The sequence below is a fragment of the Equus caballus genome, chromosome 9 (genome assembly GCF_041296265.1).
Source record: "Equus caballus isolate H_3958 breed thoroughbred chromosome 9, TB-T2T, whole genome shotgun sequence".
Classification (NCBI taxonomy): domain Eukaryota; kingdom Metazoa; phylum Chordata; class Mammalia; order Perissodactyla; family Equidae; genus Equus; species Equus caballus.
This window is the reverse complement of record NC_091692.1, coordinates 35883549-35955637: the sequence shown is the minus strand read 5'-3', so window position 1 is coordinate 35955637 and position 72089 is coordinate 35883549. Positions and strand designations below refer to the sequence as shown.

General features: G+C 37.6%; 1 protein-coding gene across 6 annotated transcripts; it reads left to right on the top strand.

The window, feature by feature from the left end:
- Nucleotides 1-12175: 12175 nt before the first annotated feature.
- Nucleotides 12176-62271, top strand: UBE2V2 (ubiquitin conjugating enzyme E2 V2). Of its 6 annotated transcripts, none has more exons than XM_070221210.1 (5): nucleotides 12176-12233; nucleotides 38333-38435; nucleotides 40467-40615; nucleotides 45157-45282; nucleotides 59846-62271. In XM_070221210.1, the coding sequence occupies exons 3-5, from the start codon at nucleotides 40571-40573 to the stop codon at nucleotides 59990-59992; spliced, it is 318 nt and encodes a 105-aa protein (XP_070077311.1). In that variant the 5' UTR covers nucleotides 12176-12233; nucleotides 38333-38435; nucleotides 40467-40570; the 3' UTR covers nucleotides 59993-62271.
- The last annotated feature ends 9818 nt before the right edge of the window (nucleotides 62272-72089 follow it).

Sequence of the window (72089 nt, the reverse complement as noted above, 5' to 3'; positions counted from 1 at the left end):
CACTCAACAGTTATAGTAATCAAAAATAACCATTTTTTTAAAAAGAACCAAACACTTTAAATGTATTTCCTTAATGTATGCATAATTGTTTTGAAATATTTATATTCATACTATGTACTACATTTTTGTACTTTGCTTTTTAGGTTAATTTAGAACTTTTTCTTTTTACATGGCTGCCTTTCAAATCAAAAGAGTTTGGGGGCCAAAAAGGTAGGATCCCAAAAGGAGTTTTCATATACCGCTGGATAACATAAACAAACTGCACGTACACAGATGGCAAACAGTAGGGGAGAGTTTGGAAGAGGCCATGTGAGATCACTTGGAAATATTTCCTGGGGAACTATAGTTTAAAGAAAACATTTTTGGAGCAGTTTTATTTGCCTACTAAAATTATTTTTTAAATGAACAAGTTAATAGTTGGTTTAAAATTTCACACAATACCAAAGAATACACAACAAAACAAAAGTTTTCTTTTCTATATTCATTTCCCAGAGTGTTCTTCCTATAGGGCAACCACTATCACTAGTTTAACAGAAGGTTTGAAAATAGAGAGGAAATGAAATTTTATGGAAGAGAGTATTTGAAAAGAGCGGAAGTTGCAAACTTTGGAACATGAAGATATAGCCAAGATTTCCTGTATAATTAGATTCTGAAAACATAATCTTTGCCTCACTAGACTTGATAAGGCTTCCAAGCTTGAATGGAAAGGGTTTCTGAATGATTGGACACAGATGGAAACAGTCTCACATAACAAGGGACTCAGACATTGGAGTCAGGAGATGGTGAATGGGCTATAGCACTGCTGAACAACCTGGGAAGACACTTTGACTTCTCAGAATCTCACTTTCCTCTTCCTTAAAATATGTTACTATCAGGTCCAGCCCTGTGACCAAGTGGTTAAGTTCATGCACTCTGCTTCGGTGGCCCAGGGTTTTGTGGGTTCGGATCCTGGTTGCAGACCTAGCACTGCTCATCAAGTCATGCTGAGGTGGCATCCCACATAGCACTAGAAAGACCTGCAGCTAGACTACACAACTATGTACTGGGGAGCTTTGGGGAGAACAAGAAGAAAAAAGAAGATTGGCAACACATGTTAGCTCAGGTGCCAATCTTAAAAAAAAAAAATGTTACTATCTGCTTGTCTTGCAATTTGAAGGAAATGATATTAGTTGTCAATATTTGCCATAGTCTAACTTACCATAATGTGTCACTGTGAATGTTTGCACAGAGCAATTCTCAGTCTAGACATTGACAGACATTATGAAATGTGTTATATACAAGGTTATTGTATATTGCTTGCGATTTCAAAAAAATTAGAAACAACCTAAATACAGATTAATAGAGACTGATTAAATTAATCATATATATCCATACAAAGGAATACTATGTAGCTACAAAAAAGAATGCAGTAGCTCTAAATGTACTAACATGGAAAGATCTCTAGGAAATATTGTTAAATAGAAAAAGGAAAGTCTAAAATAACATATTCAGTTATCCCTCTTTTGTGTAAAAAAGGCTGGGGAAGAGTAAGAATCTATACTATGATTTGCTGGAATACAAAAAGAAATTCTGAAAAAATAGGTAAGAACCTAATAAAAGTGGTTAACTGGGGAGTTGTTAGGGCAGATGGTGCAGAGATGGAAGACTCTACTGTATACTTTCTGATGGTTTGTTTATGAACATTGGAAATATTACCTGTTCAAAAATAAAATAAAATAAATAGTTTAACGGGACATACACTGTGTTTTCTTTGGTGATATAACTAGTCTTGCCATAATAGAGTCATTGTAATACTTAAATACTTTAAATAGTTAAATTAAATACTCATAAATGCAACCAGACTTACAAAGAGGCTATAAAGGTCTAGACATTTTGACAATAACAAATGCTTATATGAGATTTTGGAATATCATTTCTTGTACTTCTGATGCACTGAAGAATCTTGCTTACAATACTACCCTGGCAACACCGTATTGCAAGGCAATATCATGTTGCACTCTTCTTAGTATATGGCCATTGTTGCTGCGGGAGATGACTCCATGGAAAATCAGTGAAAATCTACCATGAAGCTGAAAACACCAAGGTATGAACAGCACTAACCATGCTGTCTTTTGACAAGTGGCTATGACCATATACAAAGTATGGTTGCCTTTTTAGCACAGCCTACTAGTGTTCAAACACCAACTCTATGCACCAAATGGGTGTCCCATAATTCAATTCAGTTCTGACACTAACTACCCAGAGTTAGTACAGATCTCACAGGGAAGACTGCCCCCATTTCAGATGCCAGCTACATGTCTTGGGACCACCCCTGCACTTCTAACCAACCAGCTGTAAATTCAAGGGTTCCCACAATCCCCTAAGGTTCAATAATTCATTAGAACTACTCACAAAACTCACTGAAGGTCTTATACTTACAATTACAGTTTTATTATACAGAATACTGTGATGGTTAATTTTATGTATCAACTTTACTGGGCCATGGAGTGCTCAGATATTTGGTCAAACATTATTCAATTTATGTTTGTGAGGGTGTTTGTGGATAAGATCAACATTTTAAGTGTTAGACTGAGTAAAGCATATTGCCCTCCCTAAAGTGGGTGGGCCACTTCCAATCAGTTGAAAGTCTGAATACAACAAAAAGGTAGGCCTTTCATGAGTAGGATTAAACTCCCCCTGCCTCTCTGCTTTGAGCTGGAACATCAGTCTTTTCCTGTCTTCAGACTTGAATGGAAACATCAGCTCTTCTTGGGTCTTGAACCTGCCAGCCTTCAGACTGGAACTTTTACTGTTGGCTCTCCCAGCTCTCCAGATTTCTGACTGCAGATCTTGAAACTTCTCATCCTCCATAACCATGTGAGCCAATTTCTTATAATGAATCTCTTTCCCTCTATGTAAACATCGTATTGGTTCTGTTTCTCTGGGGAACTCTGACTAACAATACAGGTAAGAACAGTCAAATGAAGAGATACATAGGGCAAGCTCTAGGGAGAAGGAGCAGAGCCTCCACATCCTCTCCTCATGGAATCCAGGCATGTTATCCTCCCAGCACATCAATGCGTTCACCAGCCAGGAATCTCCCTGGAGCCTCTGTATCCAGAGTTTTATCAAGGTTTCATTATGTAGACATGATTAGTTAAGTAACTGGATGTATGATTGAACTCAATCTCCAGCCCCTTTCCTTCCCCAGAGGTTGGGCTGACCCAAAGTTCCAACCCTTGAATCATGTACCTGGTCTTTCTTGCAACCCTTCCCCATCCTTAAACTATTGTAATGAGTAATCTCTTATTATGCAGGAAATTCCAAGGATGTTTGAAGCTCTGTGCCAGGAACAGGGGAGAAAGACTAGATATAGTCTTTATTCTACCATGCTAATAGACTCATTGTTTCCTCTGAAGAGCTCTGCCATGCAGTAAGTATTTGATAGTGTTACAAAGCAGTACATCCTGCAGTAATCTGCCAGTAAGGGGGAGAGTACTATTAGGTACTTCAAGTCTAAACCCCTAAAGTTATGTACTTTAGGTGGGAACACTCAATATTTTTGAGTGATATTGCTAGTAGGTGTTGGGAAGACAGAAATTCCTCCCTTTTCCCTTTTTGTGTTTTGACGGTTGGACTAATAAAAAAACTGACATAAGACCAGATTAACAGGAGAAAATCAATTTAATACATATGTACTAGAGGTCACCATAAAAAAAATGATGCTCAGAGAGTGAACAAAGTAGGCAGTTTATATATATCCTTTTATACAAAGAGACGGTAAATTTGTGAGGAATTGACAAGACAAAAAAAGTTAGGAATTTGTAATTTGTGAGGAATTTAGGCAGAATTTAGGCTTGAGATAGTACATTAGTCAAAGTAATAATGTTTGTTTATACAGGCTTCTGAGCCGTGTTTAGGCCCTTTCCTTAGTTCTGGTGATAGGATGTCTCTCTATCTCCTGGTGCGAGGAGGGTACCTTTCATGAGAGATTTATTTCCTTCTTTCAGGAGGAACAGAAAGAGGAGGGTCAAGTTTTACTTTAAACCAAAACAAGTAACTTTAATTCAAAATAATCAATATAACATTGTGGGATATTTGGAGCAGCTTGCCCTGGGCCCCAACATATGTGAAAACTGTTTTCTTCTCTTTTCTATTTTTAGTGAGGAAAATTGTCCCTGAGCTGACATTGGTGACAATCTTCCTCTTTTTCGTATGTGGGATGCTGCCACAGCATGGCTTGATGAGCGGCATGTGGGTCCATGCCTGAGATCTGAACCTGTGAACCCTGGGCCACTGAAATGGAGCTTGTGAACTTAATCTCTATGCTATGGGGCTGGCCCCTGAAAATTGTTTTCTAATACCTTCATATTCACATGTGATTTGTTCTTATATCAGAACTGGGACTTCCTGAGGCAAAAAACCTATCTTCATTTTCTTTCCTATAATATTATTCATTAATAAAATAGGAAGAATTAATAAATGCTTGCAGAGCAAATATTAAATAAGTGATAAACTTCACATTCTATTAACAAGACAATGTTTATCTAGTATAGAACAAGATTAATTTACTCAAAAGTGGCTGGGATTAACTCTTGCCTAATTAAAGAAAAATTAATCTTGTGACCAGAAGTCACTAAAGGTCTGTTTTTAAAATTCTATTATTCAGGGGTTGGCCCGGTGGCACAGTGGTTAAGTGCGCACGTTCCGCTTTGGTGGCCCAGGATGCAAGGATTCCGATCCCAGGTGCAGACATGATACCGCTTGGCAAACCATGCTGTGGTAGGCATCCCACATATAAAGTAGAGGACGATGGGCACAATGTTAGCTCAGGGCCGGTCTTCCTCAACAAAAAGAGTAAGATTGGCTCAGGGCTAATCTTCCTCAAAAAAAAAATTGTATTATTCAAAAATAATTTACAAACAATGAAATTATTTGTGTTTCTGGACACAGCACTGAGGATTCTCTAAGTGTTCATGTGCACCTGAAATGATACCACTTGTGCATTGTATAAGAAGTGTTATTACAGTCATCTGGAATGAAGTACACTTTATTTTTGACTAAAATTTTATGGAGATATTCTTTTCTGAAACACAGCCAACCAATCCTCTGATTTTCCCTGTTATGACCTTATATACTATTCTTTGATTCCCTCAGCCAGGTGGAAATGGAAGGAACTCTGATGTCCATGGTGATTAGAAGCCAACAAACATACTATGTCCACAGGATGCATTGTGATGATGAAGCTTCTCCAAAAAGGTCCTTCATGTAAAATTTTGTTGTCAGGTCTGGATTTCAAGCATGTTCTGCTGGTTAAAAATAAGTGATTTTAAAGAAGACAATAAAAACCTAACATAATGCAGAGAGTTGGAACGTTCAATAGCATCATCTTCAATCAGTCAGGTTACTTTCTAAACTAAGGTCTCCAACTACAGAGTCCTTCAGCTTAATTTAAACGAGGGCAGTATCAAAGCTTTATTTATTATAAATATTTGGATATACTTTATTAGTCACATAAAAGTTAAAAATTTAAACTATTTCTTCTTTATGACATACTCAGAAACTTGAGAATTCATGGATCTGTAAGAAAAGTGAGAAAAATCTTACTTTGACTAAAAGGATGTATGATCATATGTTGTCAAGTCCATTGAAGTATTTTATTGATGACCATGTGTTGGCACAGACACTAATATTGCAGCTGTTTGTAGCAAACATATAATTAAAATTTTAATATCTAATTGCAATTATGTAGGAAGAGCTATATAGGTCATATCATCTGATCCAGCTATTCTGTTCCTGGAAACATATCCTATTGCAATGGTTCAGCATAAGCAAAAGTATGCTCCTCTATACTTGTCAAAAATAGTAAATATTGGAAGCAGCTGACAAATGTCCAAAATTAAGAGAATGGCTTGATAATGTGATAAATATCTTAAAGCCTTTAAAATTATAATTATGAAGACTGAGTGGAAATAATATTTGTACGGAAAGTAGTAAATAATATGTAAACTATGAAAGCAATGATAAGAAAATATGTTTATTTAAGGCATACAGGAAACTAAAAGTAGGGGCTGTCCCCGTGGGGTAGTGGTTAAGTTCAATGTGCTTCGCTTCAGTGGCCCAGGTTCACCAGTTTGGTTCCCAGGCATGGGTCCACACCACTCATCAGCCATGCTGTGGCAGCGACCCACATATAAAGTGGAAGAAGACTGGCACAGATGTTAGCTCAGGGCTAATATTCCTCAAGGAAAAAAAGAGGAGGATTGGCAACAGATGTTAGCTTAGGGTTAATCTTCCTCATCAAAAAAAAAGAAAGAATCTAAAAGTAGATGTGCTAACGTGATAAAGTTATGAACAAATTATTATAGTAGAATTATTAACAAAATAATTAATGTTTTTATCCTTTTCTTTGAAAAAGAAAAAGGAATTTAGATATCTAGGAAATTTATGACTTTATGTCAGACTCTCCCTCTCAATGAGTTCTATGTAACCCTGAGTTATCCCCCTTACTTTTAGCATACATGTTATTTCAGTGGTTATCCGTTCTACCCAGCTAAGGACTTGAAAACTTCAAAAGTTACCAATATTCCTAAGAATCCCCTTACATAGTAAGAAAAAGACCAAGAGAGTAACAACAAATTCCATCTGTATTATCTTGGGTTTCATCAGCTCTTCTTTATTTAGATTTAAGAATACTTCAGCTGCTCAATATGAGTAAGAGAAAGAATGGACCCACTGAATTCGGACTTAACACTGTGAAAATCAATCAACATTCAATCAAATGGGAGAAGGAGAATTGAGAGTGCCGTACATTTTAATCTTGGCTTTGTGGTGAAAATGCTTATTTGCAGGATTCTGGGCTTGAATCATCAGCTCTCAGTAGGTGGTCAAGAACGAATCTATTCTCCCCCAACAGCTTTGTCATGCTTGGACATCTCAGAAAAGACCCATTACATCTGAGGATGGTTGGAATGGGCAGTAGAAGTGTACAGACCCTCCCTCAGGAGTTTGTCCTTAGTGGAGCATAGCCAGTGATAATCCCTGTCGAAAACCCAAGTGATAGGATCTGATCAGCCTGACTGAGAATAGATGAACATCTATGGGCTTTGGCCAGAGGTACCGCCAGGAGAGCGCAAGAAGTAGGCAGGGCTGATAATCAGCTGATATGTACTGGGAGGAAAGAGGTCCAAGGAGAAGTAATCACCAGTGAAAAGACCTGGAGTGGCTGTGAATCTGCATTATTTGAGGGATAGTGAAGAAGCCTGTGAGTTGAATATAAAAGAGCAAAGAGGAGAGGAGTAAGAGATGAGAATGTGAAGTAAGTGGGCAGGCATGAGAATTGATCTTGTAGAGCCTTCCAGGCCATTGCAAGAACGTTAGTTGAGTAAAACTGGAGGATTTATTGTTTTTGAGGAAGACTGGCCCTGAGCTAACATCAGTGCCCATCTTCCTCTACTTTATATGTGGGACTCCTGCCACAGCATGGTTTGACAAGCAGTGCATAGGTCTGCACCCGGGATCCGAACTGGAAAACCTCTGGCTGCTGAAGTGGAACGTGCAAACTTAATTGCTGCACCACTGGGGTAGCCTCAAAACTGGAGGATTTTTTAAAAAATAGACAATTTTTACAGCAGTCTAGGTTCACAGCAAAATTGAGTGATTTCCCATACATTCCCTGCCCTGAAACATGCATAGCTTTTCCTATTATCAACATCTCCCACCAGAGTAGTACATTTTTATAACTGTTGAACCTACACTGACACATCATAATCACCCAAAGTCCATAGTTTACATTAGGGTTCAGCCTTGATGTTGTACATTCTACATGTTTGGACAAACATATAATGACATGTATCCACCATTGTAGCATCAAACAGTTCCTTGTCACATGGCCCTCTCCAAGTGAAACTTGCAACCTGGAAGCTTGCTTCTTCAAATCCAGCAAAGGAAATAAAACAGATTAAAAATAGAACTACCATATGATCCAGCAATCCCACTCTGGATACATATCCAAAGGAAATAAAATCATCATCTTGAAGAGATGTCTGCACTTTTATGTTCACTGCAGTGTTATTCTTAGTAGCGAAGATATTGAAACAACCTAAGTGTTCATTGACAAATGAATAAAGAAAATGTGGTATACATACAACAGAATATTGATTGATGTTCATGTTTGGCAAAGGTGTTTGTTGCAACAGACCTCCACACAGGCTGCTCGTTAGTCTACAGAATGGATGCCCTTGAATCTATCTATATTAGCTGTGGTTGGCAGGAAGTGGTTTACGTGTTGCAGCTTAACCACTTTTGTTTGAGGAACAGCTTAGGTCGTCTTCCACTAGAGCACGTGTTAGGACATTTTGTCTTAGGAGGGGATTAGAAAATGGCATATACCAGAACTCAGTTATCCAGTGGTTATACAGACATCAAAAGCCTATAAATAGCTTGTTTATAATCTTTTAATACTGTCCCTCTTTCTAAAAAAAAAAAGAGAAAACTTGTGGTAGCTTACAGAGATATATTAAATACCATGATAAGGAAGCAAATAAGTATAAAATATGACGAGGGAGAAATAAGAAAACAAGGTGAGTTGAGGGGTGAAGTTAGGATACACATTATATAACAAATATTTACTAGAGATGTGCTAAAGATTTGGCTTTGAGTTTCCTAGCAGCCAGAGCCAAGAGGAAAAGACAAAATTCCTATAAGAATTATTTGCCTACAAGTACAAAGAATAGTCTTCTCTTAGGGTTTAATCAGAATAATTGCAACCATTTACTGTATACATTTGATGTGCCAGATACTATGTTAAATGTATTTAAGCATAAATCCTAAAATTACTCCCATTTCACTAGTGAGGAAATGGAAATTAAAAGAGATTAAATGCCTTTTTTTAAGGTCACAAAGTGAACAAGTTGTTGGACGTAGATGTCTCTGGCTCCAAATCCATCATCTTCTTCACTGTACACTGATAAGCTGAGTAAACAGGGGTGGGAAAACGATGAGGAGCTCTATACTCATTGGGTATAGGGAATATAGGGTATAGGGATATTGGGAATTGGGATTGAGGAGATCTATATTCACCTTGGCCTTTACTGCCTCTCCCGGGCTCTTGAGCCTTTCACATTGTCCCTGTCTGGTGCTGACACCCCACAAAGAACAGACTTTGCTTCCATAGCTGTTCCATGACTGCTTCTTTCTCCTACTCCAGATATTGCTCTTTTTTTTCCTGAGGACAATTCACCCTGAGCTAACATCTGTTGCCAATCTTCCTCTTTTTGTGTGTGAGCCACTGCCACAGCCAGTGATGGACAAGTGGTATGGGTCCGTGCCCGTGAACTCAACCTGGGCCGTCCGAGCAGAGTGTGCCAAATTTAACCACTGGGTCACTGGGTCTGGCCCTTCAGACAGCTTCTGAGTTGCTTCTTTCTGCAATTACGTTTCCACACTGTTCAAGGATTTATTAGCCAACTTTTTTGATTTCTGTGATTTTCTTCTTTCATCTGTCTTTCTTTTCTGCTTGTTTCTGTTTCGTCTTTGTCTCCCAAGAAACTTGATGTAATTTTTCACCCCTACTTTTTCATGGTTGTCATGAGGCTTGTTGCTTTATATATTATTGAGAATAAGGAAAAACTGAGCATTTTTTTCTCAAGTTACACAAAATCTGACTTCCTCTCATTTATTATAATATGCTCTTCAAAGAACGATAGATAGAAAGATGGTAGGGCTACTACTGGCTGTGCAAGGTTTGTTTACAAAATGTGAAGACAATATTTATGTATTTTGTTACTAAGATTTAAGCGTTTCCTGAGAAACCCTTTACAATTTGTAAAGTAGAACTAATTTGGTGAATGTTTTCCTAGTTGTTACTTTTGATTCTGTTGGCTGAGGGGTAATATTTAAATTCGCCATTATCTAGTCTGCCATAATAAAATGGTAAACATGTGTCAATAGAGGTTTACCAACATACAAGTGAAACTGGATTGGACATTTGTGGAAAAATGTACGTTACTGAGGCAGGTTTCTTTTGCCTGCTGCACGATTATGTCAATCACTGAGACAAGAAGTTTACAGCAGAGAAAGAGTTTAATTTACAAGGCAGCCAGGTGAGGAGACAAAAGAACCAATCTCAAATCCACCTCCTCCCAAAATGGAGATTAGGGATATTTGTGGAGTAAAGGGGTAGGGTGGTCTGAAGTGTGGCAATAGATGATGGGAGGTAAGGAGAAGTGAGGTAATTGATGATCTGCTCAAGTGTAGTCAAGCTTCATGGCTTTTCATAGGACACACAAAATGGTGGCATTACCATGATCTGAGGGTGGAATTTTTAACTCTCTGACATCAGGAGGTCACTTATAGGTCATCTGCTCAAGCTCAGTTGATGAGTTGTTGGTCTCAACTGTCCTGAATTGGACAAGGAGTTGACTCTCAGTTCCTGAAAAACTTAAGCATCCCACCCATTACCATGGGGACCCATGCATCAGAGATGCTATCTATAGGGTGGGCTTTAGTAATTCATTATCTAACTGCTGTTGCAAACAGACCACTAACTGAGTATAGTTAGAGCAAGTTGGCCCCCAGTATGATGTATAATAATGATTACCTAACGTTTGTAACATTAGCTAGTGTACAATAACAGTAACCAAGGACAGCGTATTAGTTTCTTATTGCTGCATAACAAATTATCCCAAAATTTAGTGGCTTAAAACAGTAAACACTTGTTATCTCATTTTCCATGGGTGAGGAATCTGGGCATACGTTAGGTGGGTTCCTCTGCCTCAAGGTCTCTGGCAGAGTGGCAATTAAGGTGATGGCCAGGACTGCAGTGTCATCTGAATACTCAACTGGGAATGATTTGCTTTCAAGCTCACTATTGACAGGATTCAGTTCTTTGTGGCTATCGAACTGAGGGCCTCACTTCCTCCAAGGTTCTTGGCCAGAGGCTGATCTCAGTTAGCGGCAGTGTGAGCCTTGCTAAAGGGCACCTCTCCGTATGGCAGCTGGCTTTCCTCAGAGGGAGCAAGAGAGCAAGAGAAAGTGCTGAAGATGGAACCTAGTCTTTCTAAAACATAATCTCAGAAGTGATATCCCAGCACTTCTGTCTTATTTTATTCATTGGAAGCTAGTCAATAAACCCAGTCTCAACAAAAGGCAAGGGGATTATAAAAAACAAGGGCATGAACACCAGGAGGGGATCATTGAGAGGTGTCTTAGAGGCTGCCTACCACAGAGAGTGAAACAAATATTAAAAGAATGCTATATAGTGTCACTTTATATTAGGAGGCATAGCTGGGACCAACTGAGAAGAAAAAGCAGCAGACACTCCAAGTTCAGAAATTAAAGACCAGGGTTTTTCTTTCCTCAAAGCTTCAGACATGTGTAAGAGATGGGGTAAATAAGTGTGCAGGATGGAAAGAACTAAGAATCTCCATCTCGGCAGTAATTACCCCTCTCTCTGCGTAACAATTACCGCCGAAAGTAAAAGCTTCAGACTGGAAAGTATCGCTGCAGCAGCTTCAGCATTCACCATCAGGACGAGCGTTGTAACGGAAACCAGGAATGAAAAGGGCATCGACTTTGGAGTCAGAACTTTATCAGAATCCCAGCTCTGCTCTAGCTATCGATAGACGTGCACTCTTAAGAAAGTCACTAAAGTTCTTTGAGGTTTAGTTTCATTTTTTATAAAATGAGGATAGCATTAAATACTACTAACTATATTTGTGAAGTCCACATTTTGTTGACTTTTATTTTAATAATGTACTTTATTTAATTCAATATATTAAAACATTGTCATTTCCGTACTTAACCAATATAAGATATTCTTAATAAGATGTTTTATACACGTATACAAGGGTACGAAGAGTTTGAAAACCAGTGCATGTTGTCCCTCACTGCATGCCAGCTGCCTTGGAGATCCCAGTCCCACTGCACATGCCTTTTAAAATATATTTTGATTTTTTTCTCTACATTATGGTGAGTGACTCAACTTTGTCTCCCAAGCCTCCCAATGAACTTTTTCTTCAACGTTTTATTGTGAATTAATTGCGCAGTCTCAGGAAGCCACCCAAACACCATCGATTCCCCACGTACTCCAAAACGACGCCGTCGCGTGCCTCAGGCCGGGGCGGAGTCCACGATGACTCGGGCTGGGAAGCCGTGGGGTGGGCGGGGCGACACACTTCCGGAAGTGACGCGTGACGTCGCCGTGCGTGCAAGCGGCTGCGTCGGGCTGCAGGAGAAGATGGCGGTCTCCACAGGTCGGTTCCCGGCACAGGCTGCCTGCTTTCCCACCGTGACCCGCCTCTGCCTGTCCGCCTGTTGCTAGCAGCCGGGCAGTGGCCGTGTGGGAGAAGCCGGAGTGCGACTTCTCGGACGCCGGGCTGCCCGGGGAGCGAAGCCGGGAGCAGGGAGGGTCCGGGAGGGACCGGTATCGAGGGCCCGGGGCGGCCGTCGGGGGCGGTGGGTCGTGCTGGCGCGTTGATCGCGCGCCTGCGGCCTGAGGGCGGGGTGGCTCGGCGCAGCGCACAGGCGGGGGCCGGCCGGTGCGGGTCCGGTCACTGTGCGGAAGGCGGTGCGGGAGGAGGGAGAGGAGGCCTCAAGTGGGTGATATCAATCTTTTGCGCGCGGGGGGTTTGGGGTAAAGGGTGTCCTGGATCGAGGGGTTCCCGTTCCTCTGAACTTGCCTTGACATGAGTGGTCTTAGTAATAACGGAGAGGTGAACGTTCTTATTGATAGGTGGTGTCTTTTAAGTAAAAAACTGCAGTGCAAATAGAAGCACAGAGCAAGATGAAAGCTAATTGAAGAAAAAGTGATTTCTTAGATAAGCTGTTCAACTCCTCTCTTGTACTGAATACGATGTTTTATGAGCACAGACTTTGAAATTGAGTATTAACGCTGAGGTTTTGGAAATTTGACCATTTAAAAAATGTTAAATTAAAAATGCTAAGTTTTAAATATGTTAATATGTATGATCTTTCATTTTCCTAGTCATTATTAAAACCAAATCATAGAACGGTGTGGTTTAGTATTTCATGCCACCATTGCATAATAAAATGAATTTTCAAATCTATATCTGCTAAAATGGAAGGCTTCGGTGTATGTTGTGATTGGGACTTTTAAAGTGATACTACAGAATATATTCTACGTAAAATTTAATGAAAAATTGTCTTTTAAATCTCATCTTTATTATGTACAGGTCTTATAGAAAAGATCTTTAACCGTTTTAGCGTTGGGGAAATATTTCAGTATACTTGAGCTCGGAGCTAACTAGTAAAGCAAGGATTACTTAAAAAGTGACATTTTGGTGTTATAACTTTAATTACTGTATTTGCTGTTTGAAATCGAATGTTTGTGAATGGGCACATACCTTTTTAAGAGTAGTGCTTAGTACCTATAGGTTATTGAAAATTTGGTAATAAAATGGTGTATTTTAATTTCATAGTTTTCATTTTGTGGATTGCGTTATTTATTTAAACACAAAAAGAAAAGACCAAAAATTAGGTGATATTATGGCAGATACTTTTTGTTAACCACGTTTAGTCACTTTTGAAGTCGAATGTAAATTATAAAGAAGTTGCCGATAGATTAGCATATTGATTGTACATTGGAAACCTGTACTTTTTAGTTTATATTTCAGCATTCTGTTAGATTTTCGCCCTGTTTTTAGATTTATGAAATTTGAAATGTTAGCATAATTAAAAAATATATTTTAGGCATTTGAGTTTTCGTAAACCACTGAAATTCATTTAGAAACTGTTGTTAAAAACTTGCCATCGTGAATTTCTTAATTCATTTCTCCATTTCCTGTGCTTTACATTATTGACAGTATTGTTGAACTGGGAGGGAGATGAGTGCAGAAGCAGCTTTGGATTGTGTTTTGAAACTATTTTTAAATTCTGCTTTCTCATAGCTATACTTTTGTGTTGTTTGCTTCTTGGTATTATTGGAGGGAAATAGTACCTGTATATTTGTGAAATAAATGTGATATAGTTTGAAATTTAAAATTAGATGAATTAGATGGATTTAATGTACATGTTTTTTATTTAAGCCGAAATAATCTTGGTAAAAATAGTTGATAGGCCAAAAAGAAAAAACACCTGAGAGATATTTTTTGGTCTTTATTAAGCATTATATTTTAACATTTATTATCTATGTCATATGCTTTTACCCTTTTTCTTACCAGAAGAAAAATTGGGGGGAAAAAGTTTTAATTAGACTGAGATCTTCACGTTGAAACATACTTTGCCATACCATTTAGTCCTCTTATTTTGCAGATGAGAAAACTGAGGCCTAAAGAAATATAGGATTTTATGTAGTTGGTTAGTAATAGAGTCAAGATTAGAATCTAGGTTGTTTTACTCTCTGTCGAGTGTTCTTTCCGTTATGTGGAACTGTGAATTTGGAATATTCCTCAAATCATGAATCTTACTCCCTGTCCGGCTTGAGAGTGGCTTTTACACTTTTCTTCCTAGCAGAATCCTTGTTTCAGGGTCTTGGATGGAAGTAAGACTGTGGTGGAGACTTTACTGGCTAGGTTATCTTTTTCCAACAGGCAGAGTCATCGCTGGCATCAAGAGGGTTTCATAGGACATAGCTTAATAAACACTACTCTAGGGAATAGAAATTTATTAGTACAGTTAGTAGCTGTGATTCAAAAATTTAATTATATCCCAGCACTAATAAAAGAAGTAGTGTTAGATAAAAAAGTATGTACAGTACTTTTTTAAAAATTTAAAATTTTTAGTTTTAGATTTACAGAAAAGTTGTGCAAATAGTACAGAGAATTCCCATGTACCTTATATTCAGTTTCCCCTGTTGTTAGCATCTTGTATTAGTATGGTACATTTGTCAAAATTAATGAACCAATATTAACACATTAGTTATTGACTAAAGTCCATGCTATACGTATTTTGGTTTCCTTAGTTTTTGTCTGATGTCCATTTTTTGTCCCAGGATCCCATTCAGGATACATTGTAATGTGAAACATTTTAAAATTTCTTATCACTTAAGTTATACTAGTGTTACATTGGGCCTGAAGTCTCTGAATGCAGATGATTGTAAAATGTCTTTAAGCAATGAGAGGCTCAGAGAAAATGGAATATTTTTTCTTTGACAGTAGGTCTATGTAAGCCATATGGGTGGAAAACAAAGCCAAAATAAAACCTAATTGCTCTCCTCAGAACTGGGCAGCATTGTGTATATTGGAGTAAGAACTGGATTAGCAGTGTTTTAAGTCCCCTGCTGCCCCTGTTAAGATTACTGTGCCATGCTAGGCATGCCACTGGATCTCTTAAACATCATTTTCCCCATGCCTTCTATGAAAAGGTTGGACAACATGATTTTGTTTGTTTTCCCCATCTTTAAGATGAAGATACCTGGATATGGGTAGAACTTGGGGGTAGTATTAGAAGAGATTTGCATGCGTAAATCGTAGCATAGAACCTGGGAACTAAACAATAGAAGAGCTGAGCTGTAGTGGTCTATTTTCCTCTTGAGACTTTAATAACTGGCCTGGTAGATTATTCTATGTCATTTAGGAACCTGGATGTTCTTGATAGATGTTTTCTCTTGATAATGATTAAATAACACAACCTTACTATACAGGCAATACTCCGTTTGCACAGTAGTACGGCTTGGTAAAAATGACCATGCAACCTGAGACTATTCCAAAGCAGTCTTGGTGAGAAAAATTCGATTTATTCTGAGACTTTTGAAAATGTTTGCTAAAACATTAAAAACTCTTCCTGTGGTTACAAGTTTATGGGAAAATGAAAAAAATAGTAAAATTAGTGTTTGTTTAGTACACTCTAATTTAAACAGAGAGAGATTAAGAATTAGTGTTTTATTTCTTTGTAACGAACTTGTCAAGGGTACTTTGAACAGTGCTTGCCTTTTTCTTCTCATTGTACTTATGATGTTGAGCAAGCATCTTTTCTGTGCTTTGGTGAATTGTCATGCTCTTAAATATGGATCAGCTTCCAATATTTTATCCTTTGTGCTTTCAATGTTAGGAAGTATCTCTTGAGAGTTTCTTTATTGTGAAGTTTTTCACTTCCCCTGGGAATTGTCATCCTTTTCTGATGACCATGTTCTTCATTTACATCCGTAAGCTCACCTTCACAAAGTTCTTCTGGCTGCTCATCTAGTGTCTCTCCAATGTTCCTGTGGTCAGGTATTCTATAGCTATTTACATTTGATTCAGATTTCACTTCAAGTGTTACCAGTTTTTTTTCTTTGCTGCACTTTCATTTAGTTTTTGTTTGCTGCATTTTCATCTTTGTTAGCTATTTTCCTTTTTTGTCTATTTTTATAGAATGTCATCTGGTAGACATGTGATTTGTCTACCTTGTCACCACTGATAGACAAGGAGGCAACACTGCTACATGCTTTGCTATCTATATGTGAACTGAGTGACAGATGTGCAGTGACCCGTCATCAGCAGTCTTTGAGAGATGTGAAGTGTTTGGCCATAGATGAGGATGCTCATCTGTTATTTACATAGTGATTTGTGGGCTGAAGAGCTAGTAGCAAAGTTTGTACTTTATGCAATTACTCATGGTTAATCCACTGTGGAGACTGAAGTTTGAACCGTGTGTTGGGGGAATGGTGTTAATTAACTAAATTGTGGTAATTGAAAATCATGCATATGGAAAGCAAAGATTGCACATATGTGGAAACATCCACTTAGCAATTATTTGGGGAGTTGTTTGACACAAATTTCAAAGTGGCTATGAAGCATGTAGACTAGAATAAATGGAATAAAATTCAGCGTTCCAAAGTAGTTGGTTTTTTTAAAGAGCTGATGTATTTATAAGTAAATCTTTGAGATAATCCTGTAAGATGGGACTTCAGGACTGGGTTTGGGAGTGATTTATTCTTGTTTACAAAGTCTTGACTGATTTGTATAAGAGCAGGTGGTATTTTCAGTTTTAAATTGGAGCTCAGTAAAGTTTTAAACCACAGAAGGAGAGAAATCCTTATGGCTTTGTATAGGTCTTTACATATGTTGAAATAGTATTTCTAATGGAAAGTACATTATGGATCATCTAGGCTCTAGACCAAGTTCATTTTATAGATAAGCAATGGAAATCTAGATATATAATAACTTTCACAGGATTATTTAGTTAAATGTTGAGTCCAGAGCTGGTTTCTTGTTTACAGGTGTTTTGATGTTGCTCTGTATCACACTGTATCTGTAAACCTTTTGGTTGCTTTCATTTTGTGGGACCCAGTAATGTTATTTCATAAATAAATGCCATTAAGGATCAAGACAACAGATGATAGAGTCTAACGGCATTGTAAGTAAAACTGCAAGTTCTTTTGAGGAGTAAATGACTGTTGAAAAGAATAACAGATTTAGGAAAACTGATTTTAGTGAGTAAGTACTGTTACATATTTATATAAATCTTTTTTTGTGAGCACAAATTTGGTATTGCAGGCAAATATATACCTAGTAATTGTTTGCCTTAGTGATTCTTATAAATCTGAGATTCTCCCTCTGAACTTATTTTGGGGAGGGGAGGTTATTGGGAATGCTCTGAGAGGTTTATAGAAACTCATCTCTATCAGAAGTAGGAATCACAACCTAATGAGTTATCTTACACATTTCTAGTATTGCTCATAAAGTGGCCTTTAGGATATTTAATGCTCATCTTCCCCTCCCCCCATTCTTGCTTTTACCTTACTTCCTCAAATAGGATCCTCTGGACAAGACTTTGTTTATCAGGTAGGAAGAACTGGGTTCCAAGATTTGTAGGACTGGGAAAACTGGGCAACAGCCACATAACCTGGGTTCCTTATTCTCTCCAGGGGTTTTGAAATGGTCTCAAATCCAGGGTCCTGTGAAAAAAGGCCAGTCTTCTCCATGAAATCCTTGACTACATCTTTGAGTGATGAGTCATAAGAAAGCTGAAGCTTCCGGGAGATGGAGCTGTAATTAATATTGAGTATGGTTTCAGGGAGTTGTTCTTTTCTACTTTATTTTTTTTAACACCTTTATTGAATATAATTCACATAGCATGCAATTCACCTGTTGAAAATGTTCAATTCAGTGATTTTTGGTATATTTACAGATGAGTGCAACCATTACCACAGTCATTTGAGAAATTTTTTTTTTTTGGTAAGGAAGATTGGCCGTGAGCTAACATCTCTTGCCAGTTCTTCCTCTTTTTGCTTGAGGAAGATTGTCCCTGAGCTAACATCTGTGCCAGTCTTCCTCTGTTTTGTATGTGGGACCCCATCACAGCATGGCTTGATGAGCCTGGGATCCAAACCTGTGAGGGCCACTGAAGCGAAGTGTGCTAACTTAACCACAACGCCACTAGGTCAGCCCTAGAACATTTTTTTTTTTGTTCCTTCTCCCCAAAGCCCCCCAGTACATAATTATGTATATTCTAGTTGTAGGTCCTTCTAGTTCTGCTGTTCGGGATGCTGCCTCAGCATGGTTTGATGAACGGTGCTAGGACCATGCCCCGGATCTGAACCAGTGAAACCCTGGGCCGCCAAAGCTGAGTGCACGAACTTAAGCACTAGGCCACAGGGCCTAGTGGAACATTTCCCCCACCGGAACATTTTTTTCACCTCAAAAAGAAAACCCTGCACCCTTCAGCTCTCAATACCCTGTGACCCCCATTCTTTCCTCCCAGCCCCTGGCAATCACTAAACAATCTACTTTCTGTCTCTGTAGATTGTTCATTCTGGACTTTCATATGGATGGAATCATATAATATGTGGTCTTTTGTGTCTGACCTCTTTCACTTAGTATAATATTTTCAAGGTCCATTGATATTGTAGCATATATTAGTGCATGTATTCAGCTTTTAATAGCTGGATACTATTTCACTGTTTATATATATTACATTTTATTTGTCCTTTCATCTGTTGATTTAGATTGTTTTTGCCTTTTGGCTGTTATGAATAATGTGGCTATAAACATGTATGTGCAAGTTCTGTGTGGACCTGTTTTCATTTCTTTGGGGTATATACTTAGGAGTGGAATTGCCGGGTTGTATGATAACTCGATGTTTACTGTTTGAGGAGCTGCCATACTATTTTCCAAAGGCAAGTTTTATATTGCCACCAGCAATATATGAAATTTCCAGTTTCTCCACATCATCACAAACACTACTGCCTGACTTTTTTTTTTTATTACTTGAAGTTTTTTTTTTATTGAGTTCATAATAGTTTACATCATTGTGAAACTTAAGTTGTACATTGTTTCTTGGCCATCACCACTTAAGTGCTGCCCTTCATCCCCTGTGCCAACCCCACACACCCCTGCCCCGGTAGCACTGAACCGTTTTCTTCTTAAAGATTGGTACCTGAGCTAACGTCTGTTGCAATCTTCTTTGTTTTTTCTCCTCCTCTCCAACTGCCCCTCTCCCGCCCCCCAGTATGTAATTGTATATTCTACTTGTGAGTGCCTCTGGTTGTGCTATGTGAAACGCTGCCTCAATGTGGGCTAATGAACGGTGCCATGTCCATGCCCAGGCTCAGAACCGGTGAAGCCCTGGGCTGCCGAAGCAGAGCGCATGAACTCAACAGCTTGGCCATGGGAATGGCCCTTGAATTGTTTTCTTAGTCCATGTGTTTGTTGATATTCCACATGAGTGAAAACCAGTGGCGTTTGTTGTTCTCAGTCTGGCTTGTTTATCCAAGGTGCTGGAGCTGGCACTGGGCTGATGGGGCAAGGAATGCTTTCCTCTCTGTTCTCCTGGGTTTTCTCGCTCTGCTCTCACCATCTGCTCTTCTGGGGTGTTGGCTTGGTGAGGTCACCCCCTGTGATAACTTTCACCCTGGATGAGGGCTTCCCTCTAGGCTGTGAGGGTCCTTGGGGGTCTTTGATGTACCTACGAATGGGCATTCAGCCCCCCTTCCTTCCCTCTCGAAGGCAGCCTGTGGTCCCAGATGGCAGTCTTTTGGGAGTGGAGTGAAGTTTTCTTTTACCCCATTCCACCTCCTTTGAGGGGGGCTCCAGCCTCTTCACCCTCCGACATATGGCTGCGTGGGTCTCTCAGTGGGTCTCTCTTTGTGTTGTGTTTGGATGTCCACTGTTGGAGTGTGAATGGCTTTTTGATTGTATGGAGGAGAAGAGAGATTACCAGGAGAGCTTACTCTGCCATGATGCTGACATCACTCTCCACTACTGCTGTTTTGATTCTAGTCATCCTAGTGGAAGTGACATGGTGTTTTCATTGTGGTTTTGATTTGCATTTCCCTGATTACTCATGATGTTGAGCATGTTTTTATGTGCTTATTGGCCATTTGTGCTCTTCTTTGAAGAAATGTCTATTCAGTTCCCTTGCCTACTTTTTAATTGGGTTATTTTTCTTTTCATTGCTGAGTTGTAAGTGTTCTTTATATGTTCTTTAAACCAGTCCCTCATCGGCTATGTGGTTTGTAAGTATTTTCTCCCATTCCGTAGGTTGTCTTTTCACTTTCTTGATGGTATCCTTTGAAACTGAAAAGTTTACAATTTTTTTAAAGTCCAGTTTATCATTTTTTTTCTACTTTATTAATACAGTGTGGCTTTTGGTATGTACTTCATTGTTTAGCTGGTTCTTTGTTTTAAAAACGTCATGTTGACGTAACTTCTGATTGATAATCTGGTTATGATTATTTTACATGATTGTTATCTGACAGTGGGCTAGGAATCTAAGCTCCGCATTGCCAGGTGTGAGGTTTAACTTTACATTACAAAAAGTTATATAGCTAGATATCAAGCATACTCCAAGCACTTTGTAAGTACTGAGATATCAAGCATACTCCAAGCACTTTGTAAGTACTGTAACTAATTATGTCGTAGATTTTTTAGTCTAACGCTTAGAATGTTACTGAAAAGTACAAACTGTGCATGGCTTGGTGTACTGTTTGTTAGTCATGCTAGTGTCACCTGCTACCTAAATTATCAGTTGTGGTTTACTAAACAGTATTGATGTAAGTGGTTATTTCCTGAGAGGAAATACTTAAGTTATTGAGATTTTCAATTTTCTGAAGTGTTTAAGCTTACAAGCAACGTTTGGAGTGATATTTATGTATTTTGCTTAATACGGTTTTCTCACTGTGCAAGCTAACTGCAGCTTCCTGGACTCCCAGGAGAACAGTTATGATCATTTAGGTGGTTTCTATCAGAAGAAGACCTCACTGCCTCTAGATTGTATGCCGTTCCTAATTTTACTTAGAAAGTCATACTAGAGAGGAACCAGAATGTATTGTAGTTTACCTAACTTTCTTCCACTCCCTAGTTTAGTTTATTCTTAGGCACGTATCCCTTCATAGTTCTGAAATAAACATTGTTAGCTGCTTTTCTGGAGAATCTTAAGTAACTTCTGTGTTCTCCCCTGGTTTGTCTATCTCATTGAGATATGTATAGTTTATTGGAGCAAATCTTCTGCAACAACTTACTGCATTGTATTTGAATGTATTTGCTTACACTGTTGTCTTTTACTGTCATTGGGGTGTAAGACCTTGGGGAAAGGATTCTGTCTTTGTGTTCACCAATGCCTGCTACACCAATGCCTGCTACAGGGCTGGTCCATAAAATTAGAAAGAGAGATTGAAAGTAAGCATCTGCCATAAATCCAGTAAGTTTTTATTGAGTGCCTCTTGTGTTGTCATTGTTTTCTTATGGTACAGTTTCTATGTAAGTGATTTAATAATACATGAGAAAATAAGTAGTGAGAAAATAAATGGGCTCAAGTAAAATCTAGCTTTTGCCCTTTTTATATAATAACATTTTACTCATAAATTTTTTTAGTGTACTTTTCTGAAGTGAAACAGTACTAAGAGAATGTTGTTCAAATGCATTCACTAAATAAACACATTAAGCTACTTACTTTCTCCTTATCCAGCTGAGTTTGTATACAGCACATAGACTTCTGAATGAATTATTCATATAGTTGCAGAATTTTGGGGAAGTGGCTAGGGGCAAATTGGTTTTGGTTGTAAGCTAAAGAGTACCAGTAGCATGATTCATGTTGTCCCGTACATAATGCATCCCCCACACCACTGCAAGTCCTCTAATCCGCAGGTTTTTTTCTGTCTGTGTTTGAAGATATAGTACAGGTGCTTCAGATGTACAACGTTTGATTTGATTTTGTTTTTTCAGGAATGTTTTACCATATTTCATCAGTTCTGAGACGCTTATTATTATTATTTTTTTTGGTCAGGGAGATTGGCCCTAAGCTAAGATCTGTGCCAGTCTTCCTCTATTTTGTATGTGGGATGCCACCACAGCATGGTTTGGTGAGTGATGTATATGTCCGTACCTAGGATCCAAACCTATGAACCTTGGGCCACCAAAGTGGAGTGCACAAACTCAACCACTATGCCACTGGGCCAGTCCTTAAGACACATTTTAATATCTGAAATTGGTATATCTCATATTAATTGGTGGTGTGTTTTAATTTCTTAAAATAATAGTCTATCATATAGTTACACTGTCTTAGATTTGATGAAAGACGATGTTTAAAAATCTATTAAAGGGACTGGCCCAGTTGCGTAGTGGTTAAGCTTGTGTACTCTGCTTTGGTGGCCTGGGTTTCACAAGTTCCGATCCCATGATGTGGTGGCATCCCACATAAAAAAAGGAGGAAGATTGGCACAGATATTAGCTCAAGTACAATTTTCCCCTCCCCCACACAAAAATCTATTAAAAAACACTCAGTGGAGTGAGTCTATACCAGATTTTAAAATACTGGATTCTACAATCATGTTAACACATGTTCTCATTTATTAGTTGAATATTAAGCAATTGTTATTACACTTAAATGTATTCCAGTGAAATAATTTTTAATCTCATGCAATTTCTTGAAATCTTTATTTGTGGCAAAAGTTAAAATTGCTGTACCAAGTAAACCTTCGTTTCAGCAAAAGAATATTCTGTTTTTTTCTGTGAGTTATATATAATTTTTAGTATTAAGTCAACGTTTGTATAAATTCATACTATTTGATGGATATAATTCAATTCTAAAGTTTTTTTAAAATGTAAATTATATGCCTTGAAGGCAACAATTGTGTATTCTTAACATTTTTGACATCATTCTTGATGATAGTATTTATAGTGGAGTTCTAATGGCTATTTTTGAATTAACCAGTGGGGTTTATGGGCCCAATTAGGATTATGGAACAGGGTTGATTGTGAGTGAAGAACTGTGATAGAGCTTAATGATTCAGGCCAGTTTGTTCATTTACTGAGTGAGTGTTCAGAGCTAATAGTGTGACAGGCCCATCCAACTAGGAATTCCACTGAAAGTGCCTGGAAGGGAGCAAGTGCATATAGTCCAGAATAGAGGGCAGTAAAGTGATCTTACAGAATGACTTCATTTACTTTTGGGAAGACTTTTCTTTTGTTATATTCTAAAACATTCTGTTATTAATAACATTATAAGGTAAAAAGGCCCAGGGAGTTTAAAGCATCAATTGTAGCTTATTTTTGGGTTCATCGTGATGTACGTTTGGAAACATTTGATGATTATGATCAATGTGTGTGTGTTGTTATTAGTTCTGTTTTCTCATTTATACAGTTAATATAATTCATATACTTTAAAATTTTACATGATGTTTTAAATACCTGACCTAGTTTACCTGAGTGTGTGCCACTTGGCCTCTATAAGGTTTGCCCTGCTGAGCATTTTTGTCCTGATTACTTTTCCACCTGCCCTTCTCCCATTCAGTCATCTATTGCTATGAAACAAATCACCTCAAAACTTAGTGGTTACAAACAGTGATTATTCTTTCTCACCTTTTGGGGGTTAATGGTGGTTGTGCTGGTCTCACTTCACGTGATGATGGCTGGGCCTGTTGCCCAGGTGCCTTGATTCTTTCCACGTGGCTACTCTGGGTGCCCTATTTGGACTTGTTCACTTCCTGTTAGTGTCAGGGTGGTCAGACTTCTTACTTGGTGGTTGGCTTCTAAGAGAACTAAACAGAAACTACAGCCTTTGAAAAGGCTGTAGTCTACCACATTCTATGAAAACAAGTGGGCCAGCCCAGATTCAAGGGGAGGGGAGATAGTACCCATCTCTTGAGAGGAGTTGGGGGCGTGTGCCTAGGGGGAGGCGAAGAATTGCCCCCATCTGGGTTTGGAGGCTGTCTGCATCCCTTGTGTTTTGTTCTTCAGGGTGCATTTCACAAAGTGAAGTTTTAAGTCAAAGCATATGAATATTTAAAAATTGTTATATTTTGTCAGATTACCTTGTCAGTAAGGTGTAATTGATTTCCAGTGATTGTATAATGATGTATAATTATAGATAATTTTTCCACAGTTCAACCAATATTTTGTTTAGCATGTTTTTGATTTTATTTTTTGATGGGTGTATGATAATCTCATAATTCTTTTAGCTTGTATATTTTTCTTGCTTTCTTGTTAGATTATCAGTTGTATTTTGTATCTATCAATGAAACATAATTATTCATTACTACTTGTTATATATATGTATATATCCATTTACTACTTGTTCAGTGGAACTGGCTATTGATATTGATAGGGATTTAATAGTTTAAAAATCAACTTGAAAATTGTATACCTTATATTTATCATTTTTTCCCTTTGATTTTTTTCTTTTTTGACTTCTTAGGGTAGCATCATGTCTGGTGTTCTTAGACAGTCCTCCAAATGAAATGAAGGAAGGTTAAATGGGGAGGAAAACTAGACTTCACATCTCAATGGGAGGAATGGCAAAGAATTGCTGGCTGTCTTTAATTTGCCACAAAAATATAATGATTGTGGGCTGTTTTGATTGAGAGTTAATAAATAAAAGAATCGTGAATCTTTAGAAAGTAAAACAATATAATTTACACAGCACTAAAACTGCATTTAATTTTGATTCAAAAGGCATTTCAGGCATCATATAGATTGTTTTGGTTTGAAATTAATCTATGGTTGCTTGCTTTCATGGAGTTCAGGAGTCCTAAATTCGGAAGGAGCTTCAGACATAATGTGGTTCAGCAAGGATTCTGAACCAGAGGATAGAGATGGGTCAGAGAAGAGACAATAGGATTTCTTATTATTGCCTCTTCTTCTTTCTCTGCAGTCCGGTGGACTCCCTCCTATAGTAGGCTTTTATGTGTTGGTCATTGAGATATGTTGGGGTGGACAAAAGGTCATACATCACTGGTGGTTAGTCCCACATTTCACGTTGAAATATGCAAAGTGTAAAAAGAAAACACTGTTTCCCCAGAGTCATCTGGCTAGTTTTGTGGTAGAGCAAAACTACTACTTTATGAAAATTTCGTTTTGTCTTTTTTCATTTTACCACTTCTCGTATTCCAATTGATTTCCGTGTCTTGCTCACCTGTGAATCTGTAAGCTCCATGAGAACTGGGACTGTGACTATCAGTGCTAGATCCCATTGGCTTAGCACAGTTCCTCCCTCGTAGTCGATATTTGATTTTGGTTAATTGGAAATAAATAAAACTACAGAATTACAACAATAAAGTGAACCACAATTTTCTTAATTGAGGCACTTTACTTCCCTGATTGGTTTTTCATTACAACTGATGTTGCTCTCACCCTTTTTCCTTCCAATCCATGAAGTTTATGCTTAAAACCCCTTCCTGGATCCTCATTGCTGCAGGTAAAGTCTGAATTTGCAAGCACATCTGTCCTTGTCCTCTGCTGAGCCTGTCCTTCCAGCAATTTCTGGGTCTTTGCTCGTTGATACTCAACTGCTATCCTCCTTTGCCTACAATTCTCCCTCTCTTTTTTTTTGGTAATGTCTCTCCTTTTTTATTTTAAATGAAAGATTTTAAACAGTAGAAAAATGCATGAATACACGTGTACCCACCCCCAGCTCTCTCAAATTCTAATAAATCATCTTTTTTTTTTTTTTCTGTTTTATCTCCCCAAACCCCTCCTGTACACAGTTGTATATCTTAGTTGCAGGTCCTTCTAGTTGTGGGATATGTAATAAATTATTCTTGTTTCATGTTTTTTGAAGAAATAAAGCATTACCAGTACCCTTCCAAGTACTAGACTCCTGCTGTTACCACACAAAGGGGCATGATCTGCTCGTCATGACACAAAAGCCAATTGTCAAGAAGCAAGATGGTGGCAGAGAAAAGGCATTTTATTACAGCTTGCTAGCAAGAGAGAAGATGGCTGACTGATGTCCAAAAGAAGTATCTTAAGAGGGGCACAGAATCTTGAAGCAGTTACATAGGCCAGTGGGTTACAGGGGAGGGGGTTAGGAATGTTGACTGTCTAATGTTGCAGACTGTGAGTGGCCACACCAAATAGACTCTCTGTCGGGGGTCATCACATTCCTAAGGAACTCAGAAGAACAAAGTTAGCATCTTATTGCAGCTGGGAGGTACCTGCATAAGCAGGCGACATAAAATCTACAGAGCAGTTAGATCTCCTGGAGGGAGCATATCCAGCTGAGTGGGTTAGTCAGAAGTCAAAGTTACAGTATGGTTTCTTTCCTACAATATGGCTTCCCTTATCTCTTCCTTGCGTTGAGCTGGCGTCACTTCCTCTTTGCCCAGAGGTGATTACTATCCTGATTTTGGAGTATATTCCGCAAACATCTTTGTACTTTTGTTACATATGTGTGTACTAGTGAACACTATAAAGCTCTGTTAATATCTGGCTTTTTTGGGGTTTATTTTTTCTTTTAAATTTTAATAAAATTTACATAACATAAAATTTACCTACTGTCTTTAACTCAGTAGCTCAGTAATGTTAAGTATATTCACATGGTGGTGTAACCAATTTCTAGAACTTCTTCAACTTCCAAAACTGAAACTACACACTCATTAAGCAGTATGTTTGAAAAATTTTAGCCTTGATTGTTACCTGTAATTCTGTTCTTTGATTTTAATTGCAACAGTATTATGTCATTGATTATACCATGTTATGCTTAGATTATTTCTAAATTTTCACTATTAGAAACAATGCTTAGTGAGAATCTTGTTCCTGCCTTCCTGTGAGCACTTGCATGAGTTTCTCTAGCTCTATGCCTGGATCTCCTTAAATATTACCAGTTCCTCACCACAGTAGTTGTACCAGTTTGTTCTAATTTCAGCAGTGAATGAGCTTCCATTCTGTATGTCTTCATCAAATCAAGTATTGTCCAACTTAATATTTGTCAATCTGGTAGATAGTCATTATGGTTTTAGTTTGTTTCCCTGATTACCGCTGAGGTTGAGTGTCTTTTTATGTTTATTGTTCGTTCCTGTTCATCTTCTGTCAACTTCCTTATTTGTAATTGTCTTTTCCTTGTTGATTTATAGGGTGAATTCTTTCTATATTTTGGATGCTAATTCTTTCTATATTTTGCCTATGTTACTCATATCTTCTTTCAGTCTGTGGCTCCTCATCTTTTCATTTGTCTTTTTTGAACTGTTTTTTTATTTTAGTCAAGTTTATCAGTCATTTGGTTTGTGCTTTTTTTGTTGTTTTAAGAAATCCTTTCTTATATCTCAAGATCATAAGGATATCTTGTATTTTCTTGAAGTCTTTTGCCCTTCACGTTTAGCCATTTAATGTGCCTGGAATTCGTTTTTATGTATACTGTGAGATAGGGATCTGATTTTATTTTTCCATGTGAATAAACTATCTTAACACCATTAACTAAACAGTCCATTCTTTTCCTATCTTTTTCTTTTGAATTAATTTCAGATTTACAGAAAAATTACATAAACAGTAAAAAGAATTCCCGTATACCGTCATCTGTATTTATTGTGTTCATATTTAAAGTTTTTGCTTGTGCTTGTGTCAGTGCTCTTTCTTTCCCCCTTCCCCTCCCTCCACACATAGTTTTCTTTTCTGAACCATTTGAAATAAGTCACAGGCATAGGCCTCTTCACTCCTAAATACTTCAGTGTGTAGTTACTGAGAACCATAGCATCCTTTTACATTACAACAATATAATTATCAAAATCAGGAAATTAATTGATACAGAACTTTTATTGTAGGCCTTCTTCGAATTCTGCCAATGTTCACACTGATGTCTTTTAAGGGAATATAATTTTTTTTCTGGTACATGATCCAAGATTGCATTTGGTTGTCATGTCTCTGTGGTCTCCTTTAATCTGGATTCCTGCTGACATTTTTCTTTTGAGGAAGATTAGCCCTGAGCTAACTACTGCCCATCTTCCTCTTTTTGCTGAGGAAGACTGGCCCTGAGCCAACATCCATGCCCATCTTCCTCCACCACAGCATGGCTTTTGCCAAGCAGTGCCATGTCTGCACCCGGGATCCGAACTGGCGAATCCTGGGCTGCCGAGAAGCGGAACGTGCGAACTAAACCACTGCGCCACTGAGCTGGCCCCCCTGCTGACTTTTAATGCTGCCTTTATTGTATATTCTGTTTACGTATATGCATGTATCCATGTTTGGACTTTTCTTTTTCATTAGTCTCTGTGTCAATTCCTGCACTAATTTCACATTAACTTGATTAATTTTCTTGGCTCATGAGAAAGTCTTAATAGCTAGGGAAAGTATCCCCTCTGTTTTCTTTTTCTTTTAAAATTTTCTCCAGACTCTTGCTCCTTAGGTTTTCCATAAGAGTATTAGCACTCTTCATCAGGTTCCAGGAACAGAGCTGTTGGAATTTCAGTTTACTTGAAAGAATCTGTAGATTAATTTCAGGAGAACTTATGTCTTTATAATGAGTTTCTCATGGAGGCAGATTGCTCTGCTTATTCAGTTTTTTTAAGTTCTTTGCTTGTGTTTTGCAATTTTCTTTGCAGACATCTTAAGTGATTTCGCTTACTCTTTACCTGATGTCTGTTCTTTATGATGCACTTGGAGAGTTTCTTCTTCAAGGAGACCTTCCTTGTCCCTTCTTTTGGGGTTAGTTGTCCTTTCTTGATGCTCCCATTGGATTTGTCACATTGTATTGTGCTGTCTTTATAATTGTCTTTCTCTCATAGGTTGTAAACTTCTTGAGGGCAAACAAAGGTTTTAGTTCTCCTCGTATCAAGTGCCTAGCATTAATTCCGTTACTGGTCAGGTGTTTTTGAGTGAAGGAATGAATTAATATAAAATTGAATGGGGGCCAGCCCCATGGCCAAGTGGTTAATAAGTTCATGTGCTCCGTTTCAATGGCCCAGAGTTTGACCACTTTGGATCCTGGGTGTGGACAGGCACCGCTCATCAAGCCATGCTGAGGCGGCATCCCATGTAGCACAACCAGAGGCACTCACAACTAGAATATACAACTATGTTTGTCTGTGTGGGGTGTCTTTGGGGAGAAGAAGGAAAAAAAAAAAAGATTGGCAACAGTTGTGAGCTCAGGTGCCAATCTTTAAAAAAAAAAAATTGAATGGATGACAAAATATAGATCTCTCAGTACTTTGCTGCCTAATATGTGTTTCTCTACATGGTGTTATTTTCATAGTTTTTTTTGTCTCATCAAGGAAGATAAGAATATTGAAATAAGACCAAACAAATATTTAGTCTTAAATTTATGAAAAATTTGAAAATATTACAGAGAGCTTTATAAATGCTTCTATTAATATGTGGTTTTAAGCATGCAAAACCAGAAGGTAAGCTCCTGTTTCTTGGACTTAAATTTTAAAACTTTCTTTATGGTGTTTTTGTTTATATAGAAAATTTCAACGAGTATTTTTTGAAAAATATATATTTTAAGTTGTACACATTCTGTAGTCTCACTACTTCTTTTTTATTTTCTGGATTTTGAGATGTGGTATACGGTAACAGAAAAGCGCGTTGTACCCATGTTGGGAAATTGGAATTTTAGTTTTCACTCAGCCACTACCTTGCCATGATCTTGAGTGAGTTACTTCATGTCTTTGGTCTTTGTAAAATGCGCATATATCTGCCCATAGTACCTTAAAAGATTTTTCTTGTATTCAGGTAGATGGCTGTATGAAAAATATGATAGTTGTGTTATTTCCCTAGGTAGGAATATTTTGCTTTGAGCATACCCAGTATGGGATATATGGAAAGTTTTCTTTGTAAAAGAGTTCAGAACAGGATTTATTTTCTCAGAGTTGCTTCCACAGTTGGTCATGATGTGTTTGTTCCTCATTCCCATCGGATTTTGAGATTGGGGACAATTTAGCAGGAACTAGGGAAGTGGGTGCCATCTTAGACTAGTGGGTTCCATGCTGACGCAGTAGAGAATAATGGCTAAGAGCTTGGGCTTTGAAACCCAAGTTTCAACCCTGACTCCCCCTCACTTTTCATGTTGTCAGATTGAACTTCATGAAATTACTGTTTCTTTTGGTTAAAAAGATGCCTGAATATCAGCAGTTTTATTCACAAGGTTCAGACATTTAAGCCTTAATTTTCTTACCTAGTAAAATGATGATGTTAATAACAACTTACAAGGTGAGAGTTAATGAAATACTTCTGCCTGTAAAGCTTTTAGCAAATGTCTGTTACATAGGAGATGCTCAGTAAATCAAGTCATTTTTAACCAAGTCAGCTTGTAAGGGATTTGAGGGGAACTCAGAATTCCCAGAGTAGGGTAGGAACCAGAGAACTAAAATTACAGGTGGAACTTTTCATGAGTTCCATCTTAACAATGTGTCCACTCAGGTTTGAAGAGTAGCAGAAACGCATGTGCCTAAGAGAGCTCTGCAGGAGACAGGTAAGCAGCCTGGCCACCCCATAAGCTAGGTGAGAATCCTGGAAGGTCCAGTTATTCCATGGCACACATGCCTCAGACATTCTCTTCTTCAACTCCGCAGACACTCTGGGAGTGGGATGAGGGGAAAGGGATCCGTAGCTCACCTCGGTGCTCATGAGGAAAGTAGGGTTGGAAAGCAAATAGGACATAAAAAATTTATTCCATTCCTACAGGTGTTTTCCTTTCATTTTTGAGTAGGTGATGATTCACCTGGTCAAATAGTGTGAAAGGGTGTACAATGAAGTCTCCCTAACCCTGCCCCCAGCAAGGCTAATATTATTCATTGGGGCGTTTTAAAATGGTAATGGATTATGTTTGACGTAGAAATATATTCATAAATGGAGAAAAATGGAAATTACAAAATTATAAGTCATGATCTCATTTTGGGAAAAAACAGAAACCATATATTATTATGTGTAGAAAATAATCTGAAAGGAAATACACTAAAATGTAAACAATAATTATTTCTGAATTTTGGTGGGGTTTATGTCTCAGACTGTTTACCATCAGCTGGAACTGGAATCCACACTGCCCTCATCAAAACTATACTACCTCTCATCTTTTTTTTGTTTTGTTTTGTAGTGTTATTTCAGAACTTGCCTAATTTAGATGATTAGTTGTAAACTGGTATTTGCTCTGCTATTGTTTCTCATTTGTTTCTGTGGATAGATTGCCAGATTTATTACAGTTCAAGGTCTTAATTATGGCTTTTCCCCAGGAACTTGAAAAAGGTAAAAATTTATGAGTTAAAATTGGGAAATCCTTGTTTCTAATAAACACAGTATGGCTAAGACTCATTCTGGTATTTCTTTGGCACTGTTTATGCCTTTATTTTTGGTGTCAAGGGAAATAGAGGTAAGTGATTAGGAATCTGATATCCTTCACATTGAAAACTGGAAGATATTTTCTAGAGTGTTTGCATTCAGAGTTTTGCTTATGAATATTATTATTTTTGCTCTTAGCTGTTTTGAGTAGAGAGAGGTTCATTATAATGTAGTAAAGAGGAGACTAGTGAGAACCCTGGAGACTTGGGTTTTTGACTTGGTTTGGCAACTAACTAGTAGTTGAATGACTTTTAGGATTGTCATCCAACTTTTCCTGGTGATAATTTTCTTTCTTTTAAAGTATTAGGTTTTGGACTGGATAATCACTTGTAAGACTAGTTTCTTGGTGATAAACTCCTTTAGTTTTTGCTTGTCTGGGAAGCTCGTTATCTCTCCTTCCTTTCTGAATGATAACCTTGCTGGGTAGAGTATTCTTGGCTGTAGGTGTTTTCCTTTCAGCAATTTAAATATATTGTGTCACTCCCTTCCAGGCTGTAAGGTTTCTGCTGAGAAGTCAGCTGATAGCCTTATGGGATTTCTTTTGTATGTCACTTACTGCCTTTCTCTGGCGGCTTTTAGGATTCTCTCTTTATCTTTAATTCTTGAAATATTAATTATAATGTGTCTTGGTGTGGGTCTCTTTGGATTTATCTTATTTGGTGCTCTCTTTGCTTTCTCATACCTGGATGTCTGTTTCTTTCCTTAGGTTAGGAAAATCTTCGGCTGTTATTTCTTCAAATAGATTCTCTGCTCCTTTGTCTCTCTCTCCTCCTTCTGGAACACTTATAATACAAATGTTAATGCGCTCGATGTTGTCCCAGAGGTTCTTTAGACTGTCCTCATTCTTTTTAATTCTTTTTTCTTTTGTCTGTTCAGCTTGGGTGATTTCCTCTAGTCTTGCATTCTGCTTGCTGATCCATTCTTCTGTATCATCTACTTTGCTATTGAGTCCCTCTGGTGAATTTTTTGTTTCCATTTTGTATTCTTCTTTCTGGATTGTTGCTTTTTTATATTTTTCAATTCTTTTTAATGTCCTCACTGAGTTCCTCCGTTCTTCTCCCGAGAACAGTGAGCATCTTTATGACTGTATGTTTGAAATCTTTGTCAGGTAGATTATTTCTGTTTCGTTTAGTTCTTTTTCTAGGGTTTTGTGTTGTTCTCTTACTTGGGGTATATTCTTTTGCCTCCTCATCTTGCCTTTTTCTCTGTGCTTATATCTGTGTATTAGGTGAGTCAGCTATGTCTCCTGATCTTGGAGAGATGGCCTTATGCCTTTGAGGCCCAGCAGTGTGCTTCCCTCTTGTCACCAGTTCCAGATGTTCCAGGGGTGTCCCCTGTGTGTGCTACATATGACCTTCTGTTATGGCAAGGTTGCTCTTGCTGCGGGTACCCAGGGAGGCTAGGCTGTCTCCCTGGCTGGCTGGTTGTAATGCTCAGCTGTGTGTGGCTGCTCTGGACCCTTCAGTCACTCTCTTTGGCATGGGGAGCCCCAGCACAGTTGGCTGCAAGGTGTAATAGCACATTCCTGCTACAGTTTTTCTGTTAAGTGAGTAGCCCCCCAGTGTTGCTGGTTGCTAGGCTCAGGGGCCTACAATTGCTGTAGGCCCCCAGCCTGCAAGGTTGTTGTCAGGTCTCTCAGGATTGCAGCTGAGTGGGGCTGGCCCCAGGCATGGGATCACATAATTGTTTCAGCATTGGAAGGTGGGGCTGATCCCACATGTGGCTGTTTGAGAAGCACAAGTCTTCTGCAACTGACAAACCCCCCTGCCCACAGGACCACACACAGCATCAACAAGTCCTTCTCTGTGAAACAGACCCAGTTACCCCCCTGCAGAGGCCCCACATATTCCATCATTGCCCCACACACGCAACCTGCTCCTTGCGCACACCCTGCCCCTCAGAGGTGGACCCACTCACTTGGCTGCAGAGGATCCAGGAACCCAGCCTTTGCAGACCCACCTGTTGCCCGAGGGCTTGCTGTTTGGTGGGGCCGGTCCCTGGGGCAGGCTGCCTGCCCTGGCTGAGCTTGATTAAATTAGTGGTCTGATGTGTCAGGCAGACTCTGGGCTAACAGGCTGGTGGAAGAACTCCAGTAGCATCTGCCAGTGTCTGTGTCAGCATGTCTGTACTAGGTCACAATAATGGCTGCTGCCAATGTCTCAATTTCTAATGGCAATTTCTATTTTTAACACTTTGAGAAATTGCCACACTGTTTTCCATAGTGGCTGCACTAAGTTTGCATTCCCACCAGCAGCGCATGAAGGTTCCCTGTTTTCCACATCCTCTCCAACATTTGTAGTTTTTTGTCTTGGTAGAATAGCTGTTCTGACTGGCGTAAGGTGATATCTCATTGTACTTTTGATTTGTAATTCACTAATAATCAGTGATGTTGAACATCGTTTCATATGTCTGTTGGCCCTCTGTGTATCTTCTTTGGAAAAATGTCTGTTCGTATCCTCGGCTCATGTTTTGATTGTGTTGTTTGTGTTTTTGTTGTTGAGTTCTGTGAGTTCTTTATATATTTTCGGTATCAACCCCTTGTTGGATAAAGGATTTGCAAATGTTTTCTCCCAGTTGGTGGGTGGTCTTTTTGTTTTGTTCTCAGTTTCCTTTGCCTTACAGAATCTCTTTAATCTGATCTAGTCCTGTTTGTTTGTATTTTCGTTTGTTTCCCGCTCTGAGTAGACATGGTATTCAAAAAGATGCTTTTAAGACTGATGTCAAAGAGTCTACTGCCTATAATTCCTTCTAGGAGTCTTACTTTCAAGTCTTTAATCCATTTTGAGTCAGTTTTTGTATATGGTGGAAGATAATGGTCTGCATTAATTCTTTGGCACGTGGCTGTCCAGTTTTCCCAACACCATTGTTTTGAATTTTATTGAAGAGACTTTCCTTTGTCCATTGTGTGTTCTTGGCTCCTTTGTTGAAGATTAGCTGTCCGTAGATGTGTGGTTTTATTTCTGAGCTTTCAGTTCCGTTCCATTGATCTGTGTGTCTGTTTTTTTACCAGTACCATGCTGATTTGATTACTATAGCTTTGTAGTCTATTTTGGAGTCAGGGATTGTGATGCCTTCGGCTTCGTTCGTTTTCCTCAGGATTGCTTTGGCTATTTGGGGTCTTTTGTTGTGCCATATAAATTTTAGGATTCTCTCTTCTCTTTCCATGAAGAATGTCATTGGGATTCTGATTGGGATAGCATTGAATCTGTAGATTGCTTTAGGTAGTATAGCCTTTTTAACTATTCTTCCAATCCATGAGCATGGAATATCTTTCCATTCCTTTATATCTTCTTCAGTTTCTTTCAATAATGTCTTATAGTTTTCAGTGTATAGGTCTTTCACCTCTTTGATTAAGTTTATTGCTAGATATTTTATTCTTTTTGTTGTGATTTTAAATAGGATTATATTCTTGATTTCTCTTTCTGCGAGTTTGTTGTTAGAGTATAGAAATGCAACTGGTTTTTGTAAGTTGATTTTGTACCCTGCAGCTTTGTTCTAGTTGTTCATTATTTCTAATAGTTTTCTGATGAGTTTTTAGGATTTTATATGTATATACAATCACGTCATTTGCAGACGGCAAGAGTTTTACTTACTTTCCAATTTGGATTCCTTTTCTTTCTTTTTCATGCCTAATTGCTCTGGCCAAAACCTCCAGTACTATGTTGAGTAGGAGTGGCAAGAGTGGGCTTCCTTATCTTATTCCTGTTCTTAGAGGCGTGGCGTTCAGTATTTCACTGTGAGTATGTTTGCTGTGGGTTTGTCATATTTGGCCTTCATTATGTTGAGCTACTTTCCTTCTATACCCATATTATTGAGATTTTTTATAGTAAATGGATGTAGGATCTTGTCAGATGCTTTCTCTGCATCAATTGAGATGATCATGTGATTCTCATTCCTCATTTTGTTAATATTGTGTATCATGTTGATTGATTTGTGGATGTTGAACCACCCCTGCGTCCCTGGAATAAATCCCACTTCATTATGGTGTATGATCCTCTTAATTTATTGCTGTACTTGGTGTGCCAATATTTTCTTGAGGATTTTTTGCATCTGTGTTCATCAGCAATATTTGCCTTTAATTTTCCTTTCTTTGTATTGTCCTTGTCTGGTTTTGGTGTCAGGGTAATGTTGACCTCTTAGAATGAATTAGGAAGCGTTCTGTCTTTTATTTTTTGGAATAGTTAGAGGAGGGTAGGTGTTAAATCTTCTTTGAATGTTCGGTAGAAGTTAGCAAAGAAGCCATCTGGTCCTGGACTTGTTTTTTGATTACTGTTTCATTCTTGTTACTTGTGATTGGTCTATTCAGATTCTCTATTTCTTTTCTTTTTTTTTGAAGCTCAGCCCTGAGCTAACATCTGCCAATCCTCCTCTTTTTGCTGAAGAAGACTGGCCCTGAGCTAACATTCTTGCCCGTCTCCCTCTATTTTATATTTGGGATGCCTGCCACAGCATGGCTTGATGAGCGGTGCTGTGTCCACACCCGGGATCCGAACTGGCGAACCCTGGGCCGCCAAAGCAGAATGTGCACACTTAACTGCTGTGCCACTGGGCCGGCCCTTCTATTTCTTCTTGATTCAGTTTTGGGAGGTTGTATGAGTCGAATTTATCCATTTCTTCTATGTTATTCAATTTGTGGGTGTATAGGTTTTTCTTGTATTCTCTTGCAATGCTTTCTATTTTTGCAGTTATCTGTTGTAATTTTTCCTCCTTTATTTCTAATTTTGTTTGAGCCTTCTTTCTTTTTTTCTTGGTATGTCTGGCTAAGGGTTTGTCAATTTTGTTTATCTTCTCAAAGAACCAGCTCTCTTAGTTTCGTTAATCCTTTCTATTGTTGTTTTTGTCTCTGTTTCTCCTCTGATTTGTATTTTTTCTCTCCTGCTGACTTTGGGCTTTGTTTGTTCTTCTTTTTCTAGTTCTTTAGGTACAGTTTAAGATTACTTATTTGAGATTTTTCTTGTTTGTTGAGGTGTGCCTGTATTGCTGTGAATTTCTTTCTTATGACTGCTTTTCCTGCATCCCATAGGAGTTGGTATGTTGTATTTTCAATTTTGTTTGTCTCCTGGTATTTTTTAAATTTCTTCTTTGATTTCTTCATTGAATCAGTGGTTGGTCAGTAGCATGTTGTTTAGTCTCCACATATTTCTCACTTACCCAGTTTTTTCTTGTAGTTGATTTCTGCTTTTATAGCATTGTGGTCAGGAAAGATGCTTGAGATGATTTCAGTCTTTTTAAATTTATTGAGGCTTGCCTTTTTCCCATCATTTGGTGTGTCTTTGAGAATGATCCATGTGCACTTGAGAAGAATTTGTATTTTGCTGTTTTTGGACGGAATGCTCTCTCTATATGTATTAAGTCCATCTGGTCATATATTTCGTTTAAATCTACTATTTCCTTGTTGCCATTTTGTCTGGATGATCTGTCCATTGATGTAAGTGGAGTGTTGAAGTCCCCTACTATTATCGTGTTGCTGTTAATTTCTCCCTTTAGGTCTTTTAATATTTGCTTTATGTACCTTGATCTCCCTGTGTTAGGTGCATAATTAATGTGTTATGTCCTCTTGGTGGAATGTCTCTTTTATCATTGTATACTGCACCTCCTCTCTCATTATCTTGTTAAATTTGAAGTCTGCTTTGTCTGATATAAGTATGGCAACATGTGCCTTCTTTTGTTTGCCGTTGATTTGGAGTATCGTCTTCCATCCCTTTACTCTGAGCCTGTATTTCTCTTTAGAGCTGAGATGGGTTTTCTGGAGGCTGCATATTGTTGGGTGTTTTTTTTTTAGTGAGGAAGGTTGCCCTGAGCTAACCTCTATTGCCAATCTTCCCCTTTTTGCTGAGGAAGACTAGCCTGGTGCTAACATCGGTGCTCATCTTCCTCTGTTTTGTATGTGGGATGATGAGCAGTGCGTAGGTCTGTGCCTGGGATCTGAACCTGCGAACCCTGGGCCACTGAAGCGGACTGTGCAAACTTATGTTGGGTTTTGTTTTTTAATCCATCCGGCTACTCTCTGTCTTTTGATTGGAGAATTCAGTCCATTTACATTTAGAGTGATTATTGATGTATGAGGGTTAGTACTGCCATTTTTATCTCGTTTTCTCGTTGTTCCTTGACAGCATTTTAAAACAGTTACAGAGTCAGCCCTGATGGCCTAGTGGTTAAGGTTTGGTGTGCTCTGCTTTGGCAGCCTGGGTTCACTGCCCGGCTGTGGAACCAGACCGCTTATCTCTCAGTAGCCATGCTGTGGCGGCAGCTTGCATAGAACAACTACAAGGACCTGGACTAGAATATGCACCTGTGTACTGGGGCTTTGGAGAGGAGGAAAAATAAAGGGAAGATTGGCCACTGATGTTAGCTCAGGGCCAATCCTTCCCTGAAAAAAAGGAAATGAAGGACTTTCAGCTGGAAAGTTTTGGATATATGGACTTTTTTTTTCTTTTAGTGAAGACCTCAGACTAAGGGGATTAAAATATTTAAAACTATTTAATAAAACCACATGCACTTGCACACACACACAAACAGGAAAAAGACAAACAGAACTATAGAAAAAGGCTCATAGGTGGCAAGAGATCCAGAGGGCAGCTTATGTGCACACTGCAACTTTCTTGGAGCAACACTCCCATCTTGTGGCTGTTTTCTCTTCACAGACATTTGTGGTTGGGTGAAATAAAAGCAGAGTGCTCTAGCCCTGAATTTGAAAATTGGAGCTCACGGGGGTCTTTTTGTTTTTGAATCATACTTTAAAAACAAAATAGCCTTAGCTGCTATAAGCTTTTAAATGTTCGCATTGCCAGTAATTGGTCTAATAATCTTAGAACCATTTTCCCAGTATACTATATAAGAGTAATGGTGAAAAGTTTAGCAATAACTAGGTTTATCACTTTTATGGCACTTATGTAAAAAGAAACATTAATTTTACGTTGTTTACTTTGTAGTTTTGGATGCTCATAAAGGTCACCTGACTGAATTGTTTATAAAAAGGAGGCAACGAAATTCAACACAAATTTAGAATTATTCTTGGGGAATGACTTCATAATGGTAAGGGTAATCAAGCTCATCTAAGACTACTTTTAAAGCAATTCAAGAGCACTGTATTCTGTGGATCATGGCTGTATATCTACAGGAAAATAGCAGTTGTTCCAATATTACGTGAATAGAAACTTACAGTTTAGGATAAAATTTCTGGGGGCCACCCTATAGGGATTGTACAAAGAACTTTTATTCTCACACAACTTAGATGGAAGTGAATAGAAGTTTTATGTAATTCTCCTTAACATGGACACTAAATGATCAAAGACAACATTTATTGTATTTTAAGGTGGATTACCTTGTTTAATTTTTACAATGATTCTGTGAGGTAGAAACTATTGTTATCTCACTTTTATAGGTGAGAAAACTGTGCTGGGGTCACATGTCAAGTGGGCTGCAGAACTGGGATCTGGACTTGGGTAGTCTGATTCCTAGATTTGTCTCAGGGTGTGCTGCCTGTGTAGTTTGGAGTGCTGTGTAAATTAATGGTTAAAAGAATGACTTTGGTCTAGAAACTGGATTTTAACACTGGATCCGCCACTTACAATGTGACCTTGAGTAGGTCACATAACTTCTTCAAACTTCAGTTTCCGCAACTGTAAAATGGGTGGTTTTAGGATTAATTGGGGTAATTTATTTAAAGTAGCACACAATGTGTGCTAAAGAAATGGTTATTAATAATCATAGTAGTTGTAATAATAGCTATTCTTATTTTTGTGGTTTATAACAGCTCCATATTTCTGTGGCCCAAGATTTTCAAGTGTTTTGTGTTTTGCACAGTACATAAAGTGGCTAATGTTTTTGTTTTAAGCTACAGTATTTACTGGCTTTTCATTTTATATCTTGGATTACTATGAATTAGTAAGTGAAAGAGGTTTTGGTTTCAGCAAGAGAGAGAAGTTATACAAAATGACAATCGCGTTAAAAGAGATGCCACTTCTTTCTTTCTGTCTCATAATTGTGTGTGTATCTGTGCATTTGAGAGAAAGCGAGAAAGGGAGAGAGTGTGCCAAAGCCAGAGAAAGAGGATTCTGAGGGCGTTTACCTAAATTTTTCAAGACTTGTGCAGTGGGGCTGGAAGATATTTCATGCTAGATGATGTTGAGAACATGGAAGACCATGTTCGTTGGATAGGCCAGGCCAGTAATCCTAGGAAAGGTTGTGATAAATTGGAAGAATCATGGTTGGATTCCAGGAATCGGAAGTCAAAATGATGGCAAAGAGCAGGTTCAGTGAGAATGAGAGAATGGGAACTGTGAAAGTCTAGGAGATTAGAGGCAGTGAGGAAGATAATCTGTGTTAAGATTTAGAAATAAAGTAAGGAGTGATGAGGTCTAAAGGGTAGAGAGGTGGAGGTGTAAGAAGGGCTAATGAATTGTGAAAAATTTGCTAGGTTGGGCCAGGAGGTGAAGGGCATGTCCTAGGAAACTGCTATATCCATAAAGGAAATTTGTTCTCAAATCAAATAACTCCTCTAGTGATGATTAAGTGCCTGTGCCAACATGGGAGAGGTCGGACTCCACTGGAGAACGGGAAGGAGAGTGACTGGGGGCTATGGGTGAGGCTGCTTCAACGTTTTAGAAAACAGTACTTTTCAGTGCATTTTTAAAGATGGAACATAGTTTTGTTGTTTAAAAATCATTAGAGAGTATATGTTAATGAAATTGAGCATTTATGAACTTTCTAGTCATGTCCATTTATTTGATGGAGTCCTTGGCAAGGAACAGAAATCTCAATTATGGAAAATATTCACTTTATAATGATTTACTTATGATTGATTTATGTCAGTATAAAATTGGTTAACTAGGAATTTATATACATGTTCTATACTGCTGTTAATATTTGGTACAGTGCTTTACCATTCTCATTTTGAGGGGTTTTTAGATTCAGCATTTTCTGGTGCAGAATGCTGTATAAAGGGAATTTTGTTGTTTTGGGGAAACAATTTGTATAGGTTAATTTGGAAAAAGCTGAGTTTGAATATGTTTAGCTCTTACAATTATGAGCTTTTTACATTTACATTGACATTCTTTTGTATAGGAGTTAAAGTTCCTCGTAATTTTCGCTTGTTGGAAGAACTTGAAGAAGGACAAAAAGGAGTAGGCGATGGTACGGTTAGCTGGGGCCTTGAAGATGATGAAGATATGACACTTACAAGGTGGACAGGCATGATTATTGGGCCACCAAGGGTCAGTGCTATAAATTATATATTTTTTATTAATATTTATTGTCACTTTAGAGTAAGCATTTTGTAATTTTGATATTAAATAATTGATAACTTCTCACTGAAACAATTCCTCTCTTTTTATTTATTTTGTATACATTTATTGATGGTTCTTGTGTGCAGGGAATTAGTGCTTGATTTTCTGGAGGATTTGGGGGGAAAGATTGATATGGTCATTACCGTCAAAGTGTTTGCAGATTAGTAAAGGAGGAAAAATAAATACAAATGACAGGTTCTAAATATGGCAGAGAAAGTTCACTACGGGACTTTAGAATATGTTTCTTCTAGCTGGAATAATTGAGGAAGGCTGAACAGTGGAGGAAGTTGCCTTTGGAATGAGCCTTAAAGGACTGACTGGTAGGATTTCAGAAGGTGGTGATGGGGATGGAGAACATTCCAGATAGAGAGGAGAAAAGGTGAGGAAATGGAGGGGATATTTGGGAAGAGCAAACAGCATATTTTGATGTAACATATTACTAACCCACTCTGTGTGTAACCAAGGGTTTCTAAATTGGTTTGTATTTGAGTGCACGTTGCTATTTGTCCTCTGACATTTGACTTGCCATGTAAATGTGATAGGCCTCAATTTCTTCATGTTTAGAATATATTGAAAAGTCTGTGATTCTTTCATATTTTTTAGCACTGTTGGCAACATGCCCATTGTGTTTAATTCTTAGGTCTTTCTCAAGTTTATGAAGTTTGATTTTTACTCAAAGTCTTTTTCAGATGGTGAATTTTTTTTCTACATTCCATTCCTGTCTGAAAGATCCCATTTACTGCACTCTCTGCAGTGAGTCTGTGAAATATGTATTGTATAGTCTTTTTGACTTGCTGGAAAGAACACAAATTTGAAGGATTCTTTTTTTTAGTCTTTGGTTTTGTATACTGTTTGATAGCTTGTGATGAGAGCATTTCAACTGTTTTGCTGTTGGGTAGATTTTAGATTTTCTCTTGATTATTACATAAGAAAAATGGATCAGGTAATTAGCAATGTTAACTTTAGAGAATGAATGAATTAATGATGTTTTATATTTTCTGGTACTCCTTTGCAAAATTTGTGCATGCTTCTAAACTAACAAACTCCCTCTTCCCTCTGCTCTGATTTTTCCATAAGACATTTGAAGAAGGAAATATAATATTGATGGTTAGAATTCTTGATGTGTTTTATAACTTGATATTTCTAGTGAAAACCTTGATTTTCACTACCTGTGAACACTATTATCATGGTCTGTTTGGTAAAAAAAGTGCTTATAAAACTTGTGAACATTCTTATTTAATGAATAGTTTGAAGATTTGACAGTCTGAACTTGATGAAGTATAAATTTGAAATTATTTAGATTTGGTTTTTCTCCAGCCACTACCTCCAGTGGACTTTAAACTTTAAGAATGTTTTGAAGCTTATGTATGAGTTCCTTAGTGATTTTGTGGGTTGTTGCATAGCACAGTTTCCAAACGTGGAACAGCAGCTCTGCCTTGATCTCTTACCTAGTTGAAGTCACCAGTGGGGCTTCCTAAGCTGGCTGCCTTTCCTGGTATCACTGAACTGCAGGAAGCTCCTAAGTCCAGGCTGTGCCCAGTGTGGGGCAGAGGCTATTCTAACTTGGGGGGAGGGTAGGGCCTGCTCGCAGGGGCACATGGACAAGATGCTGCTGACTGCCATGCTGGCAGTCTCTTCCAGTGACTTCTCTTCCACTGGGCCCTCTGTTTTCTCTGGGTGGTCATCTTGGAGCCTCTTCTCCCTTCCTTTAGGTGCCAAGAAGAGGCAGGAGGGGAGTACCTTTGCAAAGGCACAGCATTCTTCCCAACCAGACTGTGTTCACCACCTGATAATTTTCTGCTTTGCATCACCCACTTTCCAGTTTTCTCCCTCACTGAGGTGTGTGGGACAAGTCACAGCACTCATTCACTTGCTTCTAATAAAACCTGCAGGGATTGGCATCTTGTCTTAGCTTTTTCTCTTTGGAAGTTGCCATATTTAGAGCAATTTTGTCTCCAGCTTTAGGTATCTACATCCAGCCAGGATAATAGGAAAATTGTTATGTTAACATACTATTACTGGCTAACTGTTTTTTATACATTATTGATTAAGATCCCTGGTATTTATGTTATTTATTTGGATTTATATGATTAGCAATTTGGTTTTTCTCTGTATGTTTGTGTGTTAAATTTTTTGAAGCAATATTTTTTAGCATTAGAGGTTCAGTAAGTTGTCTGTTTCCTTATATATAAGTCGAAGTACTATATACATCTTTAGAAGTTTTGAGAATTAAATGAATCAGTAATTAGACAATAGGAGAGTACCTGACTATATAGTACATATTTAGTAAATATTAGTTCCTTTTACTACTTTCTTTTCTATTTTATTTTACTTTTTGGTTAGATAACAGAAAGACTTGGCTATTAATTTAAATTTCAGAGGTGATGAAATTAATCCAAAGTGTCAAAAGATAAAGTTAGGGTGATGTTTACTCTAAGCATTGAATTAGATCAATAGGCTAGCTTAAAATTTTTTTAACAAAAAAAAATTGAGGTATAATTTACATACAGTGAAATGCATAGATCTTCCCATGTGTTTCAACAAATGGACCTTGTTACCTACACCCGTATGGAGATACAGAATATTTCCATCATCCCAGAAAGTTCCCCGTGCCCCTTACCATCCTCATCCCCACCCCAATCACTACCACTTCCTGTGCCCTAGAGGAGTTTTGCCTGTTGTAGAACTTTGTGTAAGTGGAATCGTGTACTGTGGGTGCTTACTGGTCTGCTTCTTTTGATGCAGCATAATGTCTCAGAGATTCAGCTGTGTTGTTTAATGTTCCATGTAATAATGTGTTTCTTTTTATTACTGAGTAATAGTTTACTGTATGGATATACCATCATGTGTTTATCACTTCTGTTGTTTATGGTATTTGTGTTTTATCTGCTTTCTGGCTATTTGACATAAAGCTGCTATGAGCATTCTTTTACAAGTCGTCTTATGAACATATGTTCCTTTCCATTTCTCTTGGGTAAAATGCCTAGGAATGGAATCGCTACATCATAGGGTAGATGTATGCTTACTTATCTTTATAAGAAAATGCCAAATTGTTTCCAAAATGGTTATACCATTCTGTACACCCAGGAAAGTATGAAAGTTCTGGTTGTTTCCACATACTTTGAGTATTTTTAACTTGTGGAATTTTTCAGGGGCTATTATTATTTTTAGGTTTTTTTTTAGTGCAAGTTTTCTAGAGAGGCTAATGTGCATCCAGATTGGAGAACCAAAGACTTGATGATTTCCTTGAGATATGTCTGATTTTAGTCCTTTTTATAAATATCCAAAGTGCTGGGCATGTTATTAATATATGTTTGCCATTAAACTTGGTTGTGTTTTATACAGCTGTTTCTTTTTTAAAATATTGAAATATTTAATAATATATGTTCAAGATTGTTGCATACATTTTAAATTACAGTAGTTTAATATCCCAGATCTGACCTCCACTTGGGAGTAGTTCTTACTTAAGGGAAAGGAAGCTGTGGATCAGTTTGGGTAAGTGAAATCTGTAGACAGTTAGCATCTTTTTTCCCCCAGGTTTTATAGGAACCAACAGGTATTAAATGTGTCACTTTCATTTATTTTTTACTGTCCTGTTTTAATTTTGCACTAAGAAGTTAACCAAGTGAACAAAAACCATAAGGATAAAGAAGAGTTCATTATAGGCATGAAAATAAACCCTGAATAATCTAGAAGTATTCTAGTGATCTAGTAGCTTTAAAATGGCTGTTTGGTGGTAATGTTAAACTTTTTGATTAAGAAACCCTATTTTAATATGATGTGGTAACATAAAGTTTGCTGTTTTATCTCTGAATTCAGATAATGGAATTTAATGAACCACAAAGTTAATGAAGTAATGTAATATAATAAGAGGCATGAAATAATTATGTTGTATTGCTGTAAGATGGTATAATATGGTGTTTTCCCTTTTGCTGGAAGTTGTTGATTGTCGTATAAGTGGAGTAACCATATAGTTTATTCAACCAGATCCTTTTGAGAATGAAATGAAGCATTATTAATAATTAATACTGGGACATAGGAGTAAACAGAATTGTCTGGGACAAATGGAAACTTTTATATATGTGTGACACAAGTCCAGTAGTCCCTCCCCCCACAATGTAAACTTTTTAGTAAAATCTGAATTTAAATGCTTTATTTTTTCCTTTTAATTTGTGATAGACGTTATTTGTACCACAAAAAGCAAATTCTGATCATTTTGTTATTGCTTTGTATAATTATTTTAATTTTATAAAATCTCTACTTTTATGATGCTTGCCGCATTTTTTTTTTACCGTATACGTCAATTAAATTTGAATGTAGAAAAGTAAATTCTTGATCACACACACAGTAATATCAAGTTCAAATTCATATTGTTCTTTTCCTCTTTATTAGCACTCGAATACTATTATTGAATTGAATTGAATAATATTGAATTGAATAATATTATTGAATATTATTTTGCCTTCCAGACAAATTATGAAAACAGAATATATAGCCTGAAAGTAGAATGTGGACCTAAATACCCAGAAGCTCCTCCATCAGTTAGATTTGTAACCAAAATTAATATGAATGGAATAAATAATTCCAGTGGAATGGTAAGTTAAAGTAGTCATTTCATTCTTATAATAACTATCATATATAGTCAGGAGGAAGTTAAAAACACAGGACCTTTGTTTAGCTGAAAGTCTAAATAAGTTTATCTTTTGTTGTTTTTCCCTTAAAAATCAACCTATCCTTTAAAAGATTTATGTACCAGCCTAGATAAATGTGATGGTAACACTTCTCTTAGGGTTTTAATCAGTTGCTTCAGTAATCACATTTCAGTTGAATATTTGGTGAAAAGATCATCGTTATTTCTCTTTGAATGCTGTTTTTCTTTAGGATTAAGGTACATTTGGTGAGATTAAAAGATGAATATTCATGAAGAGGGCGGTTTTCTTTGAGGAACAAGTATGTCTGTATTGGAATGAACAGTCATGGTTGAACATTGTTGTCTGTTTAAAGCAAATAAAGTGACATGTTCTTTCTGACTCACACAAGGAAGTTAGTGAAAACAGCTCAGTTTCTAATGTGAGTAGATTATTAGGTTCACATTAAGACTTTGAAGTCCAGGCTCTTGAAGTGCCATGTTGAGAGCACACTCACCTGCAGAATACATGTTAGGAAGCATAATGACATAATAATAATAAAGTGAACATCATCCATCTTAGGAAATAGAATGTTATGAATATCCTTACCTTCTTGTGTGTTCTTCCTCATCCCATCCCTGTGCTCCCTTTCCCCCGCAATGGTAATTGCATCTTGAAAATTTTCTTTTATATTCTCTTATTTTTCTTTATAGTTTTATCCAGTGTATCACATATGTATACCTATCCTTCCTGCCTTCCTCTTTCCTTCCTATCTATGTATCTATCTTACCATCTATTAAAAACCGTGAGTTTATACCAATACTTCCAATTCTATTCCAGTACCACAGAGTTTATTCCAAATTTCATCTTTTTCATGTTTGTAATTCCCTCCTCCACCTGTGAGAACCTGGCTCCCATCATCCCCAGTGTATTTACTTAAAGTTGCTCAATTTCCTCTGTATGTAACCATACTTCCGGCCACAAGTTGAGCCCTGGACACACAGCTAGCCCCTCACAAGCCTAGTACGCAGGCCCAAAGCAGGGCTCCAGATGGACTGGCGCCTACGTGCTCAATACACTGGATGAAAGCACAACCCTGACAGGAGGAGGGTGGAAAGATCATTAGAAATCTCAGCTCTGGACCTTCTGGGTCACTCCAAAACTTCCCTACTTGGTGTGTGCAAACTCAAAGCTGGGCCCTGGGAGTCTTCTCTGTCAGTCTGTCAATCTTTGTAATTTACCAGGAACATTTAGTGTATTTACATTTAATGTGCAGTATATTGCTATGTCCAGGTTTAAATAAATCATCTTGTTTTGTGGTTTCTGTTTTCCCACGTGATTCTTATTTCTTGCCTACTTTTGAAATGGTTGTCCTCAACTTTTAAAATTCTGTTTCTATTCTTTCATTGGTTATTCTAGAAATTGCAATGTGCATACTTAACTATTTCTGTGTTAAGTAACATTAAGAGTTGTGATGGAAGCAGAATAATGAAACATTTTGAATTTACAGAAGGAATATTGTTTAGGGAATTCTTTTATGACAGGCAGCATTGCATTTATGAGGAAGACGTTCTTGTAAAATTTGTTGATCAGGAGTAGCTGTTCTCAACTGCTGATTTGATTTCATATTCTAGACTCTGGAAATTAAGTAATTAATGCTGGGTTCTGAGTTGCTGAGGGAGCTAGGAAATTAAGGATTAAATTTCAAAGCCACCTCTAACAAAAGTTTATCTCATCTCATGGACTTCTTGCCAATTTTTTGACATTTTGACTCCCTCTCTACCTCTTTTCCCTCAACCCATCTATCATCAAGTCATGTCAGTCTGTTGAAAATATAACCTGAGTCAGGTCTTATTTTTCTATTTACATTGCCACCAAATGAATGTTGGCTATCATCTTTTCTCTGGACCCTTGCAAAACCTCTCTAATTCTACTTATTTACCCCCTCCAATTTTTACAAAACAACTAGCCAGAAGGATCTTTCTAAAACACAAATTGTGTCATGTTACTTCTGTGCTTTAAAATCCTTTAGTGGCCTCAGCCACAATGTATGTGCTTTTTGCCATGGCTCATTGGGAGCCCACAGTGTGCACACTACCCTGAAAACCTTTCATTTGGCCTCAGGACTTTTGTACTTTCTGTTATCCCTGTCTGGATGTCTCCCCTACTTTGGCTAATCCTTACAGATCCTTCACTTCTGAGTGTAAATGTCACTTGCTCAGAGAAGTCTTTCCTGATGCCTGCATCTGAATTATGTTTCTCTTTGTTACTCTGTTACCTTCATTCTGTTCTGTTCTTTTGCAGCAATTACTATAAATTTATTATCATTTTTCTCTTTCTTTTTATTTTTGGTGTTTTTAAAAGCAATGTTTCTAACATGCAGGCACGTTTTAGAGAATGATGTAACCAACATTCTCCACCTAGTCTTGTCAAATCTTAACACTTTTTTCCTATTTGTAACAGATCTTTTTTTCTTTTAAAGAAAGACTACATTATAAATAGTTAACTTTGTGTGTATCTTTCCCAAGTTTCCCATTCCTCTTTCCTCAGCAATAATACCATCTTGAATTTGGTGTTTATCATTTCCGTGTGTGAGGTGTTTGTTTTGTTTGTTTTTGTTTTTGAGGAAGATTAGCCCTGAGCTAATATCCACTCCCAATCCTCCTCTTTTTCCTGAGGAAGATTGGCCCTGAGAGCATATCCATGCCCGTCTTCTTCTACTTTATATGTGGCACGCCTGCCACAACATGGCTTGATAAGTGGTGGGGTAGGTCTGTGCCTGGGATTGGAACCAGCGAATCCTGGGCCGCCAAAGCGGAGTGCACAAACTTAACCACTGCACCACTGGGCCGGCCCCTCTGTGTGTGAGTTTTGTGCTTTTACTGTGCACATGTGTATATATCTCTATATTGTATCACCTTTGTATGGAATCATATGTCAGTGATTTTTGAGCTTCATTCATGTTGAGTCGTGTGAATTAGATTGTTCCTTTTTATTGTTTAATATTCTATTGTTCACTTGGTGGGCATTTAGATTGTTTTCAGTTTTCACTGAAAAGATTGCTACAGTGAACATTCTTATACAACTATTCTTGTACGCTAGGGTAGTGCTTCTCAGGACTGGGTATTTGCTGGTTTGTTGGTTGGTTCCAATATGTTGTGGATCAGTAGTTTTGTAAAATACAATAAAAATGAGTTACTAGAAAAATGAAATAAAGAAGACAAAATATAAGCCCAGATTTTTTTTTAAATAGAAAATTCTTTGTCAAATTGCTAGAACTCTCTAAATGCTTGCTTTTATTTACTAGGTTTGTCTTGTAATGGACCAGTAAAAATCAATTCAAGGCCTAGCATTGTTCCATGGAGCATGCTTTGAGTAGCACTGTTCTTAGGGCATACAGCCAGAAGTGGCATGTCTCCTGAGGTGTGGGGCTTGTCTTCAGCTTGATTGAATATTGTCAAGTTGCTCCCCATAGGGCTATGTCCATGTCTGTCCCGCTAGCTGTGTGTAAGAGTACCCCTTGAATATATCCCACCAACACTTCATATTGTCAAGCTGGAATGGGGATTTGAAAACAGAAAAATAAATACTAATTTTAATTATTAGAGAGTGGAGGTATGTGTATAAAGGATTAGAAGTAGGGTGTATATATTGGACTTCAGTTTTTCTCTTGATTATTTTCTAAGAATTTAAGTTATTTTATAACTAGTAAATAAATAGCATGGAATTTCTCATTGACCATTGCTGATTATGCTGGGATGCTTTTATATATTTTGAGGTTATTTAAGTACCAGATGAATTATGAGTGTTGCTTTAGTAATTTTAGTTTATATTTGTTTAATACAACTAAGCAAAATTATTCCTTGTGGGTGGTTAGCACTGTAAAGCATGAATTACAGTGCTTTATGCTATGAGGTCTCAAATTTTGGAGGTTATTCTATATTATGAACTGATAAGGTGCAGATTTGTTCTGAAATGATATTTATTTTCCCATGCTCTTTTCTCCCTCCTCCCTCTTCTTCATCTTTTTTTCTCCCAATTTTTTGTGCACTCTTCATATTTCACAGGATTTGCAGTCACTTTTGTTTATTTAACTATCATTTAACATTACACGTGGAAGTGTTTGTTTCTGCTTTGGAAATAGTTTGGTATTCTCTCCATTTATAATCTGTTGTTGACTTAGGGAATTTATTTAAAAAGCCTAAGGGGGTTACTACTCCTTAAATTAAAGCATTAGAGGAAGCATTTTAAATACATCTTAACATTATAACATTCTTTTTATTGTTTCAGTTACTTGTAAGAGAAATATTTAAAAATTATTTTTCTTTTCTATTTTTAAACTGTTTTATTGTGGTATAATTCACATATCATACAATTCACTCAAAGTGTATAATTCACTGTTTTTATTATTAACAGATTTGTGGACTCATTACCACAATCTAATTTTAGAACATTTTGTCTCTTTCAAAGGAAACCCTGTACCCATTAGTTGTTACTTTCCATCCTACCTTCTCTACCCTAAACAGCCACTCGTAATCTACTTTGTCTTTATAGATTTGTCTGTTCTGAACTTTGCATATAAATGGAATCGTACAATATATGTTTTTTTGTGACTAGCTTCTTTCACGTAACATAATATTTTCAAGGTTCATCCATGTTGTAGTGTATATCAGTACTTTATTCCTTTTTATTGCTGAATAATAATTCCATTATATGATACCACATTTTGTTTTTCCATTCATCACCTGATGGATATTTGTTTTTTTCCAGTTTTGGCTATCATGAGTAATGTTGCTGTGAACATTTGTGTACAAGGTTTTAGTGGGCAAATGTTTCATTTCTCTTGGGTTTATACCTAGGAATGGAATTGCTGGTCATATGGTAACTCTGTTTAACCTTTTGAGGAACTGCCAGACTTTTTCAAAGGGGGCATACCATTTTACGTTCCTTCTGGTAGTGTATAAGAATTCGAACTTTTCCAGATTCTTTCCAACGCTTGTTACTGTCTTTTCATTATAGCCACCCTACTGGGTGTGAAGTGGTATTTCATTGTGGTTTTGATTTGCAATTCCCTGATTAGGCTAATGACGTTGAGTACCTTTTCACATGCTTATTGGCCATTTGTATATCTTCTTGGGAGAAATGTATATTCAGATCCTTTGTCTATTTTCTTAAAGCAGTTTAAAACAAAATTTTATCATCTCACAGTTTCTGTGGGCCAGGAATGTAGGTGCAGCTTTACTGAGTCCTGTGGCTCAGAGTCTCTCACAAGGTTCCAATCAAGATGTTACCCTGTGCTGTGGTCTCATCTGAATGCTTGACTAAGTAAGGATCCAATTCCAACCTCACTCATGTAGTTGTTGGCCAGATTTCTTTCTTTTTCTTTTTTTTTTCTGCTTTACCTTCCCAAACCGCCCCCCCACCCTGTACATAGTTGTATATCTTAGTTGCAGGTCATTCTAGTTGTGGGATGTGGGACGCCGCCTCAATGTGGCCTGACAAGCAGTGCCATGTTCGCGCCCAGGATCCGAACCCTGGGCCTCGTAAGCAGAGCGCGCAAACTTAACCACTCGGCCACGGAGCCAGCCCCCAGATTTATTTCTTTGTGAGTTTTTGGACTGAGGGCCTCATTTCCTTGCACACTGTTGTTGCCTGGAGACCACCCTTGGTTCACAAAAATACCATAGACTGGATAATTTACACAACAGAATTTTATTTCTTACAGTTTTGGAGGCTAGTAAGTCCGAGATCAGGGTGCAAGCATAGTTGGGTTTTGGTGAGGACCCCCATCCTGGATTGTGGATGACTGACGTCTTGCTCTGTTCTCACATCGAGGAGAGAGCAAGCTCTAGTCTCTTTCTCTTGTTAAAAGGACACAATCCCATCATGAGGGCTCCACCTTTATGACCTTATCTAAACCTAATTACTTCCCAAAGACCTTAGCTCCTAATACTGTTCCTGTGATGGTTAGGGTTTCAACACAGAATTTTGAGGGGAACACAAACATACAGTCCATGAGAGCTGTCTGCTACAATCCGCTTTTGCCTATATTTTAATTGAGATATTTGGTCTTTTATTATTGAGTTGTAAGAGTTCTTTAAATACTGAACAAGAGCCCCCCATCAAATATATGATTTGCAAGTATTTTATGCCATTCTGTGAATTGTCTCGTGGCTTTTCTGTAGGTATGGTTTGCAATGCAAATATTTAAAATTTTGATGTAGCCAGTTTACCTATTTTTTCATTTGTTGAATGCACTTTAGGTGTTATATCTAAGAAACCTAATGTCATGAAGATTTACCTGCTTTCTTCCAAGTGTTTTATAGCTTAGCTCTTAATTTATGTCCGTGATCCATTTTGAGTTAACTTTTGTGTATGTTATGAGTTAAGGGTCCAACTTCATTCCTGTGCATGTAGGTATCCAGCTGTCCCAGTACCATTTATTGAAGACACTGTCCTTTCCCCATTGTGTATTCTTGGCACCCTTGTCAAACATCATTTGACCATATATGCATGGATTTATTTTTGGGCTCTCAATTGTATTCCATTGATCTATATGCCCATCTTTATGTAAGCACCACCATTTTCTGATTACTGTAGCTTTCTTTTTTTTAATTGAGTTAATGATAGGTTACAATCTTGTGAAATTTCAGTTGTCCATTATTGTCTGTCAGTCGTGTTGTAGGTGCACCCCTTCACCCTTTGTGCCCACCCCACACCCCACCTTTACCCTGGTAGCCACTAATCTGTTCTCTTTGTCTACATTTTTAAATTCCTCATATGAGTGGAGTCATACAGAGATTGTCCCTCTCTATCTGGCTTATTTCATTTAACATAATTCCCTCAAGGTCCATCCATGTAGTTGCAAATGGGACGATTTTGTTCTTTTTTAAGGCTGAGTAGTATTCCATTGTATATATATATACCACATCTTCTTTATCCAGTCATTAGTTAATGGGCACATAGGTTGCTTCCACATCTTGGCGATTGTAAATAATGCTGCAATGAACATTGGGGTGCATGGGACTTTTGGAATTGCTGATTTCAAGCTCTTTGGATAGATGCCCAGTAGGGGGATAGCTGGATTGTATGGTATTTCTATTTTTAATTTTTTGAGGAATCTCCATACTGTTTTCCATTGTGGCTGCACCAGTTTGCATTCCCACCAGCAGTGTATGAGGGTTCCTTTTTCTCCACAACCTCTCCAACATTTGTTACTTTTTGTTTTGGTTATTTTTGTCATTCTAATGGGTGTAAGGTGATATCTTAGTGTAGTTTTGATTTGCATTTCCCTGCTGATCAGCGATGATGAACATCTTTTCATGTGCCTATTGGCCATACGTGTATCTTCTTTAGAGAAATGTCTCTTCATGTCTCCTGCCCATTTTTTGATCGAGTTGTTTGATTTTTTTGTTGTTCAGTTATGTGAGTTCTTTATATATTATGGATATTAAGCCTTTGTCAGATGTATGACTTGCAAATATTTTTTCCCAATTAGTGGGTTGTTTTTTTGTTTCAATCCTGTTTTCCTTTGCCTTGAAGAAGCTCTTTAGTCTGATGAAGTCCCATTTGTTTACTCTTTCTATTGTTTCCCTTGTCTGAGAAGACATGGTGTCCGAAAAGATCCTTTTAATACTGATGTCAAAGAGTGTACTGCCTACCTTTTCTTCTAGAAGCCTTATAGTTTCAGGTCTCAGCTTTAGGTCTTTGATCCATTTTGAGTTTATTTTGGTGAATGGTGAAAAAGAATGGTCAATTTTCATTCTTTTACATGTGGCTTTCCAGTTTTCCCAGCACCGTTTGTTGAAAAGACTTTCTTTTCTCCATTGTAGGCCCTCATCTCCTTTGTCGAAGATTAGCTGTCCATAGATGTGTGATTTTATTTCTGGGCTTTCAAGTCTGTTCCATTGATGTGTGCAGCTGTTTTTGTACCAGTCCCATGCTGTTTTGATTACTGTAGCTTTGTAGTATGTTTTGAAGTCAGGGATTGTGATGCCTCCAGCTTTCTTCTTTTTTCTCAGGATTGCTTTAGCAATTCGGGGTCTTTTGTTGCCCCATATGAATTTTAGGATTCTTTGTTCTATTTCTGTAAAGAATGTCTTTGGGATTCTGATTGGGATGGCATTGAATCTGTAGATTGCTTTAGGTAGAATGGACGTTTTAATTAACTGTGTTTATTCTTCCAATCCATGTACATGGAATGTCTTTCCATCTCTTTATGTCGTCATCCATTTCTTTCAGGGAAGCCTTGTAATTTTCATTGTATAGGTCTTTCACTTCCTTAGTTAAATTCACAATGAGGTATTTTATTCTTTTTGTTGTAATTGTGAATGGTATTGTGTTCTTGAGTTCTTTTTCTGTTAGTTTGTTATTAGAGTATAGAATTGCGACTGATTTATGTAAATTGATTTTATACCCTGCAAACTTTGCTGTAGTTGTTGATTACTTCTTAAAGTTTTCCAATGGATTCTTTGGGGTTTTCTATATACAAGATCATGTCGTCTGCAAACAGCGAGTTTCACTTCTTCCCTCCCTATTTGGATTCCTTTTATTCCTTTTTCTTGCCTTATTGCTGTGGCCAAAACCTCCAGTAGTATATTAAATAAGAGTGGTGATAGAGGGCATCCTTGTCTCGTTCCTGTTTTCAGGGGGATGGTACTCAGTTTTTGCCCACTGAGTATGATGTTGACTCTGGGTTTGTCATACATGGCCTTTATTATGTTGAGGTAGTTCCCTTCTATCCCCATTTTGTTCAGAGTTTTTATCATAAATGGCTGTTGGATCTTGTCAAATGCTTTCTCTGCATCTATTGAGATGATCATGTGGTTTTTATTCCTCAGTTTGTTAATGTGGTGTATCACGTTGATTGATTTGCGGATGTTGAACCATCCCTGTGTCCCTGATATGAATCCCACTTGATCATGATGTATGATCCTTTTGATGAATTGCTGAATTCAAATTGCCAAAATTTTGTTGAGAATTTTTGCATCTATGTTCATCAGCGATACTGGCCTGTTGTTCTCCTTTTTCATGCTGTCCTTGTCAGGCTTTGGTATCAGCATGATGTTGGCCTCGTAGAATGTGTTAGAAAGTGTTCCATCCTCCCTAATTTTTGGAGTAGCTTGAGAAGGATAGGTTTTAAATCCTGTCTGAAAGTTTGGTAGAATTCCCCAGGAAAGCCGACTGGTCCTTGGGTTTTATTCTTTGGGATGCTTTTGATTGCTGTTTCAATCTCTTTCCTTGTGATTGGTCTGTTCAAATTGTCTGCTTCTTCCTGATTAAGCTTTGGGAGATTGTAGGAGTCCAAGAATTTATCTATTTCCTCTAGGTTATCCATTTTGCTAGCATATAGTTTTTCATAGTATTCTCTTATAATCTGTTGTATTTCTGCGGAGTCTGTTGTTATTTCTTCTCTTTCATTTCTGATTTTGTTTATTTGAGCTTTCTCTCTTTTTTTCTTTGTAAGTCTGACTAGGGGTTTGTCAATTTTATTTATCTTCTCAAAGAATCAGCTGTTTGTTTCATTGATCCTTTCTACTGCCTTTTTTGTTTCAGTAGCATTTATTTCTGCTCTGATTTTTATTATTTCTCTCCTTCTGTTGACTTTGGGATTTGTTTCTTCTTCTTTCTCTCATTCAGTTAGGTGTAGTTTAAGATTACTCATTTGAGATTTTTCTTGTTTGTTAAGATGTGCCTGTATTGCGATGAATTTCCCTCTTAATATAGCTTTTGCTGTATCTCATATGAGTTGGTATGGCATGTTATTGTTTTCATTTGCCTCCAGGTATCTTTTGATTTCTTCTTTAATTTCTTCAGTGATCTATTGCTTGTTCAATAGCATATTATTTAGTCTCCACATCCTTGTGCCTTTCTCAGCTTTTTTCTTGTAATTAATTTTTAGCTTTATAGCATTATGATCAGAGAAGATGCTTGTTATTATTTCAAGTTTTTTAAATTTGTAGAGGCTTGCCTTGTTTCCCAACATATAGTCTATCCTTGAGAATGTTCCATGCACAGTTGAGAAGAATGTGCATTCTGCTGTTTTTGGGTGAAGTGTTCTATATGTCTATTAAGTCCAACTGTTTTAGCTTTTCGTTTAGCTCCACTGTTTCTTTGTTGATTTTCTGTCTGGATGATCTGTCCATTGATGTCAGTGGAGTGTTGAGGTCCCCTGCTATTATTGTGTTATTTTTGATATCTTCTTTTAGGTTTGTTAATGGTGGCTTTATGAACTTTTGTGCTCGTGTGTTGGGTGCATAGATATTTATAAGCGTTATTTCTTCTTGAAGTGTCCCTTTGATCATTATGTTTTGGCTGTCTGTGTCTCTCTTTACCTGCCTTATCTTGAAGTCTGTTTTGTCTGATATAAGTATTGCGACACCTGCTTTCTTTTGTTTGCTATTAGCTTGGAGTATTGTCTTCCACCCCTTCACTCTGAACCTGCGTTTGTCCTTGGAGGTGAGGTGTGTTTCCTGGAGGCCACAAGTTGTTGGATCTTGTTCTTTAATCCATTTGCCACTGTATGTCTTTTTATTGGAGAGTTCAATCTGTTTACATTGAGGGTGAGTATTGATGCATGAGGGCTTAACGCTGTCATTCCGTTGCTCGTTTTCTGGTTTTCCTGTGTTTCGTTTCTCGTCCTGTGTGTTTTAGCCTACCCGTTGACTTCTGCAATTTCTTATGCTGGGTTTCTTAGATTTTTCCTTATTTATGTTTTGTGTGTCTGTTCTGTTTTTTAGTGTAGTGGCTACCCTGAAGTTTGTATTCAGAATCTCGTGTACAACATAGTCTATTTTCTGGTGGTCTCTTACTTCCTTAGCCAGACTGTTTCAGTCCCTTTCCTCCTCCCCTCCTAAGTTATTATTTTCATCTCTTATTCCAACTTGTCTTGTGAGTTTGTGGTTAGAGTGATAAGATTGTCTTTGCTTTGGTGATTTCTTTCCCTTTATCCTAATGCTATAGTTCAATATTTGCTATCCTATTCTGATTCTATTTGTCTCCCTACTCTGTGTTTTCTGAACCCTTTCTCCCTTTTTTTTGTTTTTTCAGGTATGAGGGTCTTTTTGAGGATTTCTTGGGGGGTGGTTCTTGTGGCTACGAAGTCCCTTAGCTTTTGTTTGTCTGGGAAAGATTTAATTTCTCCCTCATATCTGAAGGATATTTTTGCTGGATATAGTATTCTTGGCTGAAGATTTTATCCTTTAAAGTTTTGAATATATCATTCCAATCTCTCCCAGCTTCTAAGGTTTCTGTAGAGAAATCCACTGAAAGTCTGATAGCGGTTCCTTTGTAGGTTATTTTCTTCTGCCTTGCTGCCCTGAGTATTCTTCCTTTGTCATTCATTTTTGCCATTTTTACTATTATATGCCTTGCAGTAGGTCTTTTTACATTGACAAATCTAGGAGATCTGAAAGATTCCTCCGCACACGTTTCTCTCTCAATCCCTACATTTGGGACTTTCTCATCTTTTATTTCATTGAGCACACCTTCTGTTCCATTTTCCTTTGCCACACCCTCAGGAATTGCGATTATTCTTAAGTTGCATTTTCTCATTGAGTCATCTATTTCTCAGAGATTTTCTTCTGATTTTTTTAATTCTTAGTTCTCTTTCTTTCTCTGTCTGGAGCCATTCAGCCTATCTGTCTTCGATTATGCTAATTTGCTCCTCTATGGGGTCTACACAGGCATTCAGGAAATCCATATTCTGTTTTATCTGATCCATTGTATTTTTCGTCTCTAGTATATCTGATTGATTCTTCTGTATAGTTTCAATCTCTTTTGTGAAGTAACTCAGGAACTCGTTGACTTGTTTTTCTGTATTTCTATTTACCTCATTGAGTTTTTTGATGATAGCTATTTTGAACTCATCTTCACTTAGTTTACGTATTTCCAAGTCTTCAGGACATACTTTTGTGTTTTTATTGTTTTCCTTGTGGACTGGAGCTTTTATAAATTGCTGGATGGTAGAAGAGCGGTTTTTGTGCATTATGCTATTATTCGGTTGCAGTTACAGCCTGTTGCCACTAGATGGGGGTCAAGAGCTGTGCGTTCTGAGCCCTCTGCCTTCAGCCTGGATGGTTGTGCACAGCGTGGGTTGGGGGAGGAGGGGCACTTTCTCTTGCGCACAGACCTGGATTCTGATCAGCTCTTGCTCTCTGGTTTCCCGGGGCCCTGGCTTGATGGGGTCCCCCCACGCGAAAGCTTTCCCTGTTTGAGGGTTTCTCCTGCATGGGTCTGTGGGAGTTCTGGACGATCCTGCGGATGCGCAGCCCCTCACCTACTCCTTCCCTCACTGGTGGCAGTGATCCCCTTCTCTAGGGGAGGGAGCGAAGTTCTCTCTTACCCCATTCCAGCTCCTTCGAGGCGGCTCCAGTCTCTCCACCCTCCATCATTCGGCTGCTGTGGGTCTCTGATGATTTCTCTTATTAGGATTTTGTCTTTTGGCCGGAAAACAGTTGCTCTTTTTGGTTGTAATTCGGTGGGGAGAGAGTCCCGGGTGAGCTCATACCGCCATGTCGCTGTCATCACTCCTACTTCCATTGATTACTGTAGCTTTGTAAGTAAGTTTTGAAATTGGAAAAATTTTGTTGTTCTTTTTCATCTTGCTTTGGCTATTCTGGGTTCCTTGTAGTTTCATATGAATTTAGAGTCAGCTTGTGCATTTCTGCAAAAGAAAAAAGGGTAGTTGAAAGTTTGATAGAGATTGCATTATATCTGTAGATCATTTGAGTTGTATTGTTATCTGAATATTAAATCTTCTGATCCATGTCCATGGAATGTCTTTCCATTTATGTAGGTCTTTAATGTGTCAACAATATTTTATAGTTTTTAGTGTCCGAGTCCTGTAGTTGTTTTGTTAAATTTATACCTATCTATTTTATTCTTTCTTACCCTGTGGTAAATGGCATTTTTTTTGGTGAGGAAGATTGGCCCTGACCTAACATCTGTTGCATATCTTCCTCTTTGTGCTCAAGGAAGATTGTTCCTGAGCTAACATCTGTGCCAATCTTCCTCTATTTTCTGTGTGGGATGCCACCACAGCATGGCTTGATGAGTGTTGTGTAGCTGCGCACCTGGGATCCATACCTGCAAACCCCAGGCTCCTGAAGTGGAGCATCTGAACTTAACCACTGTGCCACCAGCCCAGCCCCTGTAGCATTGTTTTCTTAATTTTATTTTCAGATTATTCATTGCAAGGACACAGCCATAGTTTTTGTATATTTGTCCTGTATCCTGCAGCCTTGCTGTACTTGTTTATTAGCTCTAATAGTTTCTTTAATGGATACCTTAGGGTTTTCTGTATACAAGATCATGTCATCTGCAAACAGAAATAATTTTACTTCTTTTCTTTTCAATCTGGTTACCTTTTACTTCATTTTATTGCCTGATTGCCTGGCTACAACCTCCAGTATTGTGTTGAATAGTAGTGATGAGAGCAAACATCCTTCTCTTCTTCCTGATCTTAGAGGAAAACATTCAGTCTTTCATCATTAAGTATGATGTTAGCCAGATATTTTCTGTAGATGCCCTTTATTAGGTTGAGGTAGTTCTCCTCTATTCCTAGTTAGTTGAGTGTTTTTATTCTGAAAGGTTGTTGGGTTTTGTCAATGCTTTTTTGTGTCTATTGAGACAATCATGCTTTATTCTCTATTTTATTAATATGGTATATTACACTGACTGACTTTTAAAATATTGAACGAACCTTGCATTTCTGGGATAAATCCCACTTGGTTAAGATGCATGTGGACGTCTCATTTTCCAACTTTTCCTCTGAAGTATTTTGATCACCTTCCTGTTAGCCCTATTATTGCCTCCCCAGGATGCAGAGATGTTAAACAGTTGACACTGATTATTTTTGACAAATGCCTAGGGTGGACGTGGAGGCGGAGGTGGGTGGGTAGGTAATAGGCGATACTTAGTGGGTGAGTGCTAAGGTCAGATAAAGACAAACCCTGTTGGAGTTTTCCAGGAAACCACCAGACAGGTCAAGTGATGACAGTTGTCTGGGAATGAACCTTTGAAGGAGCTCCAACCCCATTATGTCAGTCTCCCACAGTGGAAGATTTATTTAGTATAATGCAGAGAATACATCGGAAAGAGAAATCTGAAAGCAGAGATCAGGTTCACAGCTCTTTTCTAAACCCCCTGAGAAAATTGCTCAGATTTTGGGTAGCGGCATTGGAAATGGAGAGCAACCTTCCAACCTTATCAAGAAGGCATTGTAAATACGTTTACAATGTAGTTATTTAATATAATGTTTATTTCTGATGACCAAAGTTCACGACGTGTTTATTGTAAAATACAGAAAAGTGCGTACACAAAAAAGACACACATTTTTAGGAAACACCTGTTAAAGAAGGAATATTTTCCATAAGTTTTATATGAACCTGTAGTTTTAAAATGTTCACTTTTGTGAAAATAGAGCCAGGCTATGAATTTTTAAAAGCGCTTCTTATTAAAGTATGTTTAATAAATTGGTGCCATAGTGCTTTAAACTTGGTAGTTAATTTTATTCTTTCGTCTCTTTCAGGTGGATGCACGGAGCATACCAGTGTTAGCAAAATGGCAAAATTCATATAGCATTAAAGTTGTACTTCAAGAGCTAAGACGTCTAATGATGTCCAAAGAAAATATGAAGCTTCCACAGCCACCAGAAGGACAAACATACAACAATTAATTTAGTGGATCTCAAACTTGTCTTAAATCAACAATCTTCTACTCATGTTAGTGTCTTGATTAAATATCACAATTCAGAATACCTACATATTAAGTAAAAGAATTCCAGCTGGTAAACGTGACCTGGACATTTGTAAGAATATATTTAATATATGTACACCCATTATGTTTTTAGGTAACAGGAGGAAAAATGCAGCACAAATTTTTTTTCTCTTGTTAAGGAACTGTCATTTAAGCATCAACCTGGAGTACTCACAATAGAATTCAGATTCACAAGATGGAAGCATGGCGAGAAGTGTCAGATGGCTGTGTAAGCATGTGTGTTTCTGAAAAGTAAAAATCTCAAGAAGGAAAAGCAGAAATGGCATGCTTTATCCATCTTGCTTAGTGAAAGAGCTTCAGTTGAAATTGTCTAAAGTAGCAGGTACAATGAATAGTGTCACAAATTGTGTTAATTTTTGAAGCGGTGTGGGTGCTGACTACTAGTAGTATCAAAAATATGTTCAGGATTGTTTTGATACCTGTATTTATAATTAAAAAAAATGTCATAGAGGAGGTCGATGAATTTCTGTTAAAAGCTGTTCCTGTGTGTTACATTTAACAGACATGGCAAACATTTGTTTACAGTCTTTGTTTGACAAACCATGCATTTAAGTTTAAGTGAAATCAACAAAAAGGAAATAAGTGTATGAATATGTGATTTTGAGATTAAAGATAGTCTTAAAATGTAAATAAAATGTGGAACATGTCCTCAGAAACCGTGCCATTTCTATTATATTGATGTGATATATGTACAGTACCTTGCTGAGGTAGCAAAAATTGGAATTATTGTAGCTTTTCATCTATACACACCTTTTATTATTTATCCTATTTTGTATACCTCTTGTGAATTGGAATTTGCAGAGTATTTCAGAGAACAGATTGCCTAATTAGTTTAATTTCTTCTTTGGAGAAGGAGGAATCCCAGGTATTATATTTTGAGTTTGATTTCACCAGAAATGTTATTAAAAACTTTGAATAATGCTAGTTTTCATAGAATTAATAGACTGCAAATTATCCAAATATACATTCTGTTTTTTCTTTGTAACATTATTTTTCTTTATTTTTTTGTGACATTTCTTCTCCCAATGCTTTTAATACTAACTGGGATTAATTTTATCCATTCCGCTTATCCTCTACTTTGGCAAATATGTAATTCTGAATTGAAAATTCATTTGTATTCTGCTTTTACCAAAGTGACTTGAGGCTTTAGGCCACTGTTTTTCATTTCAAAGCACTGGATATACTACTTTGTTGAAAATACTCTTTTCTCATGAATTCACTGAAGAAAATAGAAAGGTGGTCAGGTAACAAGGACAGATTTCTCAAATGTGCCCTGACGTATTTTTGTCAAGTTCACTCAAAGTTAAAGCTCTGAGCTACCTTTTCTTGGTCAATAATACATTAAAGTCAGTGACAGTTTGTCTAAACTTATTAATTTCAACATGGCTATTCTAATTATCAAAGATGTTTAAAATGCTTTAAAAGAACACATAGAGAATATATACAGACAACTTAATGCATGTGTAATTTATTAAAGTAGGTTTTAAATTAACTGTTACCTTGGAATACATTCTTAAAAATTTCACATGGTTGGAGATTAAGTTGAATTACACTGACATCATATGTTAAGAGTCTGATGGTTACTGATGGTCTAAATTAATATCTCTAATGACTTCTTTTCCACCTTGAAAATGTATCTTGTCGTACCTGGGAGCTAATAACCATTTGAACACTGTTAAATTATTTATATATTGATGGGCTGAGAATCTGGGTACCTTGATCTCTTGTTGTCTTTCCTTTCCCTGTATCTACTTTTGTGAAGGTTTATTTTTCCCAGGTTTATGTTGTCTGAGTCAGCCCTATAATGTTTATTTCTCCTCTTTTGTTTTTGCGACTATGTATCTCTGCAGAAATCTGCATCCCAGTTAGCCAATTTCCAAAGCAGAATCCATTTTGTATGTCACAATCAAGATGTACATGGCAATCTAAGATACACTGGTTGGTTACCGGAGGAGTTAATATAGAGCCGTTCTTTATTATGGTAACATTTCTAAGATGGCAGTTTTGAAGCAACTTTTCCTTTGTTTTGTAAAGTGGCTAAGGTTGTAGGAGTGTGTGGTATTAGTTTAAATGAACTGTAAAATTGCTTTTGAATTTGTTTAAAAGGCTATAAGGTGAGACCCTAGGGGATGATCATATATTAATAAAGATTACAAAAATAAAATTTTTGTCCTATTAGGTCAGCGTTATGCTTTAATGATTTCAATTACTTACTAATTTTCAGAATTGCTAATTTTAAAAAATATTTTTTCTAGTATTTAAAGTGATGGCATTTGTTACAGGTTTATGTGTGACTTTTCAGGACTTTGGAACAAACATTTATAGGGATAGTCAATGGTATTTGAGTCTTTTGGGTGTAAAATAGAAATAAATTAGTTTTAAATTATCCTTTCAGAAGAATTTATCACACTTCAAATTTGAGTAGGTGCTTGGAGAGTGAATTCGTTTGACTCACATGGTTTTTATTAGTCTGGATTACTTAATACCAATTCATTGATTTGAATTTTTCTCACTAAATATAGTTGTTATTGATAAATACATATAAAATTCATATTGTTTTGAAAATTTAGAGTACACAGCTGGGAAATAATAATGCATTTTCCTTAAGAGATTTGGTGTGTATGGCTTTGGGAGGCTCTCATAGGTGCAGTATGGAATTAAGATTTTGGTCAAAACTTTGTTAGCTTCTTTAATGAGAATGTGACTGTGTTCTTATGTATATTTTAAAGAATATAAGTACTAATGATAAAGTCTAGTATCATGAATAATAGGATTTGGGGAGGTATTTAAGGAATTTTTTTCCAGATTTTCTTTTATAAGTATATCTTTTAAACATATATGTGTAGAATCATAGTATCATTGCTGGGAAGGATCTAAAAGGCACTGATTGTACGTTCTGATAAGTATCAATATAGTTTTTCCAGTACCAGCATGATTCACTTTTGGTCATTTTCACAAAAAGATTCCGACACTCAAGATTTTGGAAAGTGTATATAACTTGTGTATAAAATAGAAACAGTATAAAAAAATAGATGGAGTATATTATAGAATTGATAGGGGCAATAGCAGTTAATTCCACGCAGTAGTACTCTTTACTCAAAACCAGGAAATGTGTGGAATAGAATATCTTTTATGCTAAAGTTAATATGCCTTATAGAAGTTACTAAAGAGTAGATGGAAATCTTATAGTTCATAGTGAAAATCTTGGCTATTTAAGAAGTTTAGTTGAATCTAAAATAAAAGCAACATAAGCATTTTCTGAAGAGAAAATTAATGAAGGTATTTGATGATACAGAAAATAAATGACAAAACCATTTTGTGACATAGGCGAATTTTGGGAACTCATGGAGTGAGTATATGATAAAGAAAAATTGTTGGATATGAAGGGGTTGCCATGGTGTTTACATCCTTAGGAGGATATCGTCATCTAAAAAAATTCCTAAGGGTCTGCACCATCTCATTTTTACATGTAATTTATAAGAGCGACCCAAGATTTTTTCAGTAAGTTCATTTATGATATCACGATAAAGACAGATCTCACCCCAGTGCATGGTTGTATGTCTTAGTTGTAGTTCCTTCTAGATCTTCTATGTGATGTGCAGCCACAGCATAGCAACTGACGGGTGGCATGGTTCCGTGACTGGGAAGTAAACCAGGGCTACCAAAGCGGTGAGAGCACCAAACCTTAACCACTAGACCATCAGGGCTGTCTCTCACTTTCTTAATTTAGAAAGATTCGAGGAATCATCCTTTCTCAGGTGAATAACTGAGCAAATACCTGTAAGGATTGTGCAGTGATCCATTTGCTGCCAAATGTAGACTTCTTATATGAATTCTTTTATCTTGTCCTTGTTTAATAAGGAGCAGGTACTTTAAGTTTATCTAGAAATTTTGACAGCTAAAAGATTATACAAAAGTAAAGTTAATATTCTACCTCCAAAGGAAGACTAATAGTTGGCACTAAGAAACCAATAGTAATAGAAACCGGTGGACAGTAAAGAAGCAAATCATTGAACTAATTGATAGTGAAAACTTTTAGTTGCTTGTTCAGTGCAGTAGTTGAGTAATTTTAAAAAATATTGTTCAAAGATTGTAAGGAATCATTGGTAGCAATTGAGTGTATATTCTTCCTTCATCTAGTATAATAGCTTTTTAAAAAAAGAAACAGGCTTTTAACAATAGATAACTTTACAAAGTAATCTGGATAATTTACAATATAATGTGAAATGAGATTTTTAAAGTTTGTATTTATTTATTGAGGTCATAATATTTTACAACATTGTGAAATTTCATTTGTGCATTATTATTTGTCAGTCACCGTATAAGTGTGCCCCTTCACCCTTTGTGCCCACCCTCCAAGCCCCTTCCCTCTGGTAACTGCTGAACTGTTCTCTTTGTCCGTGTGTTTGTCTTCCACGTATGAATGAAATCATCGTGTTTGTTTTTCTGTCTGGCTTATTTTGCTTAACATAATACCCTCAAGGTCCATCCATGTAGTTGCAAATGGGATGATTTTGTCTTTTTTTTTAATGGCTGAGTAGTATTCCATTGTATATATCTACCATATCTTCTTTATCCAGTCATCAGTCAGTGGGCACTTGGGTTGCTTCCATGTCTTGGCTATTGTGTGAAATGAGATTTTGAAAAGGACGCCCTCATATTAAAATATAGTAAAATTAGTTCTAATACTTAATGCCATTTATTTGGATCCAAAGACTCATCCTTTTACAATCAAAAAGCATGGTAATTGTAAATGCACAAGGGTGGGATTTTATAGCCTTTGTAGTTGATCAGCCCTTAATTTGAGGAAAAATGTACATCTTCTTCCCAATTGATAACTAACAAAGAGAGATGTGTTGTTTTACTCCTTCTCAAGCTGCGTTGGCCAAATAAGTAATGATGGTCAGATGTCCAGAATATATTCGTTATTGTAAACTGTCTTTCAATTGCTGTAATTTAAAAAATCCAGATAATTGTAACGGCTATACAGATGAATTTAAAGTGGGTGATAAAATTTTCTTCACTTAAGACTCAAGTGAAAATAATTGAGTTCACAAGTAAAGTAAAATATCTAATTGCCTGGGTTTCTTAATCTTGAGTAAAGTATGGACTTCTTTAAGGAGAAAAAATAATTCTTATGAACTCAATATTGCCTTGAATTATTTTTGTTAAAACATTGTTTAATGCATAAAACTGTATTAATGCAAATATGTTGACTTATGCTCTTAGCCCTTAAAAAAACTTAAAGTAAATTACACACAACTAAACAGTAATTAAAATGTAAAATAATGTAATATTGAGGATTTTTTTTAAAGATTTTATTTTTTTCTGTTTTTTACCCAAAGCCCTCTGGTACATAGTTGTTTATTTTTAGATGTGAGTCCTTCTAGTTGTTGCATGTGGGATGCTGCCTCAGCATGGCCTGATGAGCGGTGCCATGTCCGTGCCCAGGATCTGAACAGGTGAAACCCTGGGTCACCTAAGCGGAGCTTGAGAACTTAACTACTCAGCCATGGGGCCGGCCCCTGAGGATTTTTTTTTTAACTAGTCTCTGCTTGAAATGTAAATACTGGTGTCGCCTCTTGGCTTTTCTTTTTTTCTTTTTTGGTCTATACTTTGGTATGTTGCTGAACCTCAAATTTTCTTTTTTTATTTTGCCAAACTGCTACAAAAGCATCTTTGTTGTGTTATCTCACCTTCTTTATTTGGTATAAATACAGTTAATGTTTTAAGTCTACCTTTGTTCTTTTCTTTTTGCCAAAAGAAGTTCTTGCAGAGAATGAGGACTAAGTCTTTTGATTCCACTTTGAGATCACAATTGTCTTAAATCCTTGATTATGAAGAATTACAATGATACTCACTTTGCTGTGGTTGTGGCCCTACATAGGAATAAAAATTATTTATGATTAGTGATGGTGGATAACTTGATACATTAATAATGTCATTTTAAATTAGGGTAACTTTTTTCTTTTTTTTGAGGAAGATGAGCTCTGAGCTAACATCCACTGCGAATCCTCCTCTTTTTGCTGAGGAAGATTGGCCCTGAGCTAACATATGTGCCCATCTTCCTCTATTTTATTTGTGGGATGCCTGCCACAGCACAGCTTGATAAGCGGTGTGTAGGTCCTTGCCCGGGATGTGAACCAGTGAACCCCGGGCTACCTCAATGGAGTGTGCAAGCTTAACGGCTGTGCTACTGGGCTGGCCCCAAATTAAGGTAACTTCTTTTTTGAGGAAGGTTAGCCCTGAGCTAACATTCTCTGCCAATCCTCTTTTTGCTGAGGAAGATTGGCCCTGAGCTAACATCCGTGCCTATCTTCTTCTACTGTATATGTGGGACGCCTACCACAGCATGGCCTGAGGAGTGGTGCCTAGGTCCAATCCCTGAGATCCGAACTGGTGAGCCCCAGGCCGCCGCAGCGGAGTGTGCCAACTTAACTAACGCTGCTCCACTGGGCCAGTCCCTAGGGTAACATTTTAATCAATGATATCTTAAAGCCAAATGGTGTTATTCTCCAAGCTCAGTGGTAAGGAGTACTGAATATATTTACTGGTTTAGAAAATAAACTGCAGTTAAAAGTGTGTGTGTGTCCACCCCCCTCCCCCCCAGCCTGCCCCCCACCCTGCTTTGTGACTACTGTGCCATCATTTTCTCTGAATCTCCCTTGCTACCAAGCCTGTGGTCACCTCTGTTCTTATGACCAGTTCTTTCTGTTCCTGTTGAGTAGACCCTTCCTTTAAACTCCTTGAAGCTCTTGCAGTATTCTTTTCCCTTCACCCTGGCTATGATCCCCTTCATCCTCTTCCTTTTACATCAACATTAACCATGAATTTGGAGAATAGTCTTGAGAGATTGCTTCATCAGCTTGAACCATTTGCTATGCTCTGACTCCTTTCTACTCCTGTGCCTTTGTTTACCACTTAATGTTTATTCCTGTTCACTTCATTACCCTGGGACCACTCCTAACTTCTTTACCACTCTGATTTGCAGATCTTTTTCTCAACCTATCACTGCTGTATTTCTTGAAAACAGTGTCCTTATGTGTTGATATTTTTGGTTTTACTTGTTTCTAGGAGTTGGTGTCCAAGCAGCCAGCTATGGTGTTAGTGACCATCACAGTAATTTAGTTGTAAAACTATTTGTAAATGTATTTTAATAATTTAATTGTATTCTTTGAATTAAAAAAATCATATCGCCAAAGTACATTTTTTGACACTAAAAGTCAAATATTGGATGTTTTCTTATTCACGATATTTGATTATTTAAAATACCACTTTTTGAAAACAATGTATTTGGCTACAAAGAAATGTTAGAATCATTTATTTGGATTAAAAATTATTGAAATCACAACTGCCAACTACTACATAACTTTATGCAATGAAAACTTTACTGAATTGTATTTACCAAACCTGTTGGAATGCTTGTTTTCAGACCCTCCCTGTGTTAAGTCCTTGTGAAACACTACTTATTTAGAACATGAATGTAGATGATACTATTGAGGTTATAGGTAAATATAAATTATGGTTAACTCTTGGTTATCAAGTAGATGATCAAGGCTGTGAGTACCTCATCTGGCATTTCTCCCTTCTGATAGAGGCTAACTGCCCATTAGCAATAATATTCCAAGCTGAACAGGATTGTAAGTTGCTAAATGAAGAGCAGTAGAGATGAAGCTAGTACAAATCCTGGGGCGAATACCATTTTGCCCCAGGCCCTATGATTTTGGGCCAGTTAGCCCCTGTAACCTTCAGTTTCTCCTGTAAAGGCCATGCTTACCCCATAGAGTTGTGGTTTTATGAAATAATATACATGGTTTTAATCACAGTCTGATGCAGAGTGATCAATAAATGGTAGCATTTAAAAATATTAATCTAAGAACATTCAATCTTAAGAGATTTTTTCTTCTTTCTGCTTTTTCTCCCCAAATCCCCCCAGTACATAGTTGTATATTTTAGTTGTGGGCCCTTCTAGTTGTGGCAGGTGGGACACCACCTCAGTGTGGCCTGATGAGTGGTGCCATGTCCGCGCCCAGGATCTGAACGAGTGAAACCCTGGGCTGCCGCAGCAGAGTGCTCGAACTTAACCACTTGGCCACAGGCCCGGCCCCAGAACATTCAATCTTAAATTATGTTAAAATACGAATTTGAATCAAGTCTATTCCTGTGTAAAGTGTGGGCTGATTTAAAGAGGTTTTATGAGGTTATATGGGCTTCATTAAGCCACTAATGCATTCTGAATGAAGTTAATTTCTCCTCATGGTTGAAGATAAACAGATGGGCTTCTGGATGTTAGTGAGTCCTGGCAGGCCTGGCACCCCTGACACTGCCCAGAGGATCCCTTGGTGCAGTGGCCCTGGTGGGTTCTCTGAATGGGCACCGCTGCTTTGGCACTAGCAGCAGGTCTTGAAGATGAAATCCACTGGAAAGAGTTAACTCATCTGCAATGCAAGAGAAAGCTCTCAAAGCTTGGGCTGAAATGCCCACACTATTTCAACCATGTTCCAATAGAAAACTTCATATTTGCAACCTACATAAAGTAAACATGTATGCTAATAACAAGTATGATTAATTAAGAGAGAGAGATTACATTTTATGCTTGTCTCTTCCAGTAATCATTCTCGCTTTTGAAGGTAATCACAGTGAAAAGTCACCTGAGTTGTGAATCCCCCACCTCTGCCAAAAAAGTCTTCAGTAGAGAGTTTCTACTTTTAGTAGATGTCAATATATGGTACATCCAGGCAAATCTCAAGAGTAGGACTTTTGTCTTATTCATCCTTGCTTTCCAGGAGTTGTATGTAACCTAATTCTTGGACAAGTTAGGACCTCAGCAAATGATTATTCAGTTGGTGTTTAGTGAAAATTAAAATGTGGATTAGGCTGATAATATTTGCTAATTATTCCCCTACCAGGTCTTAAAAGACTGACTTTTAAAAAAATTTTTTATTGAGTTAATGATAGGTTACAATCTTGTGAAATTTCAGTTGTACATTATTGTCTGTCAGTCGTGTTGTAGGTGCACCCCTTCACCCTTTGTGCCCACCCCCCACCCCACCATTCCACTGGTAGCCACTAATCTGTTCTCTTTGTCCACATTTTTAAATTCCTCATATGAGTGGAGTCATAAAGAAATTGTCCTTCTCTATCTGGCTTATTTCACTTAACATAATTCTCTCAAGGTCCATCTATCTTGTTGCAAATGGGACCATTTTGTTCTTTTTTTACAGCTGAGTAGTATTCTATTGTATATATGTACCACATCTTTATCCAGTCATTTAAAAGACTGACTTTTAATACTGGCTTCACCACTAACAGCTGTGTGATCAGTTGTTTCATTTGGTTAGTTCCGTTAATTCAACAAAAATGTATTCGGTTCCTGCCTTGGGTATGTTTACAGTGGTGTCACAGCCTCTTCTCATGGGTTACAAGCTAGTAGGGCTTAGAGATAGGCAATTTATCTACTGACAAATACCGAAAGAGGTGAAGTATTGTTATTTGGTGAGCATTCAGAAGGAGCACTTGCCCTTTTGGGACTGAAGAGTGTGTGTGTGTGTGTGTGAGAAAGATTAGCCCTGAGCTAACATCTGCCAATCCTTCTCTTTTTCACTGAGGAAGATTGGCCCTGAGCTAACATCTGTGCCCATCTTCCTCTATTTAAATGTGGGATGCCTGCCACAGCACAGCTTAATGAGCGGTGCATAGGCCTGCGCCTGGGATCTGAACTGGTGAACCCGGGTGCTGAAGTGGAGTGCTCGAGCTTAACCTCTATGCCACCAGGCCGGTCCTGGGACTAAATTTTTAAGGTTATTGAATAGCTACAAGTGCTATGATTGATAGTATGTCTTTTAAAGAGGACATAAATCATACCTAAATACTGATTTGCTCCTCTTCCTGGTGTTTAGTAACCTGTAATTAAGGAGTTATATTGTCGTTTAAAAAAAACTGTTAGACTTTAGTCAGCCCACATATTATCTGAAATGGTTTCCTCATCCACAAAAAGAGGAAATTGGAGTAGACAGTTCTGAGACACCTTCAGTGCCATGTTCTTTGATTTTTCGGCCAGTTACAGTGTGTGTTCTAAGCAGCATAGAATGCTTTACTGTGTGTTGAACATGCTGGTCCTATGGGGGCACACAGAGTGATAGTTTTATTCACATGGAAAGTACAGTCTGTCTTTTGGAAGGATTTAATTCAGTGATATTGACGAGGGCTTCTCAGATTTTAATGGCGTTCCTGGGGGTTTGTTAAAATGCAGATTTTAATTAAGTACGTCTGGGATACGATCCGAGGTTCAATTTTTTTTTTTAACAAACTCCCAGTGATATGCCCTGCTTGGTGAACCACGCTTTGAGTACTAAAGGGTCTAATAAGCATTTGGGGAGAAAGTAATGGAGGTGTATCTAGCATATAACAGACACTGTTGAGTAGGACATGTAGACTGTGTTTTGGGTGCATAAACTCTTTCTCTTGCCTTATACAGAGGAGCAAGAGCAGTTTCACTGAGGAGCCCTTGTGTGTGCTGGTTCTGTCTTCCCAAACTCACTTCCTGATCCTCTGTTGTTAATTCCTCTGGTGTTTTTCGCCAGCTCTATACTTGAGACCTGCTGACTGTCAAAGCATGTGTGTTTGTGGGGGTGGGTGTAGGGGTGATTTACCTCAAATATCTAAATTTAACATTGCCACATCACGAAGGTTAATTCCCTTTTCAATTGTCCCATCTGGAGTATAGATAAATTATTTTTACTTTGGTTGCTGCCCTTGGCATTTTCCTCTGCAGACAGCAATATTTTCCTGTGCCTGTAGCCCCCAGTCCCGTAGCTGTGCCTTGGCTCTCTATGGACCCACTATGGGTGCATGCCCACATTGCTCTAGTCTTCTTGGATTTATTTGCAAAGCTACCCGCCCCGGGTGGACGGACATTTCTGAATACTGCCTCACAGATTCCAAACCTTCATCTCCTGTTAATAACTTGTTCTTTTTCCAAGCCTGGGAAGTTGCTCCTCCTTGGCCCTGTTCCACGCACATGGCCATTTACTTTTGCAAAACAAATGAGATTTTGTTCAGGTAGGTTTTATACCCCAAAAGTATTCTCTTATCTGTTAAGGGCAAGTTCAAATCTTACCTCCTCAATTAAAAATTTCACCTACACTAATTTCTTCCTCCTCTAAACTGTATATATAAAGGGAAAGCTTGCAGGTGGAGGCATTATTTTCCTGGAGTGGGCAACAAAGTGGCTTGCCATGATCTCAGTGCAGTCCTCACTAGCATGGAATGTGTGATGCCCACTGTCACTGCCAGCTTCACCTGCCTGTTGTTGACAGAGCCAGTGATTGAAAGGGTCAGGGTGGTAAGAAGCAAACTATCGGACAAGGTTACAGAAATACCAGCCTGCAGTGGCAGAGGGAAATAAGTGAACAGTGGGGGCCTCCCTCTCAGTTCAGATTTTTTTTTAACTCAATTTCTCGATTTTTTTTCAAATGACCGGGGCATACTAGATACAAGTAAATACACAATAGGTATTTGTCAACTTAATTTACTTTGTAACTGTGATTCTTAGGTTATCTGCAATTTGTCTATTGAATGATGTTTATTTTCATTCCTTTTTCTCTAGTTCTAAACTTTAGCATATATGTTGTGGGGTTAGGGAGAAAGCCTCTTAAAACATTCCAAGAACTGCAGACATTTCTTTTTTCTGAGGTTATATTGTTATTTTATCTAAGGGCTCCCTGTTAGCACTTTTGGGTATATATGACTGTTCTCCAATTTTGAGACCATTTCATTTGAGAAAAAATTCTCAAGTAATAATGATGGCTCTAGGTATTTGATTACCAATGAGTTTCAAGATGGGTTCTCTGGGCAAGGGAGAAGTCAGTTACTTGTCAAGAGTCAGCTATGTTAAAGGTGAATTTTGCTAGAATCAAAGATGAGGAAGAGTGACATCATGCACCACCTTTGTGTTAGAAGATACTTTCATCACTGAAAATTATGCCTCTTGTTAT

What these genes read in the sequence shown, in the direction of transcription:
- UBE2V2 (XM_070221210.1), top strand. Translation starts at nt 40,571, where the DNA reads ATGACACTTACAAGGTGGACAGGCATGATTATTGGGCCACCAAGG. An exon ending in TGATTATTGGGCCACCAAGG is followed by an intron (nt 40,616 to 45,156) that starts GTCAGTGCTATA and finishes TTTGCCTTCCAG; the next exon opens with ACAAATTATGAAAACAGAAT. An exon ending in TAAATAATTCCAGTGGAATG is followed by an intron (nt 45,283 to 59,845) that starts GTAAGTTAAAGT and finishes CGTCTCTTTCAG; the next exon opens with GTGGATGCACGGAGCATACC.